The following is a 72,089-nucleotide window of genomic DNA, read 5'->3' as shown; positions in this document are numbered from 1 at the left end:
AATGAATGAGGAATAGGCATTTCATATTGGAATAAGTTGTTGCAATTTTTCAATGTGTTGACTGTGTTCAGAGATATTTGGGTTCATTTCTACTACAAAATGGTCCAAAAATGGACACTAGTCAAGTTTCTACTATTAGTGTATACGATTTCACTAGTCACCCCTACTGAGTATTGACACTTGTCTGTCCATCTTGTGTCAAACAACCTGAGAACGTTACAGTACTTCCCTAGCTATGTTGCTCTGCATTTTTTACAACCAAATTACTTTGAGAAGATTGATTGATTTATTTGCATTATTTTACTTCGCTTTTCGTGCCATTTTTGGCTAATTTCCGAAGATCGGAATGAATGATGACATGACGAAATTTATGAATGGACACTCACAAACGCCCATGCCCATTCCTGGTTTCGAACCCGTGACCCACGATGTGCTAACCACGGGGCGCTGCTCCTTTCAGAAGACTCGAGGGGAAAAAATTATAACTGATTTGACAGTCTCAATATCTCAGAAATTCCACAGAAATGGGCAATAGCCAGGGTTAAAATACCGGGTATCGAAAAGTCGCTTTACCGAGAAAAAATTGAAATAAATATTATAATTTTAATAATTATTATATAAAATTACAATATTATAAATTGCATAAATATATTTATTTCTCGGTCAAGCTACTTTTGGGACACCCGGTATGTGCTGAATTGCAAAAATTGCACACAAATTGCTTTTGGACCCTTCTCTGAAATTATCTATCTCACCCCTTAATTCTACCATCCATTACATCAGCACCATCATATTCTTCACCAACTATTTTCTTTTCTAAATCCACACCCACTCAACCTAGAGTGAGTAGAAGTACTAATAGCTGAAGCTAACCCAGATGTAGTTACAATCTCCAATAGGGATAAGTTTCAAATTCCAATCTAGAGTTTTGAAAATGTGTTATCGACTTTCGGGATTAGGCCTATGTAATGATGATGGAATTTCAAATTATGTAGAACCTGAAAAATACTTAAATCTCAAATGGTAACAAACCATATCGGGAAAATTCTAATGAAATTATAATGTTTGCGCTATAAGTTCACAAGCAGCTACTTCGGGCAAAAATTACATGTGGCATTATAGAATTTGTGAAACGTCAGGAGTTTTCTGAGTATTTTCCAGACAAATTCCGAAACTATCAGGAGATTGCAGACATTTGCTTTGCAGTCCCATCTGGTGTGTGGAATTAATGTCTTTCCCATCTGTATCCCGTTCTATACGCTTGTAATTTATGAGAAGAAAATAAGTGTGAATAAATGTTTTACGAACAAGTCTCTGCGCATAGCGGATAGAAGAGGCAATCTGGTAATTTTACTGAGCCAAAGGGGGAGGTGGGTTGGACCCGTTGAAACCCCCTTCACTACGGCCATGAGTACAGGTTCGATTCAAGACTAAGGAATGGAACTACCGTCGTGTTTGTGTCATCCGTTATGTAGTAAATTCGTCTCTCATTCTCATCGTCGCGACGGAAGTAGAAAAGTGACAAAAAATGCAAGAATATGGCAGAACGTTGAAACAAGACTAAACCCTACATTTTATTGTGATTTTTTCCATCCCTTCAAAATAGAAAATGCAATCATAACACTTCTATGCTGTGTTTTATCTGATAAAGAGATGCAGAGTTTCTTGCTGCCTTTAACATATCTTTAAATGTTCGGAAATAATGGCTTCATTGTTGCTTGGAGAATCAAATTGAAGAAATGCTGAGTCATCCTCCTTTTGCCTTCAGACGCCTTGTTGCACCGTCAACTCTTGCTTCATATCTCGGTGATCTTCACGATCTCTGTACTTGGAGATTTAACTTTCCTTTAAGAGGTAATTTTCCTCTGAATTCACAGAAAATCCCCTGAAGGAGAATGAAGCATTAGATTGTGCGACGGTACAGGAGAAGAGTAATGAGCTCTCTTCGTGCATTTCAGGTAATTAAACTACCTCATTTCCCTTGAGTGCTCCTGGGTAGGTTGAATAGCCTAAGGAAGAGTTATCCTTAATTATCTATGTGGAAATACCATACCTAGCAAATGGAGTCAATCAAATGAGAGAAACGTATTTCCATAAAAACACACTTCTCTTTCCCGAGCGCTTGCGTAACATTACCATGATAATATGATATCCACTCATTACAGAATATGAAATTTTAAATTGTAGATATTGCGACAGGGTTTTGGATAGAGAAAAATAATAAAAAAGTTTGTATCAATAGCCTTCTGGGAGAATTGAGAAAGACTGATTTTTTGCGTTCATGTATGACTGTCCACTCTTCGTAATGTTATTTTTTATCACCTGAAGGTTTTTTTAAAACTTTATTAGCAATTTCTTGTCACATCACCAGCAGTAGTATATTTCAGGCAGTGCCTCTGCTACAGAACTACGTGACACGTGACTTGTCCCATGACACACCACTAGATAACAAGCCTTATGAGTAACAAACATACCCCTTCACACCGGAGTGTCATGTCATTCTGCACACACCTACATACTTTTATGTTTTTATTGAAGTGTCATTTTGATATGGAATACACTATTCGTATGAAAAGATGTTATCCTTTTCAAATCATGGTATTTCCATTCTTCTCCCTCCCTTTTCATTGTCTCTCCGATTTTTCTGTGAAACTTCCTTCTTTAGGCATTATCACTTATTTATATGGTCTCTTTAGGTAGTATGGTCCCTTGCGTGAGACTCACTTTCACTTCATTGTATTAGCTTACTTTTCTTATTCTTTTAGACTTTAAGAGCCTTCTTTACATGGGTCTTGGTTTAAAAACGAGATGTACAGGAATATTTTCCCCTGCAACAACCTAAAGTTTTCATCAAGCCACGTTGCTATCATCCTCTTTTTGATTCTTATTTTAAGCATAACCTGTTTCTTTGCTGATCTACTGAAGTAAAGTTTATTTGCCTTTTTGTTCGGTACAAACTCATATTTTCTTTTGGTAATATTCGTCTTGAAATTCAGATTCGAAAAACAACGCTCAATCTCAGTTCTAAAGTCTTTCGAGTAGAAAGTATAATTGATATTTGTGAATATTGAAAAAATAATTTTGAATTCAATTGTTCTCCCCCTCCCCTCCCCTCCCCCTCCCCTCCCCCTCTTCTCTCTGTTCGAGAACAAAGTTCATTTTTATTTCCAGCTCTCAGAATTTCTTCACAAGATGAAAATGAATAAAGAATTGATGAAAGTAGCAACAAAAGGAGAAAATAGAACAGATATGCAATATCTTGTTGTCTTGATTTTTAATCTGTCTGTGAGGTTTGGTTTGTGATGTTGGCGATACAGGTATTGCAATTACCATCGTTAACAGTATTTTTTATGCGTCTATCAGAGGCGTATATTCGGGGCTATCTAGGCTATCTTTGAAGTCCAGACTCAGTGACCAAAATACAGAAAAAGGTAGCTATTAGAAAATGTGCATAAAATTGTTCATTTCAATAAGAAGATGAACCTGATTCTTTAGGAGTTGGACACATTGCCCGCTTTCTTTGAATTCGCGAGGCAGCTGGCCCAGCACCGGCGGGCAACTCCACGGGTCTGACGGATAAGCGTGACAGAACTAGCACAAAGATCACCCGATGAATGTTGCAAACCAATTCTTCCCAGCGTGTAATTTCCCCAGGATCGGGGAATTGTGGAGCCAAACTGTTACAGGAGAGGGAACCTGGTTGCATATGGCGGGGAAAAAACCCTCTGAACTTCCTCAACAGTCTGGGTCAATGTTGCAAACCAATTTTTCCAAGCATGTAATTTTCCCAGGAACGGGGAATTTTGAAGCCAAATTATCGGGTTGGTCTTGGTGCTTGGAATTCATTTAGAGGCAGCGTGTGAATGCAGTAATGAGTGGATTGTATTTTTGTGAATGATATGTGCTTTGTTGTGTAGTGAATTGAAATGAGGGACATAATTAACAAGCTGTCTATTCGGCTTACGAATGACAATAAGCTCCACATCTTAGTGGATTTTTCTTGTATGTCCACATTATGAACAGATAAGCTAATAGCGATCGGACCTACAGTTAAAGTGGTATCTAAACCACCATGTATCGAACCCCTTTGTTTCAAGACAACGACGTTACCACTGCGCCAACAAGAAGTACCCGAACTTCAAATCGTGAAAATAGTTAGGTTGAAATTTTATATTTATTCTCGTATATAGGTCTACATAATATTTCACAATATCGGCCTCTTATTTATGCAAATAGGAATAAAATTCTTGAAATCCTTTCCTTACTGACAGTGTACATTTCCATGTTTTATTTATGAGGTATATATTTTTAATCAGTCACATTATTTCAACCCGCCACCCCAAAGTAGTCAGAAAACAAAAACACCCCCACAAGCAAATTTTTGTCCTTTCGAACACTATGATATGGTGCGATAGCCAAGGTTTTTAATCCAGTATATGCTACTGGCGTCTATGTATAGAGCAGATGTGCCTATGCTATTAAATTGGTGTCCAGGTTACTACAATATGCTCACACACCAAGAATATAACCTAACAACCTTGAGAAGTTTGTGTCGAATAGAGATATTCAGATTCAATCGCGAAAATAATATTGGTTAAAAGAAGATAGATAACCTTCTGGCATATAAGAAAAAGGCAGAATAGTTTGGCAAAGAGGAATAATAAGAAAGAGAGACTAAATTACAAAAGGCTTTAACTACAAATGGGATAAAGCTGTTTGGCGAGGAAACAACACCATTTTCCTATAAGCAAACGAGGAAGGCCCCTGGGCACATATTGTTGCCTCTCTTGCCAATATTTCTGCAACTACACGAAGTTCGAAAAGTTTATGAAGTTTCCTCTGAGATTTGTGGGAAAGGCGGTTGAACTCGCTTCGTATGCAGAAGCTGGGCGGAATTTGCACGTGGACGACTCAATCGAGCTTTCCAATATATTGGCAGCGTGGCTGTGAAAGTTTTCCAAGCGTGTCATGAATTCTTCCTGGTTCGCCTCGCGATTCATACGAAATTCTATTATCGATCGAAAGTAGTGATTTTATTTGTTTTAGGAAATCAATGAGTTAAGCTCAGAAAATTGGCGATGGTATACATCCGTTATTACTATCATCATTAATTTTTAACTAACTTTGTGTCATTATTATTCTAAATGCCATTGTTATTATTAAGTTTTATTGAACGGTATATTCGCTTCACAATGCTAAAGAAATCGTTGCACTTTTTCAAAAAAAAATATATTGCAAGTAATGGGATCTCGAAAATATTCTCTCTGCATTAACCAATTAATGTACAGTCACGAGCAATAAAACTGTAGAAGTGATTTATGTACAGTCACAGGCAATAACAATGGGGCCCATATATCCCGAAATACTCGCTTTCTTGCAAAGGCGCTATGTGTGTTGCCTAACTGTACGGCGACAAGTGGATTTTAATAGCAAATTTTCAATGGCAACTTCTACCACCGGCACAAAGTTAGGCAACACACATAACGCCTTGCAGGGAAGCGAGCATTTCAGGATCTAGGTGCCCCATTTTTATTGCCTGTGACTGTACATAAAATACTTGCACAGTTTACGTTCTTCCTCACAGTTAAACCACAACTTTCACTTAACTCTCGCAATACATCAGACATGGATATCTGTAATGGGCTACTTCGTTCATTACCAGCGAAGAGACGAATACAATATTCACGAGCGGAACTTCTTGATTGATCGATTCAGTTTATTTCACTTTGCTTTTTTGCTACATTTGGCTAATCGCGAAGATGAGGATGATAATGATAAGATGAGATGGATGCATGCAGAAACACAACCCGAGCCCCACACTGGCTTGTTAGTCCAGACGACGCCAGAGCCTCGTTAGCCAGCAAAATGTATCCCAAGGTGTACTACGTGGAAGGGAGGTTGAGGTTTGGGTGTTTTCAGAAAAGGTCACCCAACTCTATAAGTATCAGGGGTTGCTAAGGAGTTGTTTGTTGTGTGAAAAACGGTCAGCGCATATATTCCCGCCACTTCTTGGTTATCTCTCTTCCTTCAGTTATATATCTGTCTACCTTCAAGTTTCCATCACCACTCTACGGTACTTGTGAGGTAGCAAATGACACAGCGAAAGAAACTAAAAAAAACAGTAAACAAGGTTAGCCAAGCAAGAAATACTTGCAGATTTCCCTTTTGCGAATTAAATTTCATCCCACGTTATGACTCCTGTGCTTTTTATCTCGGAGTGCGGACAGGCCTTTCAGTTAAGATCAAATCCCAGTGGCTTTCTTTGGAAGGATGTCTTACTTTCTTTCCTCGTGGAAAACTTTCTTTTCTAAGTACAGAGAAAAAGTTTCTAGGGACTTTTAAGATATTTTGGAAGGCAGACCTTCAGGATTAAAGGTTGTAAGTTTCTTGAAGAACGTTTCCTCAACCGAAAACATCTACCAATCGACTGCTGTAAGAATTGAGTAAGGCAGAAATGGATAATGAACGTGCTAGAATTTCCTGATTCTTCCCTTTCTCATTCGGAAACAATAAATCTCTGTGGCCAAAGGCGATAATCATCAATCTTCCCATCAAAGTCTGGTTCAAATCTCGATGTACACATGACTGTTCGTTGTGAGTTTCCCTGTATCAGTTTCATGCAACAACCACTTCTCCTCATCGTCGTGATTAGCCAAAAAAGAAGAAAAGCGACAGTAAACAACGAACTTTCGAACACAAATTGAACAGTAAATGTTCCAATTCTTAGTAGTTCCAGAAATCTCTGGTATCGGATAGTTTAGAGTATGAAACCGTAAGAACAAAAACTGCTCCATCTGTAATGAAAAGATGTATGCATGAAATACGTTCCTTGAACAAAATATTTTGAAGTAAAATGTTGTTATTATACAACAAAATGGAGCTTGTGAATACATATTAAATCTAGGTTTGAGATACATTACAACGAATTCTGCCGAAAAGCAGTAGCTAAACATGAAAACGAGAAATATTTTCAGCCTGTTTTTTTTTTGATAGAGGCAATTAAACTCATATTTTCCTTGCGTTGGTTGCATCAGAGGGAACCTGTCCCATTTGTTTCTTGTTCAGAATGTTTGCTCCATTCATATCTCACCATGAAACTGGAGTGATTACAATTAGCGGTTGCTGCGGTTCGAATTCATATGGAACGTGAAAACCTAATTAATATCATCAGCTCTCTGCAATAAATTGTGATCATTCGAAAAACCAGTAGACTGAAAGGGACACGCAACTGTTGTTTTTCAAGTATTGTAAAAAAATGGAAAATATACGTCCTAGCAAATGAAATAAACGTTTGATTGTAAAGGTTCATGTGGCGCACATGGCACGAAAATAGAAAATAAGTTGGACTTACGTTTACAGCTGCAGGTACACATTAGTCGATTGGAGATAAATCAGATATTTTGAATTTCCACTCAATATTCACAATGAGTTTTTGGCATGTTCTTATTCTAGATGCTTTGACCTGTTTAGCGTTGAAAGTGCTCATTCCTAACGCAACAGCATTACGGGCAGAATTAGAAAAGGGGTATCGATTCGCATAAATAATTTCCATTCTTCCATATCACCCAAATTCATATTTGTGGTTTGAGTGGTTTCAAATATATCGTAACAACAAATTCTCTATTTTGACGTTCTAATATTTTACTGTCAGTAATTTACATAGCTTTAAATTAGCATTTGATTTGTTTTCAATTTTAGAAAAATTGAAATATTTACGTCTGCTAGTTTATTGCGTCAAGTTGCTATTCTATAAGTCTATCAGTCCAGCAACATTTGCTTTATTGGCTCTTGTAGTTTCTCAAATTTTGATGGTTGACAAAGGAGAACGGACGGACGGACACGACGTTTGCTTAAGGATCCTTTCTTCAGCTTTGCTGGTTAGCTATTTGAGAGAAAGACTATGTTGATAGCGACGAAAGATAACAGACGTATATTTCACAATAGTACGTGGTGGTTTCCTGCATGAAGTAAGCAGAAGCTGCGTACCATTCTGTTATTACCTCTGAAAGCGATAAGATTGAGAATCTATCCACAATCTCCCCACCCAAAGTTCAGGGTTCGAGTCCTACTCTGGTTATGGTTGTTCTGTTTTATCCATTTCATCTAGTCATCATTTATCTTCATCATTTCAAATAGTCAAGAATGGCAGAATAGCGGAGTAAAATACTCGAAAGTAAAAATAAATATGCATACTCTTCTCTGGAAGAATTTTCATATGTTTTAAGTTCTCCAACTCTCTCGTTTCGCCCAGTAGCTTATCATCTGACAAAGAAATGGGTGATATATTAAGAAGAACAGCTCTGTGATGGAGGTGAGAAAAGGATAGAAGACAGGCAGAGAGCAAGGAAGATAGGCTGAGAAAGAGAGATGATTGATTTATTGGCTTGGTTTATTTTACCTTGCATTTCTGCCACTTTTGGCTAATCGCGAAGATGAGGATGATTGATGATATGATAAAATTGATGTACACACACAGCGGATTCTAACCCGGGAGACTTGTAAAAGAGAAATGATGATTATAGATAAAAGAGTGGAGACGGAGTAAGGAAGATTGGGACAAACGGACACAGTAGAGGGAGGCAGAGAGGAATGCGAGAATTACAGAGAGATGGAAGAATAAGAAAAGACAGAAGAGGAGAGATTTGAAAAGAGAGTGGAATAGAGATGAAGAGGGAGGGGGAGAGAGATGATAAGAGGAGAAATGAAAATGGTTGAGAGTGAAATCTCGATAACGCAGAGAGAGGACAATAAACCTTTGCGTAGAGACATAACAGTCAAACAACTATGTACAAAAAGCCGATTTAATAATATCACATGTCGAATATTTGTAGCAATGCAAATAGAATTCAGAAAGTGAAGTTGAAACAGGGGAAATATGGACGATCGTGTCATATCCATGATTCATCACTCATGGATAATGCTTTGTAGCTTCCACAACCGTCAACTGTTTCATATATTTACAAACAGAAAGACTTCCATTTCTGACACTGCCTGCTATGAGAGTTGACAGATATTTGATTGCAAAATGATAAATGGAAAACCAGATAAAAAATATAATTTCGCCGGGAGATTGTTATTCTACTCAGATCGAACGTAAACGTATTTCAATGTTCCACAAATCATGCAAAAATACTTCTCACGAGAAAACTGGTTAGTTGACTGAGGACAGATTGCCTTTTTTTGGCTTAGGACAATTTTTCTTTCATTTTCTAAAATAAATCCACATGTTTCGTTAAAAAAGCATACAGCACAACCAAGTCAATTCACAACTAACTGAATTCTAATAACTTATTGTCATTCGCTAATCTCCATGATTCAGGAAAGCAAAGCAACTATGACTTAAATTATATATTTGTTTTTATAGTAGTACTACAGGTAAACGTATTGTAGATTATAATACGTTTATCTGTGGTAGTACAATGATGACACCGAAACAAAATTAGTAAAGAGCCAGAAGATAGAGTGGACATGTTTTCTAATGAAGCGGCTACATTTAGTAGTCCTAAATGCCATACAATAATGGTTATTTGAGCTAAAAGAGCATTTATTTAAAATCTCAATATGCTGACCAAGGCAGTAATTTATTTTATTAAAAAACATAAACTAAATGTAACGTTTCAACCTTCTAGCAAGGTCTTCTTCAGACTCTGCACCAAGTACAAATGTCTTGTTCTTGGTGCAGAGTCTGTAGAAGACCTTGCTAGAAGGTTGAAACGTTACATTTAGTTTATGTTTTATAATAAAATAAATTACTGCATTGGTCAGCATATTGAGTTTTTCATATCATGGAAACAAGGCTTAATGGTGTTATTAACATTTATTTAAGTGTCTTCTCTTGTTTGATGGGGAGAGGACTGTTGACCGGGGCGATGTCCCCTCTGGTTATGTCACTATAATAGTACAGAATGACCTCAAAAGCTTTTCTGCTCTATTGCCAGTAGTAGCATTATCATTATCACCTAGACGGAGAGCCTTAAAAGTTACAAACTTCTTTACTGGAAGTGATTGCTTTGAATAGGATAAAGGTTACTACTTTTCTCATGAAGGGATCAGAGATTCTTGAATAGACCATTGGCGCCTGAGGTTTTTTTTCTATGTATCTGTGAGATTCGAGATGGCTACATCAATATAAGTTTCCAGAAAAGTCTCTATTGAGAACCCGAATGTGTACCTCCCACTCATCTCATCCTTTATCCATGGTCACCTTGCATTCATCTTCATCTGAAGTCGCCATTAATCATCTTCGCATGTACATTTCAGTGACTGACGCTTCAAGTACGTTCTTTGATCACATTGAGGGTTGTCTCCCTTTGTAACCTATACGTCCGTATGGTGGATCCTAACAAAAACATTGAGGGTTGGCGAAGACATCTAAAAAGGTTCTTTTTCAGGAGAAATGTAATTGGTCCGGAGCACGCGAGAGACCAAGAACTGTGTTCAATACCTGGAAATATTATAGAAAGGAGAAAATATACTCTTGTGACAATAAAGGAGGAAGAGGAGCGACTAAATGACGGAGTTTTCTTGACGATTCCTTTACCGAAAGTTCTCCTCCATGAAATCATAAAGATTTGTAGAGTATTTTTAGCCTTACAATTTCAGTCTCTACGCAAATGCGATGTAATGTTAAATCCTTTATTTTCACGCTTAACATTGTCACTTTCACAAAGAATTGAAAGATATTACACATGCTTTGGACATACATAGCTGACGCTTGTACAGCTGTACTTTCAAAGTAACTGTGCATGTAGTACATTGAAAATGGTGCCGCCATTCATTCCCAGACCTAAATTTCTGAATATTCGTGACCTTTGTGTATAGAAGTTCGCGTAAAGGATGATAAAGCAATCCCGATTACGTATTTCTAGATTTGAAAGTTTTCGGAACACGAATCGAAAGCAGCAGATAATCTCGAATATTCGGATTGTACCAATAGACAGATATCTGATTCTGAATGTTTGCCACCTAGATACAGTTTATCCAGATTTGACTACTCTGATTAGTGCAGCATACAAGACTCCTGGGAACATATCACTGAGCAAGATGCGGGCGTTGAATCGGTTCATCTTCCATTCGCATCGTCTTCATACATCTAGAGTTGTATAAAAAATCCATGTAATATAACAGAACTACACTCAGTCGCACGTAATTACGGGATTTTAGAGTGTGTTTTGTATGAAAAATGATCAGGTTATGGTCATTTGGAAATATTTCCTTCCAACAATGGCTACGCGGTGGTTTTCACTGCAGACATTGTTGTTTTAATTCGATGAGAACGGTGCTTTTGTGAGAGATCTTACTGTTCCCAATGAAGGCACAAAAAAAACTTGATGGTATCTTTTTAGAGAAGAAAATACATACCACACAAGCGATACAGACATTAAGTGATATTTCTCTCCTACCATAGATAGGTAGCATATAACAATACCTGTTATTTATAAGATAATAATAATAATTATTATTATTATTATTCGTCAATATTCTATTCCATTTTAGAAACATTTCTGACGACGCTCATGGCTTTGAATTTAAATTTAAAATTTTGGGTGCGTCAGCACTAAGGCTATTTTGCACCCGTCACATTCTACGGGGTCCAGCCCCTTATCGTTACACATAACAACTCTAAAGTTGCAGAACTAAAAATCATAAAATATTAAAATTTTCTGATTTTCGTTAAAAGCTGAGGCTGTAAAGGGGCACTCAGCACAAATAAGGACAAAACACAGGAAAACACACAACAAAATTATACTGGCCATGGGGCCAGTCGCCAGAGCCTCGTTAGTCTGCAGTCCAGGGTGTACTACGTGGAAGTAAGGTTGACTATTGGGTGCACTGCGTGGAAGGAGCACCCCTTACACCCCGACGCTCATGGCTTATTTGAGGTACAAATAGAGTAATAGAGTTGCAAATAGAGTAATAGAGATTGTACCATGGGAACTACTGATTGAAGTGTATAGAAATAAAAGCCTTAGATTATTCTATTTTAAAGTTTGAATGACTTCTTTTTGAACTAAGTTGGTATGATGAATAAGAGGACAACCAGAAAATATCTTCGTTACGTAATACCTACCTATATAGAGCCAAAAGACATTACATTAGCATAGAAAGAGTATTGAGCAGCGGAGTACCCTACCCGATAGACACTAGGGATGGCCAGATCCGGATCCTGGCGGATCCGAAATCCGGATCCTGATCCGGTACTTTTCGGATCCGGATCCGTTTTGCCATCCAACATGTGCTTCTTTGGAAAGTAAGAATGTGCTTATAACATATTGTTACCTGCTAATATACATACATACATACATACATATATATATATATATATATACACACACACACACACACATATACACATATATATAGAGAGAGAGTGTGTGTGCGCGTGCGCGATTTGTAATTAATTAATACACTTACAAGGGAGGTCTAAGTTTCTCCCTCCGAATTTCCATGAAACTTGGCAGGTGTACAGAGGATCTGACCCCGAAACCACGTAAATATGGCATATGAAGAAACAGGGGGCATAGGGCCTCTCTATACACCTGTCAAATTTCATGGGAATCGGAGGGGGACACAGGGGTCAGATGATCACCACGTCAATTTGTCCTCATCTTGACATTTGAGGCGGGTTTTGCCCCCTAAAACAGTTTTTTAGCCGAAACAAAAAAAAACACGTATTTCTTCCTTTGGGCCCCTCTATACACTTGCCACGTTTCATGGAAATCGGAGGGGGACACAGGGGTCAGATCCCCACTTCAATTTGTCCTGATCTTCACAATTGAGTGGGTTTTGCCCTGTAAAACCGTTCTTTAGCTGAAACAAAAAAAAACACGTATTTCTTCCTTTGGGCCCCACTATACACCTGCCAAGTTTCATGGAAATCGGAGGGGGACACATAGGTCAAATACCCACTTAAATTTGTCCTCATATTGACATTTGAGGGGGTTGCCCCCTAAAACAGTGTTTTAACCGAAACAAAAAAAACACGTATTTCTTCATTTGGGCCCGTTTATACACACACCTGCCAAGTATCATGGAAATCGGAGGGGGACACAGGGGTCAGATCCTCACTTCAATTTGTCCTCATCTTGACATTTGAGGGGGTTTTGCCCCCTAAAACCGTTTTTTAGCTGAACCAAAAAACACGTATTTCTTCCATTGGGCCCGTTTATACACACACCTGCCAAGTATCATGGAAATCGGAGGGGGACACAGTGGTCAGATCCTCACTTCAATTTGTCCTCATCTTTACATTTGAGGGGGTTTTCCCCCCTAAAACAGTTTTTTAGCTGAAACAAAAAACACGTATTTCTTCCATTGGGCCCCACTATACACCTGCCAAGTTTCATGGAAATCGGAGCGGAACACTTAGATAACCTCCCTTGTTAGTCTTACACTTTGTAATTACAGTAGAGCGTCGATTATCCGAAGTAATTGGGGGACATGGGTGTTCGGAAAACTGGTTTGTTCGGATAATCGAACTGTACATGTTTATTTGCCAAAAAGAAGTACTGTACAGTAAATTTATTCATAAAAACAGGCATCTCTTTAAGTATTACAAAGTAACGTACAAAGGCAACTTTAGTAGGAATATATAGTATGTGGTACAGTTTATTAAACAAAAATATGTACATATTACATACGCATTTTGCATGAACAATACATACACCGACAGAAGTGTGCTGATTGTTGAAACACAGCGACTGGCGGCTTGGCCGGTCAGCAGCGCCTTATGAAGGCCCCATTAGAAGCAATGTTCCGCCAGCGATGGCTCAGTGCGGCGACTACTGTGGGAAACTTGGTTTGGGAGTGAGGGGGATGATGGACGGTAGGGTGGGAGAGTAACAGGTGCGAGCGAGTACACAGTTCGGTTAAGCGGTCGTTCGGTTGACCGACGTTCGGATAATCGACGCTCTACTGTATATAACACTGCATATATTATAATGTTTTATTTTAATTTGTAAAACTGTAACTGTAGAACAATTGTATAATTTTTGTATAACATTTCTATCTTGTTATATGTGTCAAAAAAATTCTTGTAGGACTAACTAATGAAACATTTCTTTGTAATCGAAGATCATAATACCTTTTAAGATGTGGTAATATTATAATGGGATTGAGATACGAAACTCTCGGATCCGGATCCGGATCCAGATCCAGATCCGAAACGTTCGGACCCGGATCCGGATCCGAAATTTTCGGATCCGGAACTCTCGGATCCGGATCCAGATCCGGAACGTTCGGATCCGGATCCGAAACTTTCAGATCCGGATCCGAAACTTTCAGACCCGGATCCGGATCCGAAATTTTCGGATCCGGAACTCTCGGATCCGGATCCAGATCCGAAACTTTCGGATCCGGATCCGGATCCGGATCCGTTTGGCCATCCCTAAGCAACCCGTATTACTTATGCATCCTCAGAAGTCGTATTTCATTGCTTTCAATATTAGGCGTGCTTGTTTCCATGTATAAATTTACTTGTGCAATTGAATGAACTACAGTGTATAATTCTTTTCCTGTAACCCATTGTCCATTCTTCTTTGAAAGGTCTCATCTCAAGAGTTCTGCACAGCTTGTCAAGTCGCACGAAAGTTTCAATTTATCGGTTATAAAGTTGTGTAAGAGAATGTTCGAAGTAGTTCCAGAGACGCGGCACAGAGGGCGAGAAGTCTGCTTTACTCCACAGCGCTTCTGTGGCAGAATTTGTAACTACGATCCACAGACATCTCAACTAGTTCAATGAATACTGTGTACTGTTTTCAAGGAAGATTCGATCGAGATTTCAAATAATTTTAAATTACATATCGGTATCGTCATGTAAAGCAAAAGGTTGGTTGGTTGGTTGATTTGGTGTTATAAGTCCACTTTATGCACAGTAAGGCTAATCGGGACTGGACATACAGTTTAAAGTGGGATCCGAACGACTTATGCCTCCACCGGGTATCGAACCCGAGACCCCTTGATTACAAGGCGACGACGCTACCACTGCGTAAAGCATAAGGAATAGAAAGACATATGAGGTGTGTGTGTACTCCAGATTTCTGAATGGACTGACTAGAGGCGTGTATATGTCCCTTTTTTTCGGAAATTTGTCCTGTGTGCGTTAACAATAGTTTTCGGTAGATTTTATCAGTATCTCATGAACTGTTACCTACTGCACATCAATCGCGCCAAGTGCATTTTGCACGTTTTGGAGCCGTCTCCCGTGGAAGAGTGGTTAGCACATCGCACTACGACGCCAGGGGTCCCGGGTTCGAACCCCGGCCTGGGCATGGATGTTTGTGAGTGTCCATTCATCGACTTAATCATATCATCACTCATCCCCATCTTCGCAAATTAGCCAAAAGTGGCACAAAAGCGAATTAAAATACAGCAAATCAATCAATCAATCAATTCCCATTTTGGAGGTTTGAGTTTCGAAATTTTGTAACTTGACAATTTCTCACATACCTTCACGGCATGTAGCAATGTGGAGGAGATACCTTTACCATGCCTCTATATTTTCTGTAAAGCAATTATACAATTTTAGCCTTTTGGAAATGATTGACTGTACAGAAAAATGTTTGTTATTGTCTGTTTGTGTACAATAGGTAAACATTACTCCCCTACGCCCACAATGTAACTTACCCTTTCCTCTCAACTAGAATCCAAAACTCTTTCCTATGTCAGACAGGACCTTACATTCATATCGAATTATATTAATAAGTAATAAGCTATGAAGGTGACTTATGCGCTTCCCTTGAATAGATTAGCTAACATTGCCAATGACCTCTGTGACGCAACCGATCCAATGAGTAGCACGATGACCACTACTCCTTTGAAGAGCTCTATCTCATCTTGCAGTAGCTCTCCGGTTTCATTTCAAGGTTCAAATATCGAAGAAAGTAAACATAGATTTTTTTCAACAAGTGAGTAGAATATCAACTAGAGATAGAAGTAGCTTAACTGTGTGAGGCAAATTTTGGAAATAATAAGGCATTACACATTCTTCTCACACGTATAATACCCCAAACTACATGCAACGTCTTCCACTTGTACCTCGTGTCCCGTTCTGCGACGTTGCTCCAAGTTGAGCCCTCAAATCACTATGTCACTATCTTGGGAGACTTAGAGCTTGCTGGGTTAAATTACTAGTCCTGACCAAACTGAAACCCCCAACTCACTATGTTGTGAGACTGTCCTATTCTCAAACTGTCATGTTCAAAGTTAATATTATTTATGTTATTGATGTTGTTTTTAACTTATGCATGTTTATTTTATATATATTGTTATAATCATCTTATCACGCTGTATAAAATACAAGAAATGAAATTGATGTAACCATAGCAATGAAAAATAATAAGTACTAAAAATGGTGATGGAAGTAGTGAGATTTTCTGCGCCTGTATTGTATTTATTTTAAATATAACGGTTATCGTTAATTACGCAATTTTATTTGCATAGATAATCGTTCTGCAAGTTTAAGCGACGGTTATCAAGAGTGGCGACCCAGAAGCCAGGATTGTTCAAAAAGTGTGCAATCTTCTGACAGTGGTAAGAATGTCTGTTGTAATGGAACAGAATTTTTGTCATATGCTGAATTAAGACTTACGTCACAATCTTCAGTGAGTATAACGTAACTTCTTAAGTGAATCGTCATATGTGTGAAGATCACAATGGCTGATAAGTTAAAACAAAGTAAATCTAAATCGTCGCGTAAAGACACAAACATTCAGGCTAATACAATGACTACTTACTTTGATGCTGGTAATCCCGTAGTCGCTTCCAGTAATGCGAATACTACAGAACATGATGTTTGTTCTACAAAACCCGACAAATTATCTTGTTGTAATGATCCTGACAATGATTTGAGGTATGTTCAGTGTACACAGTGCTCGTCATGGCATCATATATCTTGTCTCAAACTTACAGTCACTCACTGGACAATTTATTCGACTACACTAGAAAATTATTATTGTAAAGGTTGCAAACCAGATTATGATCCTTTTAGTTTGCCAGCTTATCTAGAAACTCTTAACCCGAATTTTGGTGATTTGTTAAGTACTGTTAAGAGTATTCAATTGCTTATGGTCACTTCTAATGAAGACCTCAAGACGAAACTAGAACAGTCTATGAAATCGCAGTTAGAACAGTCTAATGCTGAAATGAAATCGCAGTTAGAACAGTCTAATGCTGAAATGAAATCGCAGTTAGAACAGTCTAATGCTGAAATGAAAACTCAGTTGGAAAATTCTATGAAATTACAGTTAGAACAGTCTAATGCTGAAATGAAATTGCAGTTAGAACAGTCTAATGAAGAACTAAAAACCCGAATGGATCTTGCTAACCAAGATATGAAATTACAGTTACAGCAATGTAATCAAGAATTTGCAGAGTTTAATGAGAATATTAAGTCTCAGTTTGAACAATTGGAATTGGATATTTATAGTAACCTAACTTCAAAATTTGAATCGGTTCATCAAGAAATTAATACTGTTAATCAAAGATTAGACAACTTGACTGCCGATGTTAAAACACAACTTGATTCAATAGCTTCTGAATGTGTCAAGAAAAATGAACATTTGGGAAGTATTTTAAATAGCAATATTTCTCAAATCCGAACAGAACAAGACGTTCAAGGACAACAAATTTTAATAAATAAAGATTTGATTAGTGAATACGATAAATCTATTACAGTATGTTCATCCAAAATAACTGATATTAATAATAGATTATCATCGTTGGAAGTTGCTGGTAAGGAAAATGTACATTTTGGAACGTATCTTATTGATTGTAATAACAGGTTTCAACATATAGAATCTCGTATTGATGTTTTGCAAACTAATTATGCAAATTTTCAACGCAACACAAAGGGAAATTTGAAACCTCTCCTTGCACAAAATAGTTCTCAAACTAAGACATCACGTGAAAGGGCTAGAAATGCAGTTGACTCGGGGGTGACTAATTCATCTACTTATTCATCTGATGAATCTTTAACAACCCATGTGAAAACAACGTTCGATGAACCGCATGTTCGAAATCGTGTTCGCTGGAAGCGAAACAAAAGATTTATTCCAACCTGCAATAAGGAACATTATCGAAATAATATGTCACCTAATAGTGTACAGTTTAAGGATACAAGTAATTATGCGATTAACAATATGCAGACAATTTCTAGATTGAATTCTACCGTTACAAATATTGATAAACGTTCCAATGTTCAACAATGTTGTTCTGCTGATGGTGAAAATAGTTACATAAATCAAATGTTTACATACTCGCAAGAACCTAACCTCCCTGCCGTTCATCATAGTAATGTCCCTGGTGAAACGTGTGGGTTTCGTCATATTTCTTCCTTGCAGAATGAAGCTTGCAGACCATGGTTTCAAGGTGAAAGGCGTAATGCAAATTTAATGACTGGCACAAGTTGTCCAAATGCTGAAATTGGTGTTAATGAGTCAAATACAAATAACAATTACTGTGATAATCCACAAAGTCAGTTTGATCGTTGTATTTCTCCAACGTCTTTACCTGTAATTACTGTTGGGGATAGAGGAAACAGATATGTAAAGATAAATGAACTGTCTCATTTACCCAAATTTTCTGGAAAAATAGAAGACCAATCGGCTCGAGAATATCTAGAACATCTTAATTCTATGCTTGATCTTATGGGCATTCCAATTAACAAAAGGCTACAGAGTATTCAGAAGTGTTTCACCAACAGAGCTGCGTACTGGTATAGAACTCACAAACGTATGTTTTCTTCATATGATCATTTTCAAAGGGAATTCATGAAACAATTTGCAAGTCCGGAAATACTACAGTCTCAGTTATCAGTATTAAGGAACAGAAAGTATGATCCTACAGTACATGGTGATTTAGAAAGCTTTGCGTTGAAAACATATTCAAATTATTGCAATTTAGTTGAGAATCCAAACGAATTGGATGTTATTCAATTAGTTATTAGCCAGTTACCAAATAATATAGCTAATAACATAACTTGTCATGAGATACGTTCTATGGACCAGTTAACAACTATGTTAAGGAAATTAGATGTTGTCCGAACTAGTAGAAGAGGACTTATTTTCTTACCGGAAGAAACCGATAATAGTAGTAAGGTTAAACCGAATAAGAATCCTGACAGTATGAAATCAAAATTTAGTGTCAAGCAAATTAATGTTAAACACACCAAAAACACTTGCTCATCTTCTACTCAGACTTCGTCGATGGATGCTCAAGTACCTTTTACTAATGAATTTGGCAATGCTAATTCAAGATATGGACAGTTTAGAGGTAGCAATGGTAGTTTTAGAGGACGTAGAAATAATCGAGGCTATTCAGGATTTTCACATAATAACAGAAATAATTTCAGATTCCAAAGAAATAATGCATACTCTGGTATTTCCGGTGACATTACAAATAGGCATTATAATCAGGATGCTGTAAGTTCTCAGTTACCTAACAGTAGTCAGAATGGAAGGATTTTCTACAATAGGCAAGCGCAGTATACAAGTGAGCCTGCTCTCGCTCCTACTTACAGTCAACCTGTTAATGTGACTTCATTACAATCACAAGATGCATCTACAACTTCTGGAATATCAAATTCTCCTTCTGGAAATGTATCAAGGACCTTTACACGACAATCTGGTATTGGAACATCTTACCAATCAACAACAAATTTAAATTAAAGGAGCGGATGGAAGTGCCTCGTTCACTCTGCTTTCTTTCAGAGAGGCCAAATTTGAACAAGCGAAATTCATTTCAAACACAGGAAATTATGAATGTACGTGATGATAAAGACTTAATATCGGAACCACTACAAGTGAATTTTCTATTGGAATGGTTTGAAGAAGAACCTGAATGGACTGTTAGTGATTATGATATTCCGGTTCCATTAACTGAAGTTCCAGTTATTCATGGAATTATTTGTCAAATACCTGTAGTTTGTATTATAGATTCTGGAAGTCAGGCAAATGTTCTAAATTTTGACGTTTGGTGTAAACTATTGTCTTTGATTGGCAACATTAAACTGGATAACGTGGAAGATGTAAAACTCACCGGTTTCGCTGGATCCAAGAAGTGTAAAGTTGTTGGCAGTAAAATTATTAATCTGCAGATAAAGAACGAATACTTTTCTATGGAATTTTTTGTTCTTAAAGAGTTGAATGCCGATGTCATTTTAGGAGTTCCATTTTTTGAGGAAATATAAAGCTGTAATTGATTTTAAAGACGGGAATGTAAGTTTGCTAAATGATAAAGGAAAGGAAATTTCCTCTGTTTTAACTCGGCAATGTTCTTCTACAGATGATTTGAAGTATTGTGCAAAGTCTAACTTTTGTTCCGAAGATACATTAAATGATAATGAAAGTTATTCATGTAGATTGTTACGTGATGCGTCAACTTTGAATGATGATGTAGAATATATGCCAGCTAAGAAGTCCATTTATGAGTCTGTTTTTAGAAATGATAATTTAGACAATTTGCAGAAAGCTGATTTATTCAAACTTCTGTCGTATTATCACGTACAATTTTCAGATAAACCTAGAAAAGCAATTGTTGAACCTTACAAAATTCAATTAGATACTGTAACACCTATTACAAGCACACCTTATCCCATACCAATATCAAGGAGACTTCCGTTAGAAGAAGAGCTTTCCAAGTGGGAGAAATGGGGAATTATTTACCAAGATTCTTCACCATATCTTAACCCTCTACATATAGTGCCAAAGCAAGGAGGTCTTTGGAGACCTGTGATCGATTTTAGGAAACCTAATCAACATGTTATCTCTCCACAAGTGAGAGTAGAAGCAATCAACGAACTGTTAGAGAGGTTCCTAGGATGTGTTTATTTTTCTTCAATTGATTTATCATGTGGTTATTTTCAAATACCGTTGACTGAAGATTCATATCCTTACACAGCTTTTTCTTATAGAGGCAGACAATATCTTTTCCGCTATCTTCCGTTTGGGATTCGTTCAGCAGTCTCAGTGTTCCAGGACAAGATGAATAAAATATTCTCCACCGATTGCAGAAATTTTGTTGTTTGTTATTTGGATGATATTCTAATTTTCAGCAAAGATTGGTCTCAACATATGCAACATTTAGAACTAGTTTTACAAAAGATAATGGGTGTCAATATGTCTATTAAATTTTCCAAATGTAAGTTTGCTTACAAAGAAATCTGCTTCCTTGGACACATAGTGTCCGGTGATAAAATTATGGTTGATCCTGCAAAGAATTCAGCAATTATTAATTTTCCAATTCCAACAAACAAACGCTCCTTGAGAAGGTTCTTAGGATTAGCTAATTGGAGGCGAAAGTTTATTGAAGGATTTGCTGAAATGGCACAGCCTTTGTATGATCTGTTGAAAAAGGAATCAAAATGGCAATGGAATGATGTTCATGCTTCAGTTTTTGAAAACCTCCGCAAGTCACTGATATCTCCAAAGGCTTTGTATCAACCAGATTTCACGAAGTCTTTCAATGTCAACACAGACGGTTCGAAGAAAGGAATAGGAGCTGTTCTATGGCAAGACTCAACTGAAAATTCTGAAGAAGGACCACGTATAATTCAATACGTTAGCAGATCTCTTAAAGGCAATGAGTTATCATATAATACTCACGAGATTGAATGCTTAGCGATATTATTTGCTTTCGAAAAATTCTACATTTACATAGCTGGAACTAAGGTGAAATTGTTTACCGATCACCAATCTTTATCTTGGCTAGAATCTACTAAAACTTTGAATCCACGATTAAATCGTTGGAGTTTGAAATTACAAATGTTTGATTATAATGTATACCACGTGCCGGGAAAATCTATTGAAGCTGCAGATGCTTTAAGTAGATATCCTGATTTAAGTACAGGTTTTCCAACTCTATCGGAACTATATGTAAATAACATAAGTCTTGATTTTCTTGACGAAGATAGTGTAACATTTTGGCAAGAAAGTCAAAATTCGGATTCTTATTGCAGTGCCATTGTACAAAAGTTACAAAATGGGAATTTGTCGAAGAATATAAAAAGGCAATATTCGATTCAAGATAATATATTATTCCTGAAACATTTGAAAGAAGACAAGTGGAAACTTGTAGTACCTATTATTGTTGTACCCAAAATTCTTCATAAATTACATGACTTACAAGGTCATTTTGGATACTATAAACTATTTAATAAGTGCAGAAGTTTATATTATTGGCCTAAAATGAAAGTTAGTATCAAGCAGTATTTGAACGACTGTCTAACATGCGCAAAAACTAAACAAGCTCACACAAAAATTAGTAAGGATGAATTGCATGTATATTCTACTATCCACATGATATGTTATCAATAGATCTTGTTGGACCGTTACCCAAATCACAAGGATATAGTTACATATTAACAATAGTTGACACGATGTCCAAATTTTTAATGGCTTATCCGTTAAGGAAGGCAACGTCACGTGAAATAATTAACAAATTCAAGCTCCAGTATTTTTACCACTATCCAGCATGTAAGGTAATATTATCAGATAACGGTTCCCAATTTAAATCGCAAGTGTGGAAGTTATATATGGATGACTGTAACATAAAACATATCACCACGTCAGTTTATTCGCCTTTCGCAAATCCTGTGGAAAGGTTCAACAAAGAGTTAATACGATTGTTGCGATTATATACTTCGCAAAATCATCAGGACTGGGTAAAATATTTGAATCATGTAACAGGACTTCTTAATAATTCCGTTTCGGAAATAACAAGTTTCACACCTAGTGAACTTTTTCTTCATCACGAATTAAAGGACTCAATTATCAATCAAATTAACTGGCCAGATGATTTAAAGTTTGTGCCCTGGAAACATAAGTATTTTATCGCCAAAGGACGTATTAAGGAAAGATATAAGCCCAAAACTATTGAGTGTGATGCTAATAAATTAAAGATAGTCCCAGGTGATATTGTTTTAGTGAAAAATCATGAACATAGTAGTGTAATTAACAAGGAAATTTATAAGTTTATGGAATTATGGCTTGGACCCTATATAGTTGATGCTGTGAAAAACAAATATACAATTTTGATGTCTATGGACGGAAAGAAGATAACAACAAGGCAGAACTTGTCAAATATCAAGAAATTTAATTGTTCTGATGAGAAAAAAGAAGAATTGCTTAAACTAATGTAATTGTCATGAAGTGATGCATAAGTAGCTGTAAATTCGAACACTAAGATGACATTTTCAGAACTTTAGTAAAAAGAGTATTGTAAATTTGTGAATTGGTTCATTATGTCAAGTGAACTCTTTCATTATCCTGACGAGTGTATATTAAAAGCAGGACTCAAATCTTATATATTATATAAAAAAAATGTTATGTTCATTTCTTTTCCAGGAGAAGGGGAGAGATTGAGACTGTCCTATTCTCAAACTGTCATGTTCAAAGTTAATATTATTTATGTTATTGATGTTGTTTTTAACTTATGCATGTTTATTTTATATATATTGTTATAATCATCTTATCACGCTGTATAAAATACAAGAAATGAAATTGATGTAACCATAGCAACGAAAAATAATAAGTACTAAAACTGGTGATGGAAGTAGTGAGATTTTCTGCGCCTGTATTGTATTTATTTTAAATATAACGGTTATCGTTAATTACGCAATTTTATTTGCATTGATAATCGTTCTGCAAGTTTAAGCGCAGCGACGGTTATCAGTTGGGAGCATTGGCTGCGACTAGGGGGCGTGTAGGGGCAGTTTCCCCCACACTATGGCCTGTAAGTTTTGTCTACCAAGAAAGACGTAAACTGTCCTTGCCCCCCCCCCCCCAGTTTTGGCACCCAATTTTCGCTACTGGTGGAGAGATTGGTACTTTTTGATTTACTCACTACTTGCTGGGTTAATTTACTAGTCCTGGTCAAAGTTAAAGCCACCAACTCACTATGTCAGGAGAATAAGACACTAAACATTTTATATTTTCCTTCACGGACACCTCCACTATGACGTCACCGTACTTGAAGTATACAAAAAACGACATAATAAGGTTCTACTGGGTGAGTCTGTTAAAAGAGGCCCCGTGGAAAATGTGCTCCTTGCATGTAGGCAACCCTGGTACACCTAAGACAAGAGCGGGGTAGAGAACAGTCCAGGATATCGGTGTCAAGCATTTTCGACTTTCGACAACATGACATAGAGGGGGATTGAAAAGAAAGTGTCCAGTAGTGACCTTGAGGCAGGCCGCGTGCAGGTCAGTTGAGTGCAGTTGAGCGGCGAGTAAAGTTGTGAGTGTAGTTCGGTGGTCAGCATGGTGTTAACGGTGCAGCAGCGAATCTTTGTTGTCGAGACGTAGCCTAGGTTCGTGGAAACAGTGTGCAGATTTGCTTACGACGGAGTTCGCCGTGAATAGAGTTCCAGCGAAGGCCCCAACCAATCCGTAATGCAAAAACTAATTGCAAAATGGACGGAAACCGGATCCGTGCTGAATAGGCCAAAAGTGCGTCCGAAGACTATCCACACTGAGGCAAAGGTGGGCGACGCAGCGCAGCTAATGATGATACGCAGTCCACGAAAATCATCTCGGCGTTTGGCACAACAGTTGCAGGTGTCCCAGTCAACCGCTGTGCGGATCCTGAAGCAGGACTTGAACTTGCACGCATTCAAAGTTACCGTGATGCATCAGGTGCGGGATGTGGAGAAGGCAGCTCGCGTGCAGTTTTGTGAGTGGTTTCTGTCCAATATTGCTGCAGGATGGTTACTTGTTCATTTCCGATGAAGCATGGTTCCATCTGTCAGGCTACATAAACTCCCAGAACACGCGACACTGGTCAGGTGACAATCCACAAGTGTTCATGGAGGTTCCACTGCACGCCCAGAAACTCGGTGTCTGGTGAGCCGTGTCTTCACGCCGCATGATCCCCGTGTTCTTCCATGAGACTGCGAACTCGGCTCTTTACATCAGTAACATTTTCAACGTGTTTGTTGAACAACTGACTGAGGATGAGCGAAGGAACGCTTACTTTCAGCAGGATGGAGCCACGGCGCATACAGCATGTGCAACGATCACGCGCATTGAGTCAGTGTTCCCGACTGATCGCGTCATCAGCCGTGGCACAAACCAACCTTGGCCACCTCGTTCTCCAGATTTATCACCCTGTGATTTCTTCTTGTGGGGAGCTCTAAAGGGACAGGTGTATAGCAACAACCCTCACACACTTGAAGAACTCCATAACAACATTATTACAGCTATCCAGGCCATCCCGCAGGAGTCTTCGCCCGTGCTTTTCAGAACATGTGGTATCGTCTGCACACGTGCCTCGAGGTCAACGGAGGACATTTCCAGCACCTCTTCTCGGTAGGTTGTTGTCACACTGTACTGTATTTACAGAAGAGATGTTTCATTCATTTACGTTTATGTCATGTTGTCTAAACTGCTTGGCACCGATATCCTGGACTCTTCTCTACCCCGCTCTTCTCCTCGGTGTACCAGGGTTGCCTACTTGCAAGGAGCACATTTTCCACGGGGCCTCTTTTAACAGACTCACCCAGTAATTTAATGTATGGGTACACGCTACACCTTCTCCTCCTCCGTCATTGTATGACAGAAGAATAGCGTGGGCATTTCCGATGTCGTAGCAGTAACGTCGTCTCCTTGTAATCAAGAGGTATCTGATTCGAATCCAACTTTAAACTGTCCCGATTGTCGTTAAAGTGGTCTTGAACAGCATATACAGAAGGGTAGTGTCGACCAAGCGCGGCTGTATAAGCAAATAAACACATACAATGTAACGAACAGTGGCGCAGACCACTTAGGAACATTGCACACTGCATTTCTGCCACTGCGTTACATAAACAAGATTGAAATAATGTCAGCCACGCAGGGTCGTTGCTACTAAATCTGCTTGCCATTACATGATATCTTCTCCGAAATTTGGGTTCGAGCCTTTGTTAGTGTGCAACCTTCATGACTAAGTGGTTAGCAGAGCGCATTATGATGCCAGGGATCCCAGGATCGAATCCTGGCCTGGGCGTAGGTGTACTTTGTGAGTGCCCCTCATCACAACCACAATCAACCTCATCTTCGTGATTTGCTTAAAGTGGCAGAAAAGCGAAGTAAAACAAACGAGATCAACCACTCAACCTTTGTTAGTGCACTGGTGGTTAGTTCCACTGTGCTTCTTTTTTCATCTATTTCGTCATTCATCGTAATAAAGAGAGAGGTACTCCACGTTATATAGCCGAAATGCAACTGCACCGAGTTCTTGTCGTTTTGAATAATCCACGTACAACTCTCAGTAATAGAGGGTGTGCACAATGTGAGACATGATGATATCTGAAACTTACATCTTATTCAGTGAAGCGAAAACACCCTGTAGACAACTGATGCAGTCCACGGCAATAACTGTTCCCGAGGACACGCTGCAGTGAATAAGATGAACGACCGTCTCAGCTTGCATTGTGTAGAACGTCATTACTTATTTCTTAATCCAGACTCTATTGATGTTATCGACACTCACGCCGAGTCACATGACCCGTAAAGAACGTCCCACGCAGAGGTTCGATCCTCGCTTGATTGGCAATAAATCGCGTCGCTTCACTCCTCCCATAAAGCTCGCGGGGAGACATGAATCCCCGATGGGAAAAAACTTCCTATCACTTCACACCCCATTACCATGCACACAGAATGGCGTCAATTAAATCAGCAAGTTAGGATCTTCTTGCCGCCACTAGCGACACCATCGGCGAGCGCTGGTATCTCCCTTGAAAGGCGCCAAAGACAAGATTAACGAGAGTTTTATGTTGTCGGAAGCTGCTCTTCGGGCATTCTAACGTGTGTTCGAAGGCGCAAGATGGCTTGTAACGCTGCTCACTTTGAAGTTAAAATTTCTTTGAATGGGTTCTTTACTGTGAGTGCTGCACATGATTATGTAAGATTAGGTCATTCAATACCTTTATTTGGCTAACATTACTCTGGATTACTATGCTTACTTTCAGCGGCAAAAGTCGATCTCCGTGGCTGAGTGGTTAGCACAGCGCATCCCGGACTCGAATCAGGGACTGGGCATAGGCGTGAGTGTTCTTTGTGAGTGTCCCTTCATCAATTTCATCACATCATCACTAATCGCCATCGCCAAAAGAAGGAGTAATGCAACGCTAAATAACAAAAAACAATATCCAGCAGTGAACATTAAAGAAATATTCTGCCCATACCAAGTAAACAGCAAGTCAACCTGCTATTCAGAGATTTACAAGAATTACATTTCGTAGAAGTAGCACTTAGGTGAATCAGATGAATGAATTGCGAGAGTCATTCGGAAAGTAAGGAGCATTTCGCCATAGAAAGATATTTATTTGAAATATTGCAGAAACAAAATATACATGTTTTGCCCAATTTTCCACAAACCCGCCGTGGACATTGAAGTGCTTGTCATACCTTGACAGCACTTTAACTATCTCCTCTTCGTACCATGTTGCTGCCTGGAGATTCAACCAGTCCATAACAGCATCCTGTTGGTCCATTTGCAAAGCGTTTACCAGCCAGATGCTCCTTCATCTTCGGAAAAAAAGGCCAAAGTCCGAAGCTGCATCGATTCTTTTGAATGAAGTGGTCATGGGAGTCCGGAGGGGGGACAAGGGGGGCCGTGGCCCCTCCCTGGAAAACGAGAGTGAACCAAAAATTACATATTTCACACATATAATCTAATTTCAGCCACAATAATGTGTGTTAATTATTGCACGAAAATGGTAAATTCTAATTTAAGCAATGTTTTTTGAAGGATGAACACTATTATTGGGGAAAATATGCCATGTTGGCCCCCCCTGGAAAAAAATACCTTCCTTGCCCTTCCCTGGAAAAAATCCTGCGGGCGTCCATGGAAGTGGTCCACCTTCTGATTCAGTGATGACAAGAGGGTCGCACTGATCATCCCGTGCTATGAACATCTGTTCGCCTATTCTTAAATATTATGCTTATTTACGGACACTTGCCGCGTTCATAACACATTTGCCATAAATTGCAACAAGTCACAGGGTCTAACGTTTATGTGTGCATGAAACGCGCCACGCACCTCATGGGCGGCGGGATTTGCAATCCTCGCGATCATTATTATACATTGTTACACTCACCACTGACAAATGGAGACGGGACGATAGTTTTCATACATACAATAATGTACATAATGTTGCAAACAATGAATGGATTTGTATTTGTATTTTTGTTATTTTAATTTGAATTTCAGCTACTTTTGACTTATCGCGACGATGGCGATAAATAGATGAAATTCGTGTAAACAACACCCATGTCCAGGTGGTAGTCGAGCCTGGGAACTTCGGCAACAAAAAATTAAGAAATGGATGATTTGAAGAATCTGCTCTAAGACATTCTAAACTACAGTTCTCTTGCAAATTCCGCTCTCCTTTGTCACCTGCGGTTAAAATCGTTCCGGAATGCTGAGCTCGAAACTTGCACTGAAGTTCTATCCTAGTCATTTCTGAATTTCGTAAATTGTTTAGCATGTTGGCTGGACCATAAAGCAAGGAATTCAACAGACACAGTCGCCTGCAGACATACGTGAGATAAACCATCCCGTGCAACCATTAACCTTGTTTCCTGGAAATTACATTCAAGTCAGTAAACACAAATAAATCCTGTCTTTGGACATAAACCCTTAGCGCTTTGAAGGTACCAAGGAAAGCGTCGAGATTGATGCCTGTAAATGTCTTCTAGTATTTTATTTCTCAACTGATAAGAATTTTGTTAGCATGTTATATTGATGTACCAGCTATGTGTTCACTTATCAGCTATAAAAATTGGACACCTATATCCTGAAATACTAGCTTCTCTGCAGTTATTTATGTGTGTTGCCTAACTCTACGGCGATGAGTGAATTTCAACAGCAACTTCTCAATAGCAAGTTCGTATTTAGGCTTCTTTCGTTGTTCTTAAAACGGACATTTGTGAAAGTAAGAAAAGTACTGTCTGGCTACCTTAGTCGAGACCATGGACGGAAGAGCGCATGCGCCAACCGGACGTGTTCAGTGGCTAAATAGGGATGACGGCACTTTGAGCTGGAAGCGGGTTCCTTGAAAATTGTCTGCTGTGGAAACAATGAAGTTTTAACGTAGTAATATCGCCGCCAAAATATATAGAGAGATGTTTACGAATTATGTAAGGGTTCAGATCGAAATTAAAGCCATCCATATATCTACTATATCAGCAAACAGAACATATCATGAATATTCATCACGTCACATTAGTAGATGAACTTGTTTGTAAACCAGTAGCTTTATTTTAGATCATTCAATTAAATTGATCTTCTTAGTAAATATTATAATTAGCATAAATGTACACAGCATTAATCAGGATAGTGTTCACTAATGATAATATTATTGTATATAGTGCTATAAATATACATGTAGTAACTGAATGGTTTGTGACATTTTCTAGTATAACGAGGGTGTTTTGTAGGATATACAACAGGGGCCAAAACGTCTGTTTTCTTTATCCCACTTCGAAACGGGTTCTTGCCAATTTCTAAGAGCCATCACAGACACAAGACAGTAAGCGGTAATGAACACAAGAAGCGAAATTTTACAGGGTAGTTTGGTGAAGGCTTCTCCCTTATTCCCCTCTCGCGTTTGGAATCGTCCTCTCCAGGTAGTTTCGTCTTCCTTGGCCGGACTGTAGAGGAAAAGGTCTAAACATAGGCCCCCTTTTTTATGTTGTCATTTTCGGAAGAAAAAATTAATATATCAAGCGCCCGCCTTTAAAATGCACATCTATGAAATGTATACTTAAATGTAATAGCATGCTAAAGTATATAAGGTCTCTATTTTTTTTTTTTAAAAAAAGCAATTTCCAAGAAATGGTAAAATTATGTATTTCAAAATTGCGATCTAAATACGGGCTACTAGTGGGAATATAAAAAAAAAAAAATTATAAAATTCATATTTATGAATTATCTGTTGTTTTGAAAATCACGCGGAATGGGGAAAATCGAAATTAAGAAAAACATCCAAATATTTGTTGAAAATGTGATATCAACTTTAGACCTCATGTCATAGCCCATATTTAGACCATCGCGCTATTTTTCTTCTTCAATTTATTTTCGCTTTCTGTGGTACATATTTCAGAAACAAATCATGGCATTATAAAAGCCCACATTTATTTTATGTACCGCTAATATCATAACCTATGCAAAAAAGGTAAAGGGCTCCCCTGTGCATAGCACCACGCCATGAAGGCGTATAGGGGGTGTGGGGGTAACGCCCCACACGTTCTTGATCCGGTCGTGAGTGGGGATGATGTGATCAGCATCATGCCCCTGACCGCCTTTACCCCCCCAGGGTTTCCCCCAGGTACCCATGTTATTCGACGCTGGGTGGGCGCCGAGGCCGCTTCCATCGTTAGAAAAGTTCCGGGATCGAACCCGGGACCTTTAGCATGGTAGTCAGACGCGTTACCGTCTGAACCACCGCGGCCACTCATATGCAAAGCAGATGAGAATTCAGAAAAAGATGAGTTAAAACATACCTGCAAAAAGTTTTCGGAGGTCGCAATTCTATAACAGCGTCCAAGGCCGAAACTAACCACCACTTTCTCTTGCGAATTGGCCCCGCAACCTTTGTCCTTGACAGATAACCAGTTCCAATAGCCTCTGCCAGGCTGCAGCACCCGGGAGCGCTGAGAACTTCAAAACCTATATTTAAACCTTCGCCCATATTTAGACCTTCTCCTCTAACAATAACTGATACAGAATGGAAGTTTCAAAAATACTAGTAACGTTATGTTATAATAGCAGAAGAAATGTAATGTTAATAAATAATTCGTTGCTAAGGATGGAATAAATTAAAGTTGATGTATTAAGTTTGGGAACGACATCCGTGGCGGAGTGGTTAGCACAGAGCGCTACGGCGCCAGGTGCCCCTGGTTTGAATCCCGGCCTGGGTGTTCTTTGTGAGTGTCCCTTTAACAATTACATGATATTATCATTCATTTTCATCTTCGCAATTATCCCAAATTTACAGAAAAGCGTAGTAAAATAAACCAAATCAATCAATCAATCGAATACTGGCTAATATTGATTGTGATTGTACCCACGTTCACTTAATCAGTTTATACTTCATCGTCATCGTCATGATTGATCCAAGTAGAAGAATGATAAAATAAAGCGGAAACGTTTGTCATTGACTTGTCTCGACGTGTCGATGCTATTGAATGTAATTTTGTATATTGTGTAATGTATATTGAATTCAAGAAATAATAGGAAAAACAGGCAGTGCAGTTCCAGCTATTAAATAGATCATCCATAGAGCTACACGTAACAATATTTCTGTAGTGCCAATAACTTCCCTTTTCACAAGGAACGTTTGCTAGATTTTATAAATAGAAAACCGAACTTTTGTCTTAGATTGATTGATTGAATTGGTGTTTTAAGTCCACTTTATGCACAGTAAGGCTAATAAGGACAGGACCTACAGTTTAAAATGGGATCCGAACCACTATGTGCCTCCACCGGGAATCGAACCCGGGACCCCTTGATTACAAGGCGACAACGCTACCACTGCGCCATCGGGGAGGCCTTTTTGTCTTAGACTAGTATTCATTAGTATTATTATTAATTATGTAATTAATATTATTCACCAGTTTTGTCTCTATCAACGAAGCAGTCGATCTTGCTTCTTTACCGAAACAACCCTAGTTTGCTGCACGTTTTGACTCTCTGCACACACCGACTCGTCTACTTCGTTGATTTGGATTCAAGTAGTGTATTTGGTGTCTGCACCGTTTGCACTATGTTCTGGAGTCGTGTATTGTGATCACGTGATGCGTGCTAACTAATCAAAGGAACGTTTAAAGCAGCAGACAGGCATTTGTTGAATCTTTTCATCTTGAACACCGCTATTCGTCTACTTGGTGGAACGTCATTTCCTTGCACCAGCGTGACATCGGGATACACCTGCACTGTACCTAGAGTCGAAAAGTGCAGCGAACTGGACGGGGCTAGATTGTTTTTTCCACTGCATCGACAATACCATGCTTCCAGGCACGCTGTTTGCCCACCCGCACCCGTCTTTACTTCAAGAACCACTTTTGAGTTGGAAGTAGGTTTTGATTTCACAAGTGGCCTTGAACTGTTCTTATATTGCACAACATTGAATGAAAATTGATTGCAGAGTACTATAATGTTCAAGATCGTTCAATGGTTGCCTCGGTGAAAGTAAAACTGAAAACAAGTCCAAGTTGAATCTTCCTCTATGTATTCCAGCCCCAACTCCATAAACTTTAGTCAAATCCTGCTTCTTTTGCTCACCGAATGGCAATAACCCTTTCAGTTAATGTTATTGGACAACTTTTGCATGTGCAGGAGCATTGAAGTTCACTTCGACAACCGTTACAAGCAAAGGAGCTACCGATTGAGCAAACAATGAGAGTTCGAAGCTACTTCCAACAATGCTTGTCTCTTTTTGCTTCAACCATTACTTACAAGGCTCATCAGTGAAATGAGCATGGAAAACTATGCAGACAAATGGTTGTGTCTGCAAACACCATGAAGAAAACTGAAGGACCCCATTTAGGTGAATGTGTGGGAACTTTCTAGCCAGCTTCGAACTCCAGTTGTTCGAGAAGTCTGATAAGAATCCTGGATCTGTGGGGATTAATCTTTTGGTTTGAATCGTATAATAATAACCAATCCTAACAATTTTCTATTTAATGTTATCATCATTATCAAAACCGATGTTTTGCTTTTCAGTTCTTCAATATTTGGCAATGAAATCCTGGCAAATACACTTTATATGAGTGAATCAGTGATGCAAATAAAAGTAAGTTGCTTTGATTTTTACACACACACGTGCAGGGAAGGCCAAAACAGATAATGGCGCGTGCCAGTTTTCTTACACAAATGGAACAGATATTTTCCATTTCTGTAAAAGATTAGTGACGCTTATTTAAGTTGCTAAGAGCCTTGGAGCTGTACGCTGTTAGTAAGGTTTGTATTCCTACGTGAATGTCTTAGACAGGAGAGATTCACTGCTCACATCGAATGATCTCGGTTTGTATTCTGTTTGGAAATGCCTTTTAGCAAGCGTGTCTTTAACTGTATTAGGAGTCCCGATTGTCCTGGGTATGTATGAACCAGGGTGGATAAAATTCATGATTTTTATTTTAAAATTCATTTTTGATGTGTTTTTTTATTTAAATCGGATTTTTTAAATTTAAATCGTTTTTTTAAACACACTTAAAAGTCCTTGTATGTTTGTTTTCACCATACACATAGATAATTGTTATTGTATAGAAAGGCTTTTCTAGTAAACAACACTGTAAAATATTTGAACAGTTTTAATATATATATATATATATATATATATATATATATATATATCAACATACATTTTTCTGTTTCTGATACTACTATGAAAATGTTTGTTGAGTGTGCAGTGGCGCAATCACAGGGTGCCCCCAACCTTGGACCGAAAGGTGTTCTAGGGGGCAAGGGGGGCAAGGGGGGCAAACAATGACCGCCAAAGTGTACCTGCGGGGGCCATTACCGCCCACAACTTCATTTTTTATTTGCATGAAAATAATTTTCATAAAATTTCCTTGCTCGCTTCGCTCGCTATGCCTCCTTTTCTTCGTTTATGAAGTTCAGAACCGTATCTAGGGGCGGCGGGAGTCGGCCCTGGGCGCCAAATGATCTAAATGAAAATAAGTTGTAAAATTTATTATTGATGTATGGTTTTAAGTCACTTTACGCACATAAAGGCTAATCGGGACAGCACCTACAGTTTGAATTGGGATCCGAACCACTGTGCCATGTGCCTCCACCGGGTATCGAACCCGGGACCGCTTGATCACAAGGCGACGATGTTACCACTACAGCATCGGGGAGGCACGTAAGTTGTAAAAGATATAATGCATTGTCGTCCCATGAAATTATTTGCGCCCTAATAAATCAATATTGATTACAGCCTGCACAAAAATTGGATCCAAAAATTTTCTTGCTCGCTTCGCTCACATGTTATCATTGTTGTCTGTAATGCATTGTATATTACCAAATAGAAAAATAAGACTTGTATTAATTGATTTTGTTTTAATTGCATGGACAATTGTTTTTTGAGGAAAGGGAGCGTGCACATTTGACAGACAATTTATATAATTCTTACTGTTGGTTTATTGTGAGATGGATGAATTGGTTGTGTATATGTGTTTTATATAATATGTATTAAAGAAACTTTGAATACGTACACAATTTAGTGTCCACGTCGCTCCATGTTTCATATACGTGAAACATATCGTGCATGAAAGTTATACATAATGTTACATAATGTCAAAAAGAATTATATTTGGAATTCATTTGTCAAGCACTTTCTGTTTTTCAAAAATAGTTTGCGTGCTTGTTTTCCATTATTAATGTGAAATTGAACGTGTTGAAAAAAAAATTCAAATCGCTTGTTAGAACACATATGCTTTAGCACCAACTTCTACCCCTTTTTGCATAATTTACGAGGGTAATAACGTATTTTTACTACTACTAAAACAACAACTACTACTACTAATAATAATAATGTTATAATAATAACATTATTATTATTAGCTTTATGATTATTAAAATAACAATAATTATTATTATTATAAGCATTATTATTATTAAAATTATTTTATTATTGGTACGTTTATCCTGGTACTTGCCCACCCCAGACAAAAATTCGTGGTTGCGCCTCTGTGAGTGTGTGAATGAAACTACAGTACAATAATTTCGTAACTTTTCTTCCAGTGAAAATAACAAATTCTGGATACACTACATAATTGTAACTTAAAATATTTTGATAGCCTTTGTATCTGAATTTCGACATTTTTTTATTGCCAATATATCATCTGCCATGTTTATTTACAGTTTAACGATAATGACACTATTTACGGTTTAACATGATTAGTATTTTCTATATTATTCTACACAAAATTGATATTTTTTGGCGCATGGAAATTATTGAATTTTAAATCAAGATAAATTTAAATGTGTTTACAGTTTACATATTACATTTACTTTCGTACGAACTTCACCCCATCAGTACATAAACTTTATTCCTTTCTTCGAACCTAATAAACACCATTAGATAATTACGAGATTAATGTACTTTCACCAAAAGGGATTCTGATATCTACAAAATCCTTATGTACATTATTCTATAAATTGTTTCTTTAAAGTGATTTAAATCGGTGATTTTTTTTAATCAGCTGATTTAAATCAACCTGATTAAATCAATCCACCTTGGTATGAAGTGACCTTGTTGGTGCCAATTCGCTATGACGCTAAGGTTTCCAAATGGTCTTGTTACTGCCCAGTTCGTGGCAAGATAAACTTTCTTGTGAATCACGATGTACAAAAGCGGTTACAAAGGAAGATGCCAAAATTCCTCAAGGCGCCTGCAAAAGACAACATGCGATTTACTACTCACTCATCTCATCAACCACCATTCATGAAGCGACTCCCTTCAGACAAACCGCCTCTTAAACGCTTCATTGAACGGAGCGTCGTTGTTTATTTGTTCATCAACCGCGGTCTTTGGAACAAGCTCCATCTCCACATATAACACATGCGGACTGTCCTGATTAGCATTCCATCCGTTGGCGTCAATTTTTACGGTGTTCTCTGAGAGTTTATGTCCTCCTGTGACTCGGTGGGAGGAAGAGTGGAACACGGAAGGATTGATATGAAGAAAATTATGAAGTACCGTCGAGTAGCAATAAAACGCCGGTGAGATTCGTGCTTTGGAACACTTTTCGCGGCTGGAGAAGATGGAGCCTTGGTTTTGATGGGTATTTTTACTCCTACTGTCGAAATAAACATCACGATGCAAATCCCAAGCTTCCTAGTTCTTGTTCTGTGTCTTGTGTCCATAGAGACGAAAGAATGTATCTCTGAGAATTATATCCTTGCTTCATCCCATCAGACTTATTAGGCAATGCAGTAACAACAAAGACTTATTATGCGAAGGTTTTCTCCGTCTAAATATTGTTACAAAGCCAGCCTTTAAATTTTAAAAAAAAAAATTGTTAATTTTTTTAAGTAACGTTTGATTGATATGGGTTATTTTACTTTGCTTTTCTGCGACTTTGGCTAATCGTGAAGTTGATTTGATTGTTTAAAGTCCACTTTTATGCACAGAAAGGCTAATCGGGACTGAAGCTCCTGTTTAAAGTGGGATCCGAACCACTGTGCATGTATGAATTATGACATGATGAAATTGATTACACCAAATATAATTCAGTTTCTTTCTCTCTTGGGAATATTATTGCACACTGTTAATACAGCAACGTACAACTCAAAAATTGTCTTCTTATCTCATGAAATTAACCCTGGTTGGCTTCAGATTCTTCTCACAAGCTCCAAACCTGCTGCCTCGTCTCACCACGGAGGGCGCTTTCAAACAAGGGTCGCAGAGTTGCCATAACATTAACGTTGCGCGAGATACGAGGGGGTGGGCATTTAACTCCGATGTGCATATTCCCCCGAATGACTCTATATTTTGCATAGAACCCATTAGAAACCAACTGCATCTATATGAACGAGTCTGAATGTACTGTACAGGCCGGGGAGGAGTGGAGTATATTCAAGGAGCGGAGCCTGAGGAAACGAATACTTTCTGGACACACCCTTCTATTGATGGATTTCATGTTGAAGAAACAAGTAGTGTTCAGTGTGCCTCTTGGAAGTATATCCTTTTGCCCCAGTGTAAGACAGCAACACATACAGCTTACTTGATACCTCACACGAAGACACATCACGAGCAAACCTCTTTCGTCATTAAATACGCCACTTGCATTATCTCGCAAATCTCCTGGCAGGCAACTGCAACTTTTAGTTATTGGTGTTAGGGTGAACCTCTTCAAGGACTCTGAACGAGATTAGTGCCTACAAGTGTAAACGATACAGCTGCAAGTCTGCCGTCCGTTGACTCGCGAATACCAATGTTGGTGGTCAACATGCATGGCATGAAATGTGTGGCATTCAAATTTACATAAGTTGTTCCATGGTCTTCTTGCAGGCAGCAGAAATAATTCTTAATTGAGACGAAGCAGGTATTGTCTGAAGCCTGCAGAGGCACTTATTTTTAAAATTGTAAATTAAAATGTTAAGAATGTAATCATATCTAGCTCTTTGTTGACACGTTCTTTAGTCAAAAGAACATGATTTAACTAAAAGAGCAAATAATGAGTTCACATGAAAGACTCGAAAGCATTCGCTTGATGCCTCTCAGGGTATGGGGTAATATATCTCTGTTAGTTCGTCAAATAAAAATCAAAGTTAAGTTTGCACTAAGAAAAAGGAAGTCGATTTTACTTCTTTGCAAACTAATACTTATATGCCTAACATATAATCCATTTCACTCAAAGAAATTAAACTTCTTATAATTCAACTTGAGCACTCTATTCAAAAACCGAGCCCGAACTTTAAAGTCAAGACAAAACACAATCGTAATTGCCATGCTAACAACCCTTACAAGATAAGTATATGCAGGTTAGTCACTATCCTGACATTATCAGTGATAGGTAAATTACAGAAATTAAGATTAAAGAACAATAAACATTTGTACAAGAGAAAAGATAATTAATAACAATAAATATTAGTGCAATGGGAAAGGCCGTGTCATTGTGTTCTTGTGTGTGTGAGTTCTTGCAATTATCTGGTAAGAATAATGACATTGATATAATTATGAAATTTAAGGAGGGACTGATATTGGTGCAAAATTAACATATTTCAAAAAATATTTCTGAATCTGAATACTCAGTACGTTTGCCTATTTAATGTCAAGTTGCCACGAAAAGATAACAAGAGTTCCACAATTATTTACAATTATCTGTACTTTTGAAATTAATCATAATCATTTGCTGAAGTGATGTGGCGCTGCTAATAATTCCCAAAATTCGTCGAGACTAAATCTACCGTAAATTTAATGCCAGAGGTTGTAAAATCTCCGTTACATACATGGCCGACAGTTGGTCCCCCTACTGGTATACTGAAATGATATTTTAATCTATCACTCATATTAAAATCTTTACCAGAGTACACTTTATTCAATTTCCCTTGAACTTTCCCAGAGTAAAAAGAGCTCCCGCGTAGCCAAATTGTCAGCACTTTCGCCTCTAGTGCTGATGGTCTCAGGTTGAATTCTCATTTCGATTTCGATGATAACAATGGGAGAGTAGCGGGTTCCGGTCTCGAAACCCCAAAAACAGCGACGAAAGCACTCGATACCATGACCAGGAGTCTCCCAGTGAAAACACTTCTTGGACCAACTCTTTATAAAATCCTCTCTCACCGCCTACCCTTTCCTCTACTGACCATTCCTCCAGGTTAAAACATGCTGCAGAAAATCAATTGTTGCGTGGAGCGTATGCACAGCCAATAAATCACACACTAGAAATATAGTTGTCTTGGTCCCATACAGCCATTAATCTTTCCCTGCATGCATGATGTTAAGCAATAATTAACTGCAACACCTTAAGAGAAATCTTGCTTATGAACCCTGCTAGAGGGCTTGTACATTACCGGACCATGTCGAGTAGTCCTAGCTCTTTCTGACCAGCGGCGTCTGCCTTGAACCATGCATCATCCCATTTATTAAGAGTTCCGTAGCGGTGCGTGTAGGCTGTGCTAGCAGGAGATCGTTTATCATTAACATAAAGGCAGGCTGATTTATGCACACGCACCTTGGACGTCCCATAGAACACTCCTCGATCAGATGTCGTATTTGTAATTTTAGGTCGCTTTTCCGGCACTCTTGGCTAATTGCGACGGTGAGGATGAGTAATGATTTGGGAATATTAATGAAGGGACACTCACAAAGCCTATGTCAGGGCTCGAACCCGAAAACCTTGGTGACAAGTTCGAAAGTCGACTACCTAACATTCTCAGCCACATAGTTGGATGCAATGAAATATTAATTATATTATGGGTATATCATTAACCTTGTACATATAGCTAATTATCAAGTAAATTTCGTAGTTAATCGGGGGTGTAAGGGGCGACCTTCCACACAGTACACCCTGGACTGCCTTCTTCAGACTAACGAGGCTCTGGTGACTGGCCCTATGGCCAGTATAATCAGCCCTGGCCCAAAACCATGGTTACGGTTGAAGTTTTTGCTTGCGATGACGTGTGACCGGCCAAGTGAATCCATCACTTCAACGTAAAGTCACGTGAAATGACAAAACGACAGTGTTGCAGTATGCAGATATTAAACACCAGAACAAGAACAATGTCTAGATGAGGATGTGTACTACAGGCTGTAGAAAAGGAGATGTGATAAGATAGCCACTAACGCCGTCAAACGGTTGGGTGGTAACTTTACGTCACATACCATGAAGAAGTAATAGGATCTGAGCTGATTATGTTCTTTGCGATTAGTCACTTCATTAAATGATTTACTAAATCTCATCAATTTACATTGTCGAGTTCATTATTTGTGTTATTTTTGGTTTAGGTTCAACATCTTCTCCGAAGAGAAAATTATGCTCATTTCTTTGTTTTCCTTGACCCTGTACATCCAGGGCCAAGGAAGTCAGTAATAACGTGTGTTACGTATATACAGTGTACACCATGGCCGGCGCTAGTAATTTTGCCGCCCTGGGAGTTGGCGGCAGATGCCGCTCCCTCTCGAAACCCCCATTACGTAGCAACGGTAAATTGAAAATTAATATATTCCTAAGTAAAACATCAAACTATAAAATAAATAATTTTATTATACTATTAACCAAAAAAGGATATCTCGCTCGACCACAGTTAAACACTAATTTTATATTAGACTTATTATTATACTTTATGAAAACTCTCTCTTTCTTTTAAATGTATCTTAAATGTAACAAGTATTAGGAAAGACATGAAGGCTTGACTTCATATGTTTAACGTTGTAGGTCTGTGATACATGATTGGATTTTTAAAATGTGGGTGATCTAAGGTCTTAATTCTTTCCTGCGTTTTCCCCGCATAAAGCGGCTCTGGGGTTCACCCAGCCTCAAATGAATGGGTGTACCATGGGGGAAACCCTGGGAGGTAAAGGCGGCCGGAGAGGGGTGCTGATCACATCATCTCTAAAATGGCTGAGATCGAGAATGTGTGTGGGCCTACTCCCACATCCCCTAAACGTGCCTTCATGACATGGTGCTATGTGCACAGGGAACTTTACCTTTGCATTTAATATTCTTCTTCGTATAAAGCTATCTTGCATAAAATAGAAACAAGGGTGTTTCAGACATGATTGATAGGAGATAGTATTTTTATTAGCCTTAATTTCCAAGAAGAACTTTGTTCGCCACTTGCCACGTTTACCGACAAAGTTAATAAATCCGAAGTTCTACACTCACATTAGGTGCAAAATCATGACTCTTTATCATTTTAAGGTCTCCTTTCGTGTAATTGTTTTCTTATAGCCAAAAACGCTTTTCGTTCATCTTTTAATTCACTAGCTTTCATGTGTTAACATTCCGGGAGTTTTCTACAATTTTCAAATAAAGATAAGATTGCATGTCTTTAAGCTTACTAATATCATAAAAGAAATGGAAAATTCACTATGATGTTTAAGCTGCTCAAATCTTTCTCTTAGAGCTAAAATAATCGTCTACGGCCTGGTAATAAATATCAACTTTGTACCGCTTTAGTGGATCTTCAACAGTTTCATTATACTGAAACTGCTTCTCCTTTCGATTTCGGCCCTGTACAGTGTTGCCTATCTTTGGATCATCTATATCTAAATTCAATGCCAATTCTTTCTCATCAACCTGGACTCAAAGGTCGCCCCCCCCAACGCCTCCGCGAGTGGAGGGAGGGAAGTCCTACCAGGCTGCCAAGTGGCGTCTAAGAAACTTTGAAATTTTCATCACTCCTGCTTTTTTCAAAACGCCGATATGCTTGCAAGAAATCATCGAACACATCGTAGATTAATATTTTGAAGTCATTTGCTCATTACATTACGTGGAATAAGAAGTCATACGTACCATATAACTAGTGAGCAAAGAAATGTAAAGCCACACAACTAGTTTGCAATACACCGAGCCTCATGTGCGACCATTCGGACAGTTTTATTGTCGCCAATTATTTGAAGCAGCGCATCATAGACCTCTCCCATTTGACATCTCAACAAAGTTAAGGCATATAGTGCTGATTAAACAATATAAAAAAGTCAAGACAGCGTTTGTAATTCTTCTCCTTCGTGACCCTCACCGCCGGGTATGTGGCAGTCTTGGTCAAGAAGGTGTACAACACTGGGAATTGTGAAGGAGTACCATAGAATTGAATTCGTAGTAGTAGCTGTGGTCATATAGATATCGCAATACTATACTTCACTTCACTGACCTGTAACACTGATCACAAACTTGCATATACACACAAATTTTAAAATTAAATACCAATCTGGCGGGCAAAACTATATAGTATCCACATTGTACGAGGGGGTGGGGAGACGATAACAGTGAGTGTATGATACAGGAAATGGTATCTTGGCTCTGTGTAGTCTGTTAAAAAAGGGCGTGTCTGTGTTTGTTCCTTAACGTGCAATGGAAGAATAGATAATTTGGCGTTTGTTTGATTACTCTGCAATCACATGCAGAAGATTCATAACGTGATGTTCTTTTGATTGTATGAAAAAAAATATTGGTGACATTTTGAAGGATTCTATAGAGCAGAAGTTTAAAATGTATTATACAAATTAGTAATAGTATTTTAAATATTTGTGGCAACGTGTTCAATTCACTGAAGTATTCTTAAAAATGTATACTACTATGTAAGACCATTACAGACACATTAACATTTATTTCATAGAACGTATAAGCGATATTAAAAAATACAATACTTCTGCAACTCAATTCTGCTTTATGGCCAAGTTACAAAGCAAAAATTAAACCATTAAGCTAAACTCCTACAGCTGATCAAAATCTAATTACGGCTTTGCAGTAACGCAACTTAGCTTTGAACAAAACTTCGTGTATATTTTGTGCTTATAAAATACCGACACGAAAGTTGTCGTATTAATCATTTTACACATCGGTAAGAAGCCACACTTGGTTTCTACTGCAGAAATTAAAGACTACACATCGAAAGGTGGAAAAAAATCTGCCCTTGTATGTTGACCTGAGACTGCAGTGGCGTGCCCAGGATTTTCGAAAGGGAGGGGTTACGTACACTATTTTTGGTAGTCATCCCTCATTTTGCCATCTTTTCCTACATTTGACGTTCTTTCTTTTTAGGAATACTGGGCCAACGGGAAGGGTTATAACTCCCACCAACTCCCCCTTGGGCACGCCACTGCCTGTGAGAATGAAATATTACTTTATGCCAAGTTTGCGTGAAAGCAAAGTTGTACAATATTACATTTCATGTTAGGCAGACTTTGATATATTCGCGGAAACATGTGCACTGAAGAAAAAAATACAAGTGCATAGCCTAGTGTAAATATAGCGTACAGTGGGATCCATGAGTATTACCGTGCAAATTGTCCATCACCATGTTCATGCACTTTATTTGACCCAATAAGAGCTTCAAGAATTAAAAGAAAACTCAAAACAAGCTGTTAACAACTTTTGCACCTGCATACATAAAAATCCATGGCTTAAAACACATAGGATGTAAGAGAAAAAAATTAATGAAAATAGTCATGGACAATTTGCACGGTAATACTCATGGATCCCACTGTACATAAATGCTCATTTGAACTTTTCTTTTCTGGTATACACAGTACATTATGTTCAACATACTTCGAAGATGTATCTTGTAATAAATAATAATAACAAGTGGTGTGCGGTATCTAGAAAAGTCGGGACCGGGATCCGAAAGAAAAATTCCGTCCCGATCCCGACTTCAGCAAATAACTTCCCTACTTTTCTGGATCCCGAGCAGTCGGGAAATACCGAATGGTCATTTCAAAACGGTATTAATTATTTTCTTTTCTACATTGCAAGTGCCTGGAACTTATCGGAAATTGTTAGTTTTCATTCCAGAAATACAAAGACAATCACTTAAGGTGAAAATGACGTGTAGAATTTGAAATTTCCAGAGCGTCGGAAAATTTCCCGACTAGTCGAGAAATTGCGAATATTTCCCGTCCCGAATGACGGGATTTTAAAAAAAATCCGTTCCGATCAATAATATTCTGTCCCGCATAACAATAAGTACCTATCGATTTTTATTTTCAATTTGTCTAAAGCCACAAAATGTAAATGCGTGGAAATGCTCATTTGTGTACTCGATTTCGTGTGTTCAGTTTCTGGTATGGTTTTCCTATCTGCATAGTGCAACACTAGCGCATAGATTTGGAATTCATTTCATTGATAAATTCACTTCTTACCGTCGTTTCGTCATCACGAGTAAACAACGGATTGGCCCAACCTATACTTCTAATAACCTTGAGTATAATTCCATGTTGTAGTCCTGTTTTTTGTCCTTGTCTGTGTTGAGTGCCCCTTTACAGCCTCATCTTTTAACCAAGGTAAGGATATTTTAGTTTTGAGACACGCTTTTATTCTTGTTATGATGAGGGGCTGGACCGGGTCCTCCGAGAGATACTTATACTTATGTACGGGCCTCACACCAGCTTTCGTGACGTCACAGGATTAGTTAAGTATAGTCCATTTATAACATTTAACAAAGTGCATTGTAAGAGTATAATATTTAGTTTTCTGAGTGAATAGTCCTCTCTTATTCGTTCAGAACGTTGCTTTCACCTGAAGAACGTTTCAAATGTTATATGACATTGGAAAATACGTAAATAATATTGATAAAAGTAAAACCCAATCTTTACCGTTCTGCATAAAGTACCTTTATTTTCAAATTACCAATGGAAAAAAGGCGATATAGATAAAATTTCATCCTACATTTGGAACTTACTGTAAGTTCGTAAAGAATTATCGTCGTTAGTATATAATTGCTGTGGAATGAGAACTACTTACTGTCCAAGTTACGTATGCAAGATGATTTTGTAAACATTTACGTACAGATGGTTGAGAAAAGAGCTTGTAAGATTAGAATTTCGTATTAAATAAGCTTTCCATCTTTGGGAACTCAATTCCCGTGTGCAATGTGATAAATGTTTAAATTTCTAAAAATGTATAAAAAATATTTGGATGCACAAGTTCCCATGGTTTGGTTGTAGGTTACATTTTTTTAAAATCATTGTTCGCATCAAAATCTTACATGCATGCAACAAACGTACTAGCCTAACCTATTCTCAATACTTACATGCTAAGAACACAAATCTTAAATAACCTAACAGTAATTCAAGTCTATGAAAAGGGATTTGCGATCACACGGAACATTAAACTCGTTGAGAATATTATTGCAACTTGCAAACAACTTACTTTAATTAACAAGCCCAAAGCAAAAAGCAAGAGGATAAAATAAACATCATGCTCTATCAGGAGATTATTGTTAAAAGAATATCGTATTCTAAAATCCTTACAATTATATTCCTTTTTGGTAAGCATGCTAGATAATGTTAAAAAACAAGAGACAAGTTAGCCACGTTATATTTCAGGATAAAGCGTAAGTTTTAGTGTGTATATCAGTGCGTTTCATTCATCCCTAAGAACGACAATTTACTTCTAACTGTACTTGGACATGTACTGAAATCGTGTCATGCAAATATTCGCTGAAATATAAGTTGATAATTATATTTTCCCCTTGTGCTTGTGATATTTAGAACAGGTTGAGAGGTTGAGATAATATTTCGCTCTTCTACTTTTCCACAGAGCATAGATGTAAATCAATCAAATGTGTTACATGAAATCACAATGACTGACTATGCAAATGTAATAATCGTTATTCTTTACATAGTAAATTTTCACTTTAGCAATTTGTCTACATTTCCAAATACCTTAAATGCTGTTGACACAAGTACACGTTTTTGTATAATTAGTTCGTTAACTACATCGCAAAAATCAAAAAGATCTTCCTGTTTTTGACAGAAATAATAGACAAAGCGAAAATATAACATCCATTACCGAGTACAAATGTACAAAATTATCCACAATGTATTTGTGAAATATGCTAATAAAATTGAACAAAGTCGTAAAATTCTATTCATGTACATTGTATTTCTGTCACGTCATGTAGTATATCAAGCACATTATTCTTGTAAACTGGAACATAGCATGAAGAAGTAAGTGAATATCATTTACTGTGACTGGAGAGAATATTGTTAAAGACGTGACTCTTGCACTTTTAAACTGCACAATTTCAGACAACGTATGAGCAATAAAACGGACATATAAATAACAATCAGCATTATATCGTGTTAAATAAAGTAATATAATAGTTACAAAGTCGGCATTCATGTAATTAATATTACCATTCAGCTATGTTCACAAATTGATTAAACACAGACTTTTTTTTTTACTAACATCTAATTAAATATTGTATATCGGTAACGCGTCTGACTACCATGCTCAAGGTCCCGGGTTCGATCCCCGGCCGGTTCAAATCCGGGAACTTTTCTAACGGTGAAAGCGGCCCCGGCGCCCACCCAGCGTCGAATAACATGGGTACCTGGGGGAAACCCTGGGGGGTAAAGGCGGTCAGGGGCGTGATGCTGATCACATCACCCCCACTCACGACCGGATCAAGAAAGTGTGGGGCGTTACCCCCACACCCCCTATACGCCTTCATGGCGTGGTGCTATGCACAGGGGAACACTTTTTTTTTTTTTTATAAGATACAAACGCATAAATTTACTTGTAACTGATCAGGAGACAACTGTGTTTAGTTTGCGATAACAATTATTGTTCTTACTCTGAAATGAATAGATTTACAGGAACTCTTTATCGTACAAATCTATCATTCAAATACATGTATTTTGTCAAAACACACGACTAATCTTTTGACGTCATCAGTCCTTTGACGTCATCAGGTTGTGGCCCGTACATAAAAGTGCTGACGCACCCAAAATTTTATGTTCAAATTAAAATTCGTAGTTAATCGCTATTTTTTGCGCATTTAAACATTGTTACTTCACGATGTAAAAAGAGGAAAACTTGACAATCACGAAAATTACTTGTAGAAGATCATTAAACTGGATACAAAACCTATTCTTGAAACTTACTAGGCACTTCCAGGTTAATACCAAGCTTTAGAGATTTCAATAATACACACTTCGAAGTACTTACTGGTTGTTATCGATGCGACATCAATGGTCAATTATCTGCAGCAAGAAAGTCTTCGTATAAACGTAATATCTTATGGAGTGAAATACAGAAAAGTTAACAATCTGGTGAAACATTAGTTACCTGGATTGGGATTCCTATATGAGCGGCTTGAGAGCAAAACTTAACCCACACTCCGTTCAAAATTGAGTTAACATAGGATTCAGTTGCTACAGAGCCTAATGTTGTTGTGCGATAGTGAATGAAGTTCATTCAGTAGCCACATAGCCAGAGACATACGGAAACATCTGGGTAACCCATAAGTCACTTAATGGGCGAACTTTCACCTGAGTTTTTCTCGGGTTGATACTTTTCTTGGGTTATAAAGTTTTACTCACGATCTGGTCATTGTAATAATACAAATCTACGTGAGAGACAAAGGTAACAATGTGTGTCAACTATGCCTATCATCTGATTAGTACGCATGTCGTGGTTATGCAGTAAACATAGCTCCAACTTGCTTGTAACTCTGTAGATCCACAAACTGCAACAGGAAGGCTTTGATATAATGTTTTATATCATCAGATGTTCTGTATCAACATACCGAACAGCCTGATCTGGCACAATGTTCTCTCTCACACGAAACCTATGCTAGATTCCGTCCAGCGAATGAAGTTTCCTGTCAGCTGTTAGGAGAGAAAAGGTAATTTATTTCTTACTCAGCTGCTGCAAATCCTTTTAGATCATGTCGTAGATTTCGAGGTTTTAGAAGCTCTATAAAGTTCTCTTAATCTGACAATAGCACAGCAAACACAAGTGGATCTATTCCACCACGTGGGTTAGGGTTATTGAAGCACGTGGTCGAGGTAGTACCGCGCATGCGCAGCTTTTCTTGGCTTGTTTTGATCGAATTGATCGCAGTGGTGCCAGCTTTGTATTAGTGTTACAGCGAGGGGAATTTCGCTCTGCGTAAGGGAAATATAGGACGTTTCAAAATTCCGCAAACTACAGATTGAAAATTTCTAATCTGTTCGCTGATATATTTACAAGGACTTGTCATCTTAAGAAGATGCAATGGAAAATTTCTCTAATGCAAAATGTACGGAGAAAAGATGTCAATCCTTTGTTAATTTTTTTTTCAGAATATAGATACTAAGTCTGTTTTTTATATTTCGTCATTTTACGTCGCTTTTCTTCCGTTTTTTGGCCAATTGATGAGCATGAGTGTAAATTTTATGAAGTTAATGGAGCGCCACTCAAAGAAAATAGGGATCCTCGGACCCAGACTCGAAAACGGGACTTTCGGTGGTGAGATCCAAAGGAGATCATTCAACTCTCTGGACCACCAAGTCTGTCCACTTCACATGCGTTACACTTAGATTGCTGCAGATTGTATCTCGTCTTCTTTGTGACTAAAATGAAACAACTTTCGAAAAATACAATATATTTTATTGATTGCTTTGATTTGCATTTTAATGTTTAGATACGACTCAAAATATATTACCTTGTAATGATATTTTCTACAACTGCGAGTTAACAGGGACGATGAGGGCAAATGGTGACAAAATACCAACAACTGGCATGTAGTACCCCTTAGGGAATTGAGGAGAAATTAGTTATAGATAAGTATGCATGTGTTACCTAGGATTGAAATCCAATGCTACTTTAGGCTACACATTGTTGTTGTTGTTGATTTGATGTTTTAAGTCCACTTTATGCTCAGTAAGGCCTATCGGGACTGGACCTACAGTTTAAAGTGGGATCCGAACTCATATGTGCCTCAACAGGGTATCGAACCGGGGACCCCTTGATTACAAGGTGACGACGCTACCACTGCGCCATCGGGGAGGCGCGGCTACACATATGTCTGCTATTATATTAATTAATACTTTCTTGAGGGGAGAGGGAGAAGTGTTTAGTGGCAGAGACGCGTGGAAGTCGAAGGATATTCTCAACCTTTCTCTGGCGAAAAGCGACCCAAATCAGCCATGTTCTCTGGCTTAGAGCGGTGGTGATTCAGGTTTTTTTCCATTTCACTTAATTCTTTATGTATTTTGTTCCCGCTTCACTGGGTTGTCATCCTTACTCTCTAACAAGTGAGGGAAATTTTTGTTACCGAGAGGGAATTTTTGTTCCCTTGAGAGGGAATTTCCGGAGGCCGAGTCTGCCACCGCTGCCCGCCCGCAACCAGTGCTGTTCCGTCTGCAGACGCGGCGCAATGTCCCGAGCGAGCGAGGAGTTATGAGCGAAGAGTGCCCGGCGCCCGAGCCGCGTGGAGGCCGCCTGACGAGGGCGCAATCGTGGCCCCTGGTGTCGGAGCCCCTGCCCCCCGTGCTTCTCCAGCTGGTGCCGGAGGGCGCCGCGAAAGCCCGGGCGTCGAACCCCGTCAAGGGGAAGGAATCGCCGCGGAAGGTCGGTCGTCTGTGGCAACACTACTACGTGGAGGGTGGTTGGGGGTGGGTGGTGGTGACGTGTTCTGTCCTGGTGCATGTGATCAACCACGGATTGCAGCTGAGCTTTGCTGTGCTCGCGGGACCAGCGCTCAATAAGTACGGGCCTCTGGGCGTCACAGATACAGGTAGGGAGACACACTTAACAGTACCTAACATTATCTTTACATTACACTACCTGTGCCTAACCTACAAAATCCAATCACAGCAAGTTAATAGCAATGGAAATCTGCAATATAAACAATCAATAATTTATGACCAATTTTTTCGGTAACTTGCAGAGTTTTGGATAAGATTAGGGCAAAGCCAAACCATTAGAGACAAACACCGTTAGCAATAGCTAGGAATATCATAAAGCTGAGAAGGGCAACCGTCCTGTAAAAGAGAAAGTTTGCAGGATTTCCAGCAGTGATAATTCCGAATAAAATATTCCAATTGCAGACAACAATAAGTACGTCCTGTTAAAGATTTTTGAATAGGCGAATCTGAAAAACTGCCACTCTCCCTCCAATAAAGAGTGCGACTCCTTTGTTTTACTTCCCTAAAAAGATACTTACTTTTACGTGCAATGTCGCCGGTTCCCGTGGCGCAGTGGTAAGCACATCGCACAACGACGCCACGTGGTCAAGGGTTCGAATCCGAACCTGGGCATGGATGTTTGTGAGTGTTCATCCATCAATTTTTCATCATCATCCTCATCTTCGCAATTAGCCAAAAGTAGCGTAAAAGGGAAGTAACATAAAGCAAATCAATAGGTGCAATGTCAACAACGGTGTTTTGTTTCATATGGTTACTTACCATCTTTATTTGTACTTATTTCTTATTCTAGTTCAATTCCAGATCTCTTAGAAAACGCAGATCTTTTCTACAACCTGAAATAAATATTTTAAAAATATAGGGCATTATTTAGTATGGATGGAGGTTGGAAGTCAGACAAGGTGTCGTTTTTGTAAACACAATATCTGTCGTTAATTTAAAGTTATTTAGATAATATTTTTTCTGCAGCTCCTGAAAATTATGACCGTTATTGCATTTGAGCGAAATCGAACGCAGCGTTTCAAGCTGGCAGAAAAAAAAAATCGATTTTCGGTATGAAACGTGCTCTAGATGATATTCTACACGCTCGGAGCGGAAGAAACTTGAACTTAGCTGAGAACAATTATGTACTACAATTTTTACAATATAATGCACCTTGTTGAAAGAAAGGGAGGTCCTGGAAATGTAGAAAAATCGCTAATATTAAGAACACAATAACGAGATAGTTTCTGAGGTTATAAGCTAGAATTCACCAACATTGTGACCACAATAACTGCAGCCAATTTAGATATTTTGAACTGAAAATTATACAGTAATTGTAACTGATTGTATTTGAGTAAACTCTTTGAAATCGTTTCAATATGACGAAAACTCATTTGTCACTATTTTACATACTCCCCATTCCGCTGATATTTTCAAGTGTCAACTTCTGGATTACATTTTCAAAAGTTTCGCTAAGATAACTCAAAGCATTTGAAAGACATCAAGGCACTAATAATATTGATATTGATATATAGTGCTAGGATAGGGAGGGGAAGTCGAGGGGCAATGTGAAACCAACCGCTTATAATACGAACACGAACAACTACCGTAAGTTCAGAGCTATCGATCTGCTCTTCTTGAAGTATAATGGAGGCTCATAATGGTTCGGACACCACTTTAAACTGTAGCTCAAGTCCCGATTAGCCTTGCAGTGCATAAAGTGAAGTCAAAACACCAACTCAATCAATCAATCTTGGAGTATATACAGTAGATACCTTAGGGGTCTGTACATTTATAGGGTTCGAACCAAATCATTCCAACTTGTTTCAAGATTTCGGACTTTAAACTCATAAAACCAACTACTCGGAACCAAAATTTGTGTTTTCAAAGTTAAAAATAGAAATAGTTAATACAGATTCTGCTAGTGATAACAAAATTTACGAATCTATATTCCAATTTGGCGGTTGGATATCTCCAGATCAAAATTGCATTTTTCTTTCAAATTTTTCATCTTGGACGCCTAAAGTTTCACTCCAATATAAACTTTTAAGCAAAGTGAAAATATAATTGTACGAATTCGTCAATTTAAAGAAACGTGTCTAAAACGATGTCGAATCCAAATCAAGATACGTGTACAAAATGTTCTCTAATCCATTAGGACTTTGGTTCAGAAAGTGTGCGCCGGGCTTTGCTTACAGGGGCTCCGCGAAATGTTCCAATATATTCACTGATATTCAATCAATCATATAATTGTTCCAAATATGACCTTATTTAGTACTTTTTACACATAAAATGTTTCTGAATTTAAAATATATGTTTATTTGTTAACTTAAGGCAAGCAACATAATCACACTATGTAAGAGTTGCAAGTGTTAGATAGGCCTATATTCTGACTTCGGCGCCGCGGAAAAATTTTGAAACACTAAGGGCTCCGTGAGAGGGAAAAGTTTGGGACCCCTTGACTTAGGGTCTGAAACACAAAGCCACAAATAAACTATCTATTCGACTTTTGTACGTAGTACGGGAAGGAGGTATAAGCTCGATCATGGACTAAATTTACTATTTTAAGAAAAAAGAAAATAATTTTTGGGGGTTATAAAACAGAAAAGGTACCTTATTAGATACCTAAAATGCACAATCTAGCCCTTGACGACGCCAGAGGGGAGGGGGGGGGGGCAAGGAAGGTTGTCGCTCGCGTGGTCGGCGCACCCGCCTTCCATTAAACAAGAAAAACTAAAATCATATATGTGCTCATTTTGTTCAGCTTAAGAATGTTTGTGTAATACTATGTTGTCTTCTTCGCTCCCCACTCGAATATATGTATGACAAACTACGTGCTTTGGAGTTTCATGACTAAATCTATGTGAAGTACAATTTCTGCTAAATTCCCCTACTCACATTTCTCACCTTTCAAAAAATTGGAAAGTTTCTTAGAAGTTTTTTTTTAAAGTCTGATTTATATAAATATGCTACATTTCAGGACGTACAGTACAGTACATTGTAATTTTAAATATTTGGTGAAAATGAAAGATAGTAACATCCTCCTATCTTCATAGAAACTAAAATATATTACAAAAATAATTCAATCACTATATCTTCTGTCTATTTCTCATTTATTTTAAGCTACATACGAATTATGAAATTGTTAATTTAATTTTACCAAGTAGTATGCAATACCAAAACAGTAACACTGTCTCAGTGAGGATTTTTTCAATGGAAAGATTCATGTACTAAATGTTTTTCTTTTTTTTTTTTACAAATTTTACGAATAGAACAAACTCATCATTTTCCATTATTTTCTTCAGAAAATGTAGTTCAGTGGGTGGAAGGCAGTTGGTTTTGAATGAAAGTGAATATATAAATTGATTGATTGATTGATTTACTGCGTTTTCTGTCACTTTTGGCTAATCGCAAACATGAGGATGAATTGTGACAACATGAAATGGGTGAAAGGACAATCGCAAACACATATGGACAGCACAGAATGCAAGTCTTACAAAGGCATATACTGGCTGTGAATCCAGACGCCAGAGCCTCGCTAGTCTGCAACATGCAATCCTGGGTGTACTACGTGGAAGTGACGTTGACATTTGGGTGTCTTCAGGAAGGGTCACCCCTCACACCCAAAATTCATATTAGTTGCATTAAGATTTCGGTTTTCATATTCAAAAAATAACTTCACACTTCTGATATATGTTTATTGAAACTGAATATGAATCTGGGTCTTATCCAACTTCATTTTATCATCACATGAATTTAGTCTAAGTCCGGTAACTCTGAACTCCTTACCCAGGCAATAATCGCTTCTAAAAATGTGCAAACTTTGATAAAACTTTGCTAATTACGATCTGTTTTATGGCTGCAATTACAGACCATCAAACGTGGGAGATTGCATTTCTAAGTTCACCCTAATTGGTCTAGCGTATTCCTAACTTCACCCTAATTGGTCTAGCGGATTCAAATCCTCCCTTATGGTCATGACATTTAAGCCTATTAAACTAAAAGACCTGCATATCCCCTGCGATTCAACTTCTACTTCTGGGCGTCTCCGATAGCGTAGTATAGCAACGCCGTTCGCATGTAATCAAGGGGTGCCTGGTTCGATACCCTGTGGAAGCACACAGTGGTTCGGGTACCACTTTAAAATGTAGGTCCAGTCCCGATTAACCTTTCTGTGCATAAAGTGAACTTACCAAAACTCAAATTTCAACTTCCTTGTTACTAAAGTAAAAATTGAAAGAAAAAATCAATGGAATTGTTGTATTTGTTCAAAGTTTTAAGTCTATTGTATGATAGGCTATATGTGAACTGGAGTTACAGTTTAAAGTGAGGTCCGTACTAGTGTGGATTATGCCTCCACCGGATATCGAACCCGGAGCTCCTGGGTTACAAAGCGACGTAGTAAAACTAGCCCGGCGCGACTTTTCGCATATATAGACCCAAACCTGCGCTAAGAAAATAGTTCCGCTCAGCGGCTGTGGCAAGACTGGCACGGGAGATGCTTAGCCCCGTTTTTCCGTGGATTAGTACATAAAACGTGCAGCAAACTTAACTTGTTGCGGGCTTAGCAGTATCACTTATTTGCACGTGACTTCACGTTCTGCAAATAAAAAATGTTTAATTTTCACACTGAGAGAAGAAAATATTGAATTCTTAAAAGAATTAGGCCAAGATGGAAGGAAATACACCTAAAAGAAGCATTAATTTTACCTGCATCATTTGCTGTCAACAAATCTCACGGACATAAAGCATGTCAGCTGAGCTAGTCAAGTTTTTAGGTGTTAGGAAGAAATAGTGATTACGTGTAAGTCGTAGAAACGTCAATGGGAAAACAATAATGCATTTCTGAATTCTTCTTTAGTATTCGTGTCTGATTTTTTTTTTTTTTTTTTTTTTTTTTTTTTTGCACGTCTCTCTTTCCAAGAGAGGGTCATTTCCTGAGCAATTCAGTGGATCGTCCGTCACTGGCGCCCAGGCAAAGACTCGATCCGTGAACCTTTGACTTATTCTTCCTCATTAATGTTTTAGCCGAGCGTCCGGAAACAGTTCCGAAAGCAGAAGTTGCGGAGAAATTCCAAAGTTGCTCTTCCTTCTAATGCATCGGAGGGGTTAGGGAGGAAAAGGGGGGGCTTTTGTCTTAGTCTGCGGAAACTAAGCGTGGTTTTCAACGGGAAAAGTTATGTGTTTGTTAAGGACGAGTCCTCTTGGCAAGGAAGGCAATCTTTCACGTGACGTCATCTAGGGTCAGGTGGGGTGAAATCTTTAATAAGGTTCCACGTATTTTCTTCCAGCAGTGGAATTACGTGTTCTTGGAAGTAAGTAGACGGACTATTACTTGACCTAGTTACTATTACTACACGTTTAATATATGAAAATGAAAACCGTCTTGTTGATCAGAGTTTGAATTGTGGACCATTCTGGAATGCACTGAGAATTCTGAAAAAAAAATCTTCATCCATACATTAACTGAAATTCTGCCTTAGGACTTAGAATATTTTGATTCTTAAATTATGGGCACGTCAGCACACAGGCTACGTGCCCATCACACAATACAGGGATAAGCCCCTTGACTAAAACATACGAGGACAGGCCACTAGCAAGAAAAGAAAATAAGTCTGTTGAAAATATCCTCGCTCAATTTCTAAAACCAATAAAGTCAACTTATCAGCTTTGTCCGAGGTTAAAATATCCATACCCTATACGCTGTCCCAGCTAACTGTAGAGCAGGACCGCGCATAGCGTCAGAGGAGGAGGAAGGAAATAGTGTGGTGCAAGGACAGCGTCGCCTGACCGTACATGTACGGACGTACGATCCAGACCTTAGTCCGTACGCCAAATGCACGGCTTGTCAAAATTTGAACTTGCAGGCTTATCCCTCATATTTCCCTAAGAAATTCTTAAACCAAGCGTACGGACCTGGAGACTAAAATACGGTCCGTTTGCCATGTGCGTAAGGTATTGTCGCTTTCAAAAGTTTGCAACGCTTCCAGAGCAAAGAAGGAAAATCGGGTAACTCCAGTCGCCCATTACGCAATCCCGTTTCTCTCACTGTTCATTGGTGGAGCCGTCTCGCGTCATTATTTGCGGAGAGACTTGTTCTCGTTCGCCTGGTCTACAGTTAGCTGGTACACGGTATAGTTAAAACCTACCTACGGACAAACACGGAAAAATACGATCACACAGATGATTATACTAGCTGTGAGATTCAGGGAGCAGATTCTCGTTGGCCTGCAAGACTGGAGTTACCAGGGGGCATTACATGGATGTGAGGATGACGTTTGGAATGGCTTCTCAGGAAGTCACCCCTTACACCCCGAGTTTTGAATCGCACTTCCATATACAGGGAGAAAATTTATCGGTATTAGAAACATGAAACTGTGTGCGTAAAATAATGTTGAATCTAAAACATACAAGTAAACATGTGTGGTAGGAAAAATGCTTTATATGGAACATGGGGGCATAGTAACTTCTTACGTGCTCTATTCTGAGAAAGACCAGTTTTGAAAAGCCTGTCAATTACAGGTGCCGCGGTCACTCCCCAACCTAATAGATAAAACTTCTGTTTATGTAGTCATATTGAGAAAAAATGGTGCAAAATTACAGGCTGGATATGTTCTTGCGTTTGCAGATTAGTTTAGTTAATAGTGCCTTAACTATTCTATACATTGTCACATCGGAACGATTAACCGATAGTTGCTGGAAAAGTTTGGAATTATATCTTCACACGTTGTCGTGTTGTTTATGATAATTTCCTCGCGTTGGTGCCCGCTTTCTCTCTCAGCCTTGGTTTTAGATGCCTGTGTTAATAGCATATAAAGATTAGGGCAAAATATTTTTCTAGATAATGATTGTTTGACATGTGGTTTCGACGTTACGAAAGCTCGAACAACTTGATTTTTTTTCCTGAATGCAAGCATCCCTGTCAACAGAGGATTGGCATTACAACCAGGGGTAGAAAAATTCTGGGCTCCAAGTCGCCATGGTGAGCGAGTCCTCATTTTATAATTGTTGTTCTTTTTCTAAAATAATACTTGGCCGGGGTGGAAGGGGGGAGGGGGCTATGGACACGTCACTGTGCAGGGTACTTTTCCTCAACTACTGTTGCGTGTGATGCACTAGACCAGAGGTCTCCACAGTTTTCTTACAAGCAAAGTAAAATTTAAAAATTTGCCTCTAATCATTATCATCTTGCTTCTTACCATGTTAATGAGAAAGGCGACACTCATTTTCATCCACTATATTTCATAGGTTGGGTGAACACGTTGTCTCAGATATTGGAACAAGTTGTTCAGATGTCCATCTGTCGGCAAATCAGACTTTCTGTCACTCAAATATTGCCGCCCTTATCTACATTCTATTCTAGCCATACTCCTCATGAGCTACCGGTAGCTCGTGATCGACGGTTTGGCGATCCCTGCACTAGACGCTAATTTCAAAAACATCACAACTACACATTTAACTGTACCGAAAGTGCATCAACCTCGATTTTGATGCATCTCCAACTCTCTCTGGAAAGTTCCGCTCACATTTCTAACCACTCGCCTGTTTGACGTGGCTACTGACTTAACCTATCGTTACCATCTTTCAAAATAATGTTACCCTGCATTAACCTGAGCATACATAATCATGCACGGAATGCAGCTAAGGAAACTCTCCCAGTTTTCAGCCGACGCAGATGATTGCAATTCTGAAGAAGGAAACGGATCGTTGTGAATTTCTAAGCGTAGTGAAGAGAATCCTCCATGATGGTGGTCCACTGTTTACCAAGACTTGGAATATAAGCCGCACTCGTTTACTTTATAGCCGTGAATTATTAGCCACGTCTCATCGCCTGCTGTAATGACGGGGTTCTATCTCGTGGCCTTCCTCTAATTAGGGGGTCCAGAGGCCCTGGGACGCACCTGTTGCAGCTGCAACTCGTTAGTAGTCCTCTCATGTACGAGGCCCGAACGGGGAATCTCAAACAGAGGAACGCATGTCCCATCTAACTGCAGCAACGATCTTCTGTCTTATGGAAAGAGTGAAATAACAAAAACCCATTAATTTAAATTGAGCCGCGGTGGTCTACTCAGACTTGTCGGCGTCCGTGGCGTAGTGGTTAGCTCAGCGCGCTACAACGCCAGGGGTCCTGGGTTCGAATCCCGGATCGACCGTGGATGTTTGTATCTGTCTGTCCTGATGAAATGAGAATTCAAAGAAATTGACATGTGGCTGACTGCCACGCGGGACATTCGGCTTCGATTCCCGGAGTGGGTGATCTAAAGTCGGAATTTTTCCGGCCTTGTCCCTGCATAAAGTGGCTCACCCAGCCTCAATGCAATGGGTACCTGGTGGCAACCGTGGCGGTAAAGGCGACGGGAGCGTGGTGCTGATCATATCACCTCCAAAATGGCCAAGATCGAGAATGTGTGGGGCCCTACCTCCATATCCCCTAAATGTGCCTTCATGGCACGGTTCTATATTCACGCGGTAGTTTACTTTTACCAGTAATTGAAATATAATAATTTTTTTTTAGCTGCGTGAACTAACAGGCAAAGATGAGTCGAAGACCCCACCAAAGAAAAAAGAAAAAATAAAGCTCAAAGAAGCAATTCTGCAACATGTCGTGTATACATATTGGAAAATGTGGAGGCAAGTCCTTCACACAATCGCAATCTCGGACATTTCTGAATGTGATGTCATCAACACCATGCTCCAGCCGTCTTTACCTTCTCGCAGTGTGGGTGCGATGGAAATTGCTGGAAAAGCTCTCTCCTGAATTGAATTATTATTGTTTCAAGTCCACTTTATGCACAGAAAGGTTAATCGGGACTGAACCTACAGTTTAAAGTGGGATCCGAGTCACTGTGCCATGTGCCTCCACCGGGTATCGAACCCGGGCCCCTTGATTATAAGGCGACGCTCGGCTGAAAGGAACCACGGCTAGAAATCGAACCCGGATCTTTCTTGTCGCATTTCGGCGCCCTACCGACAGGACCACATAATCTCTCCAAAAAGGCTAAATACAGTAAAACCTCGTTAATCCGGACTTATGGGGGGATACGTTGACCGGTTTAACGAAAGTCCGGATTAACTGAAATAACCTAAAAGAACAATAGAAAGTGCATTAAAACTCCGTTCATAGCAACAAAACATGTTTATTATGGTGTATTTAAAGGGCACAGGCCTAAATACACTATACAGACCAGTACAAAGTCTGCGGGAAACAATTTCGTCAGTGGTTGACTACCTTTTCTTTGGGAAGTTCTCCTATTGACTTCTAGCCATATTTAAAACCTTGCATTCTGCTTTTTTTTTCTTTTTTTCCGGATTAACGAGGTTTTACTGTAATAATAATTATAATATATTGTTTATGCATTATAATCATTACCATTTAAATCCTGAAGAATGCACCTATTTATTGAAGCCTAATCGTAATTTCAGTAACTTCTGATTTCCTTAATTAACGAACATCTTCACTTCGACCGACTTCAGTTTTCCGACATATGCTTTGAAACAGCAACATTTATAATCAAATAACATTTATATAATTTATAATTCAAACAAATTCGTATTTGATGCGTCGGTGCATGTTTTCGTTTTACTTGTATGTTGTTGCATTTATTTGTGTCAACTTTGATATAAACCACGGTGACATCTATCAGTAATAAATTAATTACTGGATATTTCTGACGTTCCAGAAAAAAAATTCTTTCAATGTCACATGACGATTCATTTATCGAAAGCATCATTTCGTTTTTTGCAGGGTTTTTCAACCTTGTATTAACAAATGGCTATTTTTTTAAGTGTGGCAAATGTCGCGGAATGATCATGTTGCAAACTTGATTAAATAAAGTATTGTATTCGTATTTGCACCGTCCTTACATTTGTGTCCTTGTATATCCACAACTCATCTCCATGTGAATAAAATCAATAAACAAACACTGATTACTGCTTTGGAAACCAAAGTGGATTAAGTACCCTATTGCAACGTGTAAAACCAACAAATCTCAATTCACATAATCCAACAAGTGAACAATACCACATCACCGGACTCAGTACCAATATTTTCATTTAATTGCTACCCTCACAACATATTTACAACTGTTCTGGATCCCTGAATGGTTTTATTTACTTATACGCAACACTCTCCCCCCCAAAATATATAAAACATAACATAAAACAAAACATAAAATAACATGCATACAAGCTGGCGGAGTGGTTAGCACATCGCGCTACGACGCCAGGGTCCCGGGTTCGAATCCCGGCGTGGGCATGGATGTTTGTAAGTGTCCATTCATCAATTTCATCATGTTGTCACTCATCCCCATCTTCGCAAATTAGCTAAAAGTGGCAGAAACGTGGAGTAAAATAAAGCAAATCAATCAATCGTTCAAACATATTGGGTTGGTGCATATCTTCGTAGCGATTCATAACATACATTAACAGGAATACAATAATTACTTAACACAAGTACACAGGTGATAAGATTAGACATTGTTATTGCAGTCTAACAATACACAGTCCCAACAACACTCACCTGTCAGTAATGTAGTCGCCTTCATTGTCTGTAACATCTGCCAACGTTGGGGAGGAGTTCGATGCTTCGCCTGTAGAACTGCTGTGTTTTCAGTACATGGCATTAGTCCCGTATACAGCACAAATTGTTTTTGAGTTGAAAAGATTAGTTAGCCAAGTTTCAAGAGCAGCTTCATTAGGAAAGCCTTCCTACTGCTGCACTTGATCCTCGATTAAACTTGAAGAGCAGAAGGTTCCGGAAATATTCAACTTTGTCCACTTGACACTCCATCTTGTGTCGTCTCCAAAATATACAAAATTTGGTCAGAATTAGAATACACTGTGTTTTGACGAACACAAAACTACAAACTAAGCAATAACAACGGAATAACGGACAACTAACTCTTGGCAAAGCAGTGTTTCCAACCCATAACTAAACGCTACGAACTTATGCATTGACCAATACATACAATAACTAACCCTAAATAAAATCACATTTAACAGTATATCTGGAGTTCCTCATATCACGAAAGAGAGAGATAGAAAAAAAAACTATTCCCTAAACATCAAATTCCAAGCTATCCATACGCTAACATACCGTGCGTTCATTTCGATCTGCAGCCGAGAGATCGGGAGAAGCGTGGGGGGCGGCGCTGACGGAGATGCCGACATTTGCGGCCTGTAATGCCCGCTTATTTTTATAGACATATGCAGACATTTATATAAATATTGCAAAACGATCACTAACCTGTGTTATAACACGCAAAAGTTCTTCTGTAATTCATCCAAGTTCTGCCCTTATATACACAAAAAAATACGCTTTAGAAACGATGTTAAGAGCCACAGATAATAAAACATTTTAATCATAGTTTTGACCAGTAACGTCCTGCTTAAGTTTATATCCTTGAAAGAGTTTTGTGCCTATGGGGATCGTTTGGAGGTTTTGAATGTGCAACACTGTATAAAGATTACGCTGTAGAAGAAACCGTTAAAAGTCAATAGTGTTCGTGAGCTTCCTTGCAATCCGAAATCTCCGAGCTCGAGTTTTTTGTTCCTTCGCGACTAGATGAAGACAGAGTTGTAAATATAGTGGCGAGCAATGTAAACCAAGAGCGTGTTAATTTCGTACTATGCGCGAGAGTGTTATTCTTGGTTACTTGCAGTTACTTGTTTGTGTTATTATAGTGTGTATGTGTGACGTGTCAGTGAGACGATTGGAATGCCAGCCGCAAGATTCACGTTAGAACAAAGATTTTTTTATGTATGACACGTACCTACGTGAAAACAAACTCGTGTCGAGACGTGTGTAGGTAATTTGTACAGAAATTCCACACAGAGATACGGTTAGACATCTTGTCCTTAAATTACGAGAAACTGTATCGTTAAATTTTAAAACACCTAAGCAAAAACGACGGATTCTAACCGAAGCAAAACTCGATGATATTGGTGCAGCGTTAGAACGTTCTCCAAACAAACCTCTACGCCGTGTTTCACAAGAGGTGGGCGTGTCAAAATCATCGGCACATACAGTCACTAAGCTACTAAAATTAAAAACATACTCTTATAACACAGGTTAGTGCTCGTTTTGCAATATTTATATAAATGTCTGCATATGTCCATAAAAATAAGCGGGCATTTCAGGCCGCAAATGTCGGCATCTCCGTCAGTGCCGCCCGCCACGCTTCTCCCGATCTCTCGGCTGCAGATCGAAATGGACGCACGGTAGAATACTTGTTCTGGATACCAAAGTAAGTCTTGATATTAATACACATTTAACTATTATATATCATAACCAAATTAAGTGTGTAACATTGTTTTATTTTCGTTTGTAATATAGCTATATGTAATGGGACATTATAAATAAATAATTTAAGGAAAGGAAAGCGGGGGAACCGATAAATTCAGAGAAACTGTCGTCCTGGTTTATGTAAAGGCACCAGGACATAAGCGCATACCCTCGAATATGTGCGGGTGGAGGCGGGCCTATTTCGGGGGTTGCCCCCGTTTTATTTATATAACGTCGAAGATTCTCGGTTCGAATCCAGGTCTGGGTCGGTCATTTTATACAGTTAGAAGTTAGCGTAAAATTTAGAATAGTATGCGAATGAAATTTAACAAGTTGCCTGTTAGTTTACAAAACTGTTATAATCGTGTACCTTCATCAATTTCATCACATCACCACTCATCTTTGCGATTAGCGAATAGTGTTAGAAAAGCAAAGTAAAATAAACCAAATCACTCAATCAATTTATACAGGATGGCCCAAAAAGGGTCACATTTTTTGGGCCACCCTGTATTTAAAAATGTTATATTGTATTTTGTATTATTGATGTGTTATTCAGCGTCGCTTTTCTGCCATTTTTCGTAACTGACGACGAGTCATAATTAGATGAAATTGATAAAAGATCTTACAAATAACACCCATTAGGGAAATCAATGTTAAAGTAACTCACAATTAATATTTTTTGCTTGCTTTGTTGTCTCTTCTTTCCTTACTGTTTCTTAATCATTTTCATCAACAAAAATGTGAGTTTCAAAGAAAACACAAAGAGAGAGACGCGACATAATCTTCGCCCTTCTTCCAGCGCCATCTCTATGGAAATGTAGCGGAAATGGGAAACCGGAAGAAAAATAGTAAATAGAAGAAAAGCGGAAGAGCAGCCGCCATTCAGACAGCGGATTTCAACTGCAATAAAACCTATGCGGTCCTTCCCAGCGTCTTTCTGTGAGTTTTAAGGCCAGTGGAAATTACCCTGTGGCCGTACACCGAAAGGAACGACGGTTGAGATGAAAGAATGAAAATGCTATTTTAAGTTTGCCTCCCATGCTTAAATTACCATTTGAAATTATCTTTATTTTCTAATTTATATGAAGCCGTTGAATATATTCTAGATTCCATCGCCACACTCATTGCTGCTATGGTTATTATTTATATTTTTATTATTATTATTATTATTATTAGCAGGAACAGCAGTATCTAGAAAACTTGATATTTATGTCATATTATATCCTGAAATAGTTGTTGCCATATTTTCAAATTTCCAATATCAATAACTTGTATTTGAATTAATTATTTCAGTCAAAAACAAAAACTCTTGATGCACAGAGAGAAAGATTGTTCATCTTTCACAACCGTGGAAGGGGCTGAATCTGGTAATTGCTGATGGTACGTTCGGATTGTTTATAGATACGATTTCAACTTGACATGCCTAGTGCTTTAGCCACACAACCGTACCTGGTTCGAGAAAATATTTCCCGTTTTGATCATGATTTCGGTAAATAACTTCTTGATTTCAAGATTCTGGTACGTAAATCAGAAGTCTCCAAATGCTTCATGTGGACATTCTGATCGTTTCCCGCCCTACGTGCGGAATTTTTCCCATGTCCCCCAAGAAATTCTCCTTTGGCACGCACCAAACATGTACTCCAATTGCAGAGAAGTCAGGAGTGTTGAGATTTGTGCTCGAGGTGGAGAGATATTTTCGTGGGATGGAGCTACCAGCTAGGAATACTTTTGCAAACATTGCCCCAGCTGTCTCATTGTTCCTATGTTAAAGCATAGAAACACCCTACCCCCAGTCCCAACTAAAAAAATTCACTTCAAACACTGATAAATTATGGACACCTGTTGCTAAACCGTCTAAGCTTTTGGTCATTTTCATATTCTATACTTCAATTCTGTTCGTAGCAGTCAATTATAAGCAACACTAGCGTCTCTTAGGGTAAGAAAATGATATCCCGCAGCGCAGCACACGTCGAATGTCTGTGCAATGTGGTGTCAGCCAGAGTTCCATTTGCAGGGTGTTAAAGGTGGTTAAGTGGCACCCCTACAAGCTGCAGCTGCAACACCATCTCTCTGAGGACGACCCGGATAGGAGAATGCAGTTTTGTGAATGGGCTGTGGAGCAAATTCGCCAGGAACCACACTTTGCACTGCATATTCTGTATTCTGATGAAGCAAATTTTTATGTGAATGGGGAAGTGAATAAACAGAACATGCGGTATTGGTCCTCCGAGAACCCGTTGTGGATAGATCCGAGCAATATGGTTGGTGCTCGGAAGGTTATGGTGTGGACCGGGATCTGGGGGACACGTATCATTAGCCCATTCGTCATTCATGACAATTTAAATGCAGAGGGATACTTGCAGTTGTTACAAGAACCCATTTTACGGTCAGTTTTGACGGAGGATGGCAGCTTCCCCTCATATTTTCAGCAGGATGGGGCACCACCTCATTATGGGCGACATGTTCGTCACTATCTGGAGCTCCAGTTCCCTGGTCGATGGATTGGTCGACTTGGGCCAGTGGAATGGCCTACCCGATCACCAGGTTTGACCTACTCGATTTTTACCTTTGGGGTCATGTGAAGTCAATCGTGTATGCCGAAACGATTCGGGATGTGGGTCACTTGGAGCAACGGATACTGGATGGCTGTGCACAATTCACACCTTAGATATTGTTCCGTGTCCACAGAGCATGGGAGAACCGTATCAACATGTGCATAGCACAAGAAGGGTAGCATATTGAACACATTGTGTAACTTTCATATGCCCATAACTTCCTTATTATTAAAGTTTTCATAAATCTGACTTCACCACTGAATTCCTGACGAAATTCTAGCCCAAAACCATACCCCACATGCCCCCCTTCCCATTTAAAGAAATGAAGTTGGATCCAGGATGGCGGTCACCAAGATGGCGGACGTTGTCATGACATTCACGAAGTATCCCCCTAGGCCTAACACATTACTACCATGACCAATTGCTGCAATCTACTCTCCCTTTCATTTTATAAGGGGTGGTCAGGGACTTTGACTCACCCTATATTCTCTGAAGGTTCATTATTGTTCATAGTCATTGCTATAGTTTCTCGAGTGAAGGTGTGTACAATCACCAGCAATAAAAATGTCACACCTAGATCCTGAAATACTGGCTTCACTCCAATGTGCTATGTGTGTTGCCTATCTCCACGACAATGAGTGAACTTCAGTAGCAAGTTTCGAATAGCAACTTCGGTCATCGCCGTTGAGTTAGGCAACACGCGTAACGCATTGGAGTGAAACCACTATTTCAGGATCTAGGTGTCCCATTTTTATTGCCGGTGATTGTACAAGCTAACTCTTTTTTCCACAACCCACACCTTCTATGAGACTGTATATTTTACATTTCTTCAAAGGGAATTCTTATTTATCCTCAACAGCGCATTCGTTACGTGACGTTTCGCACCGTTGTTGCAACTATTTAGCATGCAACTGCACATTGCACATAAATCTCCCAGGAGACGAATGCACTTCGTTACTTCGCTTCTCAACAATTCAGCCCTCTCCCTCATCATTAATCTCCTAGAAGAAGACAAACGTTCTCTCAGGCGGCAAAGGAGAGCAACATAACTTTTACGTCACAGTCGTTTAATAGAAAATGCCACCAATTGCCTTCAGAAATATGGTAGCTCGTGCATGACCAAATAAGTTGGAAGTTCTCCAGACAGTTTCCTCCGAACACGCTGTGAAATAAAAAAAACTTCTGCAGAGTCAACTCTCTTTCATCATATGGAAGAAATAGGACGTGATGAAGCAGTGATACCGTTGTGGCCTTGTAATCAAGGCGTCCCGGGTTCGATACCCGGTGGAGGCACGTAGTGTTTCCGATTCCACTTTAAACTTTAGGTCTAGTCCCAATTAGCCTTACTATGCATAAAGTGGACTTAAAACACAAAGTCAATCAATCAAATTGGACGTGTTCCATCTCGGGTCAGTAAAGAGTAGTCACGTGGAAAGGTGGAACTAGGAAAGAAACTGGAATTACTGAAGTTAAAACACTATTAATATTACTTACTGTAATTTTTTTCTAAATGTAAGGTAATTGTGTACAATCATACTGTGTCCCAGGAGTCCTTAAAGTGGCATTTTCGGTTACCAATAAGGCTTGTACAGTGTCTCTCAAAAGTTTTAGGACAACGACATTTTAAACTAGGCAACCCAATTTACACAAAGCGTTGGTGGGTTGCGTGTAGAGTTAGGCTCAATTTCAGGGTTGCCACATGCACAATAGATATTTGTGAAATACGCGAAAGAAATAAAAACGAGTATTATTGTATAAAAGTATTAAAAATATCACTAGTATATCGCATGTGACAAAATTCTTTCTCAAAGGGAAAAAAAAAGGTTTTCTAGTATTTCATCGCTGATGAGTGTACAGAAAGGAAAAGAGGTGAGAGAAAACGAGAGGTGACAAAGGACAGGAGAAAGAGAAAGCGAAAGGAGAAAACGAAATGTAGAGGAGAGAAGATAGAGAGGATAGACGAGGAGAGGAGATGTAGTGAGGAGAATGGAAAAAGATTCTAGGATAGATGAGGAAAATGGAGCAAAGAAGAAAAAAGAGAAGAAAAACAAGATGAGAGAAGAGGAGACGAGAAGAGGGGAGTGGAGAGTAGAGTAAAGGAGAGAAAAAGAGAAGAACGAAAAGACGAGGAGAAAAGTGCAGTGGAGTCGGAAATCTAAGACAGGAGAGGAGATACGAGGAGTGGAGATGATTGGGATGGAGATAAGATGCGAGAAAAGTAGGGAAGGCGATATGAGATAAAAGCAGAGCAGAAGGAAGGGAGAGAAGAAGGAGAAGGAGAAGAGATGAACAGAAGGGACTGAAGAGAAGAGGTAGTTGCAGAAAATATCGTCTCAGCGTCAAGAACTGATGCATTGGTCAAATTGTTGACATGAAACATTCAATAACATTTTGAAATGTATTGGAGAATGTTTTAGATCGGTGCGAAATGCCTTTTGGCTTAGTTCAGAGCAAGATAAAATCTTCCATGTAAGATCTTTGATTTTACCTGCGATTATACCACTAAAAGCATGAATGTAATTTTAATATTTATAAGGATTATCCAATTTTTGTCCACTTCTCGGTTCGTTGAAATGGAGATTTTGTAATTTAATATTTCCCCTCCCCCCATCGTTAATTCCAAACTGAATTATTCCGTTTCACACGGAGTGGACAATGCACACAATGGGATAGGTCTAAAACTTACGAAAATTTTCTGCCACTAGAAGGGTTTGAACCTACGACCATCAGATTGACTGTCTTGAACGGTAAACACTACCCTACAAGCTTTCGATTCTGAAAGTAAGTAGAAGGAGCTGACTAATATGAAATGTAGATGCAACTCTCCTCCTACATGTAATGTGCAAACAATACTTGTTTGTAACAAAGAAAACGAAGGTAGTACGACTCGGTGAAAATATTTAATGGAGAATTGCACACGATGAGAACTTTTCATTCGATATTTCCAGATGTATCCTTGCATTGAACTCGAGTGGGAAAAGGGGTAAAATGTATGTCCTGAATTGCACAAATACAAATAGTTATTTCATTTCTATTTTTTCAATGTCTTTGAAGCAGTACACAATTATCGTTAGAGTATCATTATTCACGATCATGAAAATATCCCTTTGAACGTGTGTCAATTCATTTATTTGTTTACTTTTTTATAAATTCCATATGCAGAACAATGTAGACACTATACACTGCTATTACAAATAATGTTACCATGCTCTTGTTTAATAGAAGGGGATTTTTTAAAAAAAAAAAAAAAACACCTAGTATGGAGGATCGAACATGTGACCGCTTGCAATCCAATCGAGAACTCTAACCACTATTTTTTTTTTTTTTTTTTTTGTCTCATTCTGATCTACAAGTTATGGAATTACATTGTTTTTGACATAAGTGTAGTACTGCTATTACAATTCGTATTTCTATCTGGTTAACCTTTACATTTTTGTTTGACCTAAATTAAGTATAAAGCACTGATAAGAAATTTGCATACCATTTCTTCCTTGCTTGGAGAGGAATTTTTTCATATTGTTCTTGCAAGAAGATACTGAATTGTTTCTTAAAACTGCTCTCGTCATTGTGAAATATATATAATAAGTATTCTGTTATCAACCATTGTACTGCTCGTTGTTTCGTTGGTGGATAAAAATTGAAATCAGGAAAAACTATATCTGTATCCGTAAACTTTGTTAATGAGGTGCGGCATATACGACTGAGCATTGTTCGCAATTGGTTCCACGCCGTGGAGGAGTTGCGACACTTGGTTATCCTGTGGGCTAAAGAGTCAGGCACGTTGCATGATATACAGTTAGGAGAGTCACTGATTCCATATTGGTATGTCCTATCTCTTGTCACTATAACACGATGAACCACTTTGTACCATATTGATTGGCCCGCTTTTGAAAGGTGTTTGGCGGAGACATTTTCCCATATTTGTGGCCAATTATGTGTATTGAAATCCCTGACTATTCGTGGTACTGTGTGCTTGAAACTATTGATTTCACTATATAACTTTTTAACAGATGGTGTAATTGTCTCATGTCGTAATAACTGGTAGCATACCTGTAAAGCGATGTCCTTATAAAACGAAAATCTTTTGGGGATACTTTGGATATCGATGGGAGCTTCTAATGGAATGTCCTGTATTATCGTTTGTATACATGCTTGGGTCGTTGACTCGTGCAGTGAGAAAGCTGTTTTAAGGCCAGTCTGTACAAACAATGCTCTTGCCTGTGTGTTCACGTGTATTAGTGCCAAACCACCTGTCTTCTCTGATAACGTGACCTCATTCATTGCCACCCGGAAAATTGTATCGTGCCACAAAAAGCAGCCAACAGCTTTGTTGACCTTGGCTAAGTGCTGTGTTTTGAAGGGCAGGATTTTTGCTACATACCAAAGTTTAGAGAGAGCAAAAACGTTGATAAATCTTACTCGTGTTTTTAAACTCAGAGAGCGCATCTTGTTCACTCTGAGGACGTAGATTGCCCTCTCGCACGTGAGATTACTATTGGCTTCGATCGTTTCATCGATATTTGCATAGAAGTTGATACCTAAAACTTTTATTTTCTTGTCTACAGGGATCTCCGTATTGTTTGTGAAAGGATTCTCCTTGCCAAGGGGCATTAGGAATGACTTTCGATTGTTTAGTTTTGCTCCTGATGTGAGCTCAAAAGTATGTATTTGGCTTTTAACACTGTACAGATCTCTTTCATCCTTGAGAAAAATCGTGACGTCGTCCATGAAACTGCCAACTTGTATTGTGGTGGAAGCCATAGAAATGCCCTGTAAATGATGCTGGATACTAAACAAAAAGGGGGCTATTGTGAGGACGTACAATGTGCTACTCAAGGGACTACCTTGTAGTACACCTCGTCGCATTTTAAAACCTGTTGTCAAGAAACCATTTATTTTGAGTTTTAGCAGCATATGATTATATAATGTTTTTATCCAATTAAGAAAAGTGTCTCCGAAGCCATATGCTTCTAAGACTTTGTACAGATATTCGTGGCTCACTCTGTCATATGCTTGAGAAAAATCTAAAGATAGAATTGCCTCTGATGCATTCTTATTTTGTTTGGTAATAATTACGTCTCTTATCGTTTGTAGCAAGTGATGTATACTTTGGGACGTATTACAAGCGAACTGTAAATTGCCAATAAGTTTAACCATATATTGTTTTAAACGCTGATTTATGCACCTACTTATAAGTTTGATGTCACTGCTCAATATGGAAATTGGCCTAAAATCTGTGACGAACTTTGGATTTGCCTTTTTGGGAACTAACACTATAACTCCCGTGCTACTGGTCTTCCCTATGGTCCCTGTTGTCAACACTTCGTTGACCCATTCCGTTAATTCGTCTCCTATTAGATCCCAGAAACATTGATAGAATTCTGATGGTAATCCATCTTCGGCTGTAGTTTTATTCCTCGGAGCTTTGAATACTGCATCATGAACCTCCTTTTTACTAAACGGTTGTGTGAGCTCAGTTCTTTCATTTTCTGTCAGTGACGCAGGGAGGTAGTTCAAAAAATTGCATTGCGTTTCTGTTGGATTAAAGGGTTGACCAAGAAGATTTTTATAGTATTGCAAAAACCTGTCGTGTATACTATGAGGGCTGGTGACAACTTCACCGGAATCTAAAGTTAATTTATGAATAACGTGACTCCTGGCGTGTTTATGTTCTTGAAGAATGTGACTTAGTGTGGCTTGCTCGTCTGGGTCTATAGGAAGAATCTTGCTCTTTATTATTGCTGCAGATTTTCGTTTCCTATGTATAGCAAGTAATTGCGCTTTTATTTCATTTGCATAAGGACGATCGAAATTACCTTGCAATGCTAAACGATGGAGATCATTCAAGACTGCATACAAAAAATTATATTTGTTTCTTTGATCTCTACTAACCTCTGCACTGAAGAATTTACTGACCTGACGAAATTTAGGCTTAACTCGAGTTTCCCACCACTCGATTAGGGTCTTGTGCACTGGCCGAGAGGCCTTGAGTTCGTTCCACGTTTCCCTGATTAGCTGGACATAACTACCATTGCGTAATAATGTGCTATTTAAAAGCCAGTATCCGCTACCTTGTCGGGGTTTGATCAAATCTAAATTTATTTTGAGAATTGGGACACTATGATCACTAAAGCATACTGGAAAATTTTGAACACTAATGATATATTCCTGAAATCTTGGTGCGACATAAAACCTATCGATCCTTGACGCACTATTGGAGGTGATATGTGTGTAACCTTGACTTTCGCCATTGGTGTGTATCCAAGCGTCACGCAGTTGTAACCCCTGCGTTAATTCATAGAGCGCACGTGAGAAGTTGTATCCTGGATTTTGATCTTGTGAACGAATTACGCAGTTAAAATCTCCCACTAGTATAGTGTCTAGTGTGTGGGATGTCAACTCGGGTCCTACAACTGTTGAAAAAAAATCTTCTCTTTCCCGTCTGTTTTGGCTTCCTGACGGAGCATACACATTACAGAGAAACACTGAGCCTAATTTGGCACTTATTTGTCTGCCCGTGGGATGGGGCACTACATTACGTAAATCCAAGTGTCGCCGACATGCTATGGCAGTCCCTTGTGCAAAGGGAGTAAAATTGTTGTAAACTTTAAACATGTTCAGTACAGAAAAATCGTCTATGGCTACCTCTTGTAAGAGGGCCACATCAATAGACGATTTAATGAGAAAGTCATTGAGAGCAATTATTTTGGTCTTACTTTGCATTTGATTCAAATTTATAGATGCCAAGGTAAATGTTTGCATGATTAGAACTGTCCACAAAAGAAAACTAAACTTACTTATATTCTTCAACATTACTAAACTCTAATTTCTGCCTAGAATGCATTAACTATGCTTTCCACTAAATAAATCTGGGGTAAGTTTGTTACTCGTCGAAGGTTTCTCTTTAATTACATTTCCTGAATGACTTGTTAAACTACCCTTTGAAACATCTTGTTTTGGGGTACCAGGTTCTACTCTAAATTCGTTATGAACTATTGTGGAACTTACGCATTCATTATTTTTCTTCTTCTTTCTACGTAGCACCATGGACTCTTCCGCCACTGACCGTAACCTTGATACAGATCTTGACCGTGATTTCCTAGGAGAGGTAACTACGGGAAATTCTGCGTCCGCGAACAAAGCACTTGGGGGTGGGGGCGGGGGTATGTGATACATCTCCTCTGAAGTGGTTAATGTTGGCTGCTCCATTTCTTCCCTTCCTGTTGGTGTATTCTTCTCACTAACTTCCTGTCTGGTACCTGTCTCCTCGTCGGTGATTCTGGGGCTATCCGTGTTCCCTCCATTGCTATCTCCTGACGCTGGGACTTCTGCAACTAACGGAGCTGAATCTCTTGGTTTAGTCCGTACGGGTAGCACAGTTGGTTCATATACCATCGGGACATTGTCAGCGGGTATATTAACCGGACCCCTGCGGGGCTGGTTCCCTGAGGATCGACGCTTAGGGCACTGAGCAACTACATGATCCTCCCCCGAACACGCGAGGCACGTACGCACCTGCCCAGGGTATGTTACCCAATAAGAGTCTCCATTCATTGTTACATATGAGGGTATGGGTTTACGTAGTATCATTTTAATCAAGACACGTCCAGTTCGAGTAGGGTAAATGTGATCTGCAGAGTATGTCTCGTCTTCAATTTTTAACACTTCCCCATAAGACCTCATGACACGACTTATCACTTCTGCACTTAATTCAATTGGGACTACATGGATTCTGACAATTACATGCCGCTGGTGGGCCCATTCTACTTCAACTTTATGATCACCATCTACGTCACTGTAGATTACCTCAGCACCAAAATCATTTAGTAACCTTTCTCCTACCACTTTTGTCGCAAATTTCACGTACAAACACTTACGAAAGTAATCTATTTCAAAACTGAGCACTTGGTTCGTAGGCACTTGGTAGACATCATGAAACCATCTATGAAAATCCAATGACGTAGGTCGCGTTTTGACCTCACGGAAAACAAATTTCAAGGTGTTTTCTCTTTGTGTATTCATCGTGAACTATTTCATCGTATCTTCACTGGCTCACGGTTATTGTAGTCAAAACCTCGCTTGCACTCCAAAGGAAAAAAGAACTAACACAACACTAGCAAACCGTATACGGCCCTAGCTAACTCGGACAGTTCGATCACTAAGCCTTCTCACGCGAAGAGCGGAGCTCGGTACGAACTGATACCTGCTCGAGCTGCAGGCAGACTGACCACTACACCACGCCTTTACCTTCGATTGAAACAACAATTTTTAAGTATTCTGTCCATCCAATATTGTAAATGTCGTTGGGTATACATGTAGTTGAACTTTTACTTTGATTTTGAATTGCTTTCTTGTAGTATAGCAGATATCTTCGCGAAATAGTTTTCGAAGTGATGAAGAGAAACGAGAATATTGGTAGATGTATAATGCGAGTTATTTCTTCTAACTTATTATTGTGATTAGACATTATTAATAGGAAATATCTAGAGGCTTGAACATTGCAGGACGATATTATTTTCCTGTGATACTGCAACAGACGAAATGACTTGTGTACTGTCGCAAGTCTCGTGTTCAGAACAGTCTTATGAAATGTAGTTGCTGTTGCGTAAGGTAACACGAAATAATTACACCGTTTGCGAACTACCAAATCTGCGCAACGTTAGACGTAAACAGACGGAAAATTTTATATTTTATTCATAAAATCACT

Source organism: Lepisma saccharinum, chromosome 6 (genome assembly GCF_977018435.1).
Source record: "Lepisma saccharinum chromosome 6, izLepSacc3.1, whole genome shotgun sequence".
NCBI classification, from domain to species: Eukaryota; Metazoa; Arthropoda; class Insecta; order Zygentoma; family Lepismatidae; genus Lepisma; species Lepisma saccharinum.
The sequence above is the reverse complement of the archived record's forward strand: the minus strand, read 5'-3'. Positions refer to the sequence as shown.